Source organism: Neomonachus schauinslandi, chromosome 4 (genome assembly GCF_002201575.2).
Source record: "Neomonachus schauinslandi chromosome 4, ASM220157v2, whole genome shotgun sequence".
NCBI classification, from domain to species: Eukaryota; Metazoa; Chordata; class Mammalia; order Carnivora; family Phocidae; genus Neomonachus; species Neomonachus schauinslandi.
In genome coordinates, this window is record NC_058406.1 from 169,721,542 (window position 1) to 169,793,630 (window position 72,089).

The window sequence follows — 72,089 nt, forward strand, 5'->3', positions numbered from 1 at the left end:
AGATTAAAGACAAGCGTTATATTAATTGGGTCTCTCTCTCTCTCTCTCCTGTTTTCCAGATTTCCAAACCACACCAGTCTGGGGGATTTCTGCTTCATGATTAGTAACATTAAGTGACTTCTATTACCTTTGACCAAGCATGTTTGTTTATTTTCCGCATACCCCATTCTTAAATCTATTCCATTATAATCAGAAAAACAAAGTTTTTGTTTTGTTTGAAATGCCCCCTTCCCTTAGAAAAAAAGGCCATGCTCTTATCAAAAATATTTTATTTACAAAAAAATCAATTATACTATACATCCTATACTGGAAATACATTGAATAATTGCTAAAATAAATACAGGCAATTAATTCAATCTTTTAAAAGAATGAGAGAATTTGACATTTGAAAGTTATCAAAGCTTAACTTAGAACATAAATAGTTAAAAAGGCAAACTCAAGTTTTAGTTTCATTTACTGGCATGCTGTGCTCTGTTTCCCGCAAACTCTCCCAACAGTGAGTCTGAGTTGCAGAATGGTGTGTACCTTTTTGTACTCCGAAGGTAGAATGTGCAGCTTTTTCTTAGGCAGGATAGATGGAACATGGGCGTCTGCATGGCAAGGAAGCAGAATGGTAGAAGCACATGGCTGAACACTTCTCCACATTCATACTCCACTTCATCACAACATGCTTTATGCAACGACTCATGTGTTTGATTGTTTTTAACACAAGTCTACACAGCACCAGCTACAAGGCAAGATGGGTCATGTCAAAAGTCAAACTGGATAACTGAGGCCCTTCGAGTAGTGAAATTAGCCGGGTTAAGGGTACCTGGTTCATCAATTTTTCTCATGTGCCAATTCTTGATACACTTATTAAACCTTGTTATTATTCTGACTACGTAAACATATCTATGTAGGCCAATAACAGGACAGATGGAGCGATTATCTGTATGAATCCAGAAAAAATATCCTCCCTGGGAAGTAGAAGACAAGCTCGAATGTGCCAGTTTTGTATCTATAGGCTTTTACACTTACTCAATTGTATCCAACTCACCCGTGTAAGCCTCCTAGTAACATGGAAAGTGAACTGGCAAGCTGAAAAAAAAGACAGGTCAGTTATGTTCAATGTCGACAGGATCTGGTGAATTCAGGCCACAGAACAAAACGATGAACTGCATTGTATTTGTCCAAATAACACAGATGATTTTTTTTCCACTTTCCATTTTACTCAGCGTGAGAAAACACTGCCAGAATCTCCACATTTGCCCAGTGTTTTCTTTCAAGAACTAGCACTCCCCCTCCCCTTTTCTTTTAATCTTATGGAAAATTGCACTTTTCTACCCCTTTGGCCTTGATTTCCAATGACTTCCTTTTTGTGTGTGTGTGCACATAAGTATGTATTTCTACTCCCAAAGTGTGACAGGTATATTGGCCTTTTCTAAAAGAAATGAAAAAAAAAAAAAGTTAAAATATTGAAAGTTTAAATACTTTTCACCGAAATAAACTATTCCATGTTAAAAGGTAGAGAGAGAGAGAAACATTTTATTCCTTCTATCATGAACAACATCAGTCAACCAGGCTTCACATTTTGGGTAGATTTTTTTTTTAAGTATGAATTTTTTTCAGAACCTATTTTAATAATAATAAAAAAGAACAGGTGTATTTTGGCAGAGAAGTAAAATATAGAATATGCAAAATTTGTTTTAAAAATTGGCATACAAAATTTTAAAACACAGTACAATTATATAAAAATACAGCACAGCCAATGGCCTTTGAAATTTCCTTTGGCATTTCATTTGGTAGAGTTAAACAAAAACTCCTTTTTAAAAAAAAAAAAAAAAACATTAGCTATCAACACAGTCCATAAGTTAGGTTGAATACGTTGAAAGAACTTTTCCTTGAGTTTCCAAAATCCTTTTCTTCCATGATAACCCACATAAAGCATGGCTAGTGAGGTATATAGGGCAAACACTGTTAGGCAGATGTACATTAAGGAAAAAGTGCATAAACAGAATGCTTCCCATTTTCATAGAAATAACAGGTTAAATCTGAGTTTCTTCTCATTGATGTCTTGTTTTACTTTGGCAGAATCAAAATAAACCCATAGAAACGTCTTTGTTCAAGTCCCAGCAGCAGTGATAGGTCTCCTTTGGTGGCATTATGGGATGCCACAAGACTGTACAGTCCCGAGAGGAACTAAGGTTTTGTGTGTGTCTGCGTGTGTGATTGCAAACGTCAAACAACGTGAGATCATACATCGAGCACCATGTCATACTGTTGTCCCTTCTTCCTCCTGCCACATTTATTGATGAGAACCACATACAGCGTCAAAAGCATGACCCAATAGAATGCGTAGAGCAACGTTCCAACAATGAGAACTGTCTGCTTGGATTCTGAGAATGGCTTTTTAGATTCCTTATAAATGGTGAAAATCACACCCCCCAGGAGGATTGTAAACCAAACTGATACTGGAATGAGTCCTATGAAATTGACCACAATGGTCTTCCTTCCAGACGTGCCCCACCCAGCTTTGTTTATCGTTGCGATTGCAAACATCTTGGCGGGAAGTAAACTTGACATGTATAACACTGAGTAGAGGGACATGAAGACCATGACGATGTTTCCTCTAAGGCAGCTGGCAAAGGACGATTTTATGAGACCTACTAACTGGACAGTTAACAAGAAGAGGAGGATATTCCAGATTTTACCCCGGTAGAAGAGCTGGATTACTGTGGCAATGAGAAAGAAAGGGAAGAATCCAGTGATAACGGCCTCGTAGGTCATCCACAAGTGATGTTTATGAAACCACATTGCATTATACAGCCACTCTCGGAAGTATGACTTGCTCCAACGGGTCTGCTGGTTTAACCATCTGAGATACTCTATCGGTGTCTCCGTAAGGCACTTGGATCGAGCTGTGTATTTTGTTGCATAGCCCAGACTCAGCACTCGGTTCGTTAGATGCCGGTCATCACCAAAACTACATTGGCTGCCCATAAATTCCTGATTGTACCAGTCTTCCACAAACTCATGCAGCAAGGAGTTTCTGTACATCCCCAGAGGTCCACTAATGCACTGGACACACCCAAAGTAAGACTGGCAGGCTCTTTCTATGTTAAAAGCCATCCAGTATCTCACACTGCTGAGGAAGGAGATCCAGGAATCATACTTGTTCAAAATCTGCAAGAAGGGGAAAAAAAAAAAAAAAAAAAACGAATAAATAAAACATAAGCCGCAGCTAAAATACCAACAAAATCTGCACCATCGTGAGGTTACTACCTAGAGTGAGGTTTGTTGTTTGATCCTCCTATGTTAGCGTCCTTCTTCTTTTTGACACGGTTATATTTTATTTTCTCTGATTCTGTGTTACTAGATTAATCTGATAAATTGTGGACCTGCCTTGGGACTCCTTGAGGAGCAACAGTTTTTCTACTTCATGGCTCTGTCCTCTTTCTTGTCCAGGGCTTTTTTTTTTTTGTTCTCCTTGTTGTTATGCTATAATATTGAACGTGTTTTTAGGCTCTAGTTCGCAGATCCTAAATCCTCCCACTCTTTCCTCCCATCTAAAATTTGAAGGTTTTTAAGCCCTATCCTCTCCTGTTCTGGCTAATTTCCAACTCATTCAATTCCATTAATTTTCTTTCTCCTTCTTTCCCTCTTTTATGCAATGCCAGTGATTAAATTGTTTGTTCTGGCCTCTTCCCAAAACTTAAGTCCTGAAAAATAATGCTCTATGTAAAGGCTACTGAAAGTTATCAGCTTTTTCTTGGCAATATTTCTAAATTCTTTCCTCCATCTCAATTTTGCACGGTTCTCATCTGGATTTTGCATGCTTCCTCTTTTATCACCAGGCTGTTTGTCTATTCCAGGCATTGTCTTTGCCTTCACTATCACCATGCATGTATAAAACGGGTTATATAGCAACGCAGTACCTAATTTTTAAAGTCAAGTTTCCATGGGCTTCTCACCTTTTGCTAAAATTTGATCACGTGTTTGCAAAGCACTCATTTTAATCTTCACATATTTTCACATATTCACATATATATTCATTTCCCATCCCACAGATTCCAAGTTGCCTTTATTAATATTTACTTCATTAACTGTTTCTTCATTTAGAGCAAATAATGGGAAATAAGTAATTATTGGTGGGAAATAGATCATAATCAGAAAACCCACTTATTAATTAATTGTTCCTTTGCCTTTCTTACCAGTATAAATTTGAGTTCCTATTTCTCTTTTCTTCCTTTGTATTCCAATTTGGATTTTTAGTCAACCATGTATTAATCAGCTTTTAAATACAAAGGTATAAATATAGAATCCATCCCCAGCCCTTCTTCCATTTTTTTACCTTTGCAACTAAATGAACTCCAACATCAGATTTTACCAGAACATCAAGTTCAAGAAGATATGGTAGAAATCATTACATATTTAAATTAATTATATATAACTTCTCAGGCCCAACAGACAAGGGGTACATCACAGGGTTAAGCAAAAAAATCCTGTGTTTTTTTTTTTTTCAATGTAGGAAAGAAAAGAGTCAATAAAGTGGGTCCAAGGCACATACTAACGTGTCTCGAGCACCAAAGGAACATCTGGCAGAGAGTTTGGTGTGTAGTAAACATATGTTCAATGAATCAATGAGTAAAAGTATAACTAAAGGTGACTCGTGCGGAAAGTGAAGCCGTATGCACCTGGACGTCTCCCCCGACACCTCCGACCATAGGGTCTTCTTCTAAAACTTTCACCATCTCCACAGATGAGGCAGGGTCAAGCATGGTGTCTGAATCACAGACCTGCAAAGCAGAAAGTAGAAATGAGTTAAAGAAAAGGAAGAAGTAGGAGTGTGGTCCCTACCGTCAAAATTGGGCATACATATTATGCCGTCAGCTTTATTGGCACCAGGCCTCAGTAAGCAGGTACTTCAGGGGTGACCGTTTGTTATGTCATGGCCAATGCAAAGAGCAAGCTCACAATTGAAGTAAACGGCACAGCTGGATAGAACAGCCCAAGTGCTAGGTAGGTCTTGCAAGCTAACCAGCTTGTCCTGGTTTACCATGGATGTTCCTCATCTTGGCAATGAAAGTCTTATGCCCCAGGTAACACCCCAGTTTTCCAGGACTTAGTAAACATCTTAGGTTGCTCATCACAGAGGACTCTTTTTATTGTTGTTGCTGTTGCCTTAAATAAGACCTTTAGGCAACTTATCCCTCAGGTCTGAATGGTGGTCAGAAAATCCTATGAGAGTCTTGAAAGGGAGGCATGTTTAACAATAATTTCCCTCCCCTATTTTAATATGGTGACTAAAAGACAGGAAAGCAATTCTCCTACGTCTGGTTATATACTTTTGAAGCAAGATGTCCATATGAGCTGAGCTTAGCCGCTGACACACCATTAGGAAGGGAACCAGCATAATATGCAGACCACCTTCTTATTCTAAAGCATTAAGTATTCATCTAGCCCTTTGTACATAAAAAGAAATGTAAATTATCATAAGCCATTCTAGAAAAGCTAATAGTTGTTCTTTTTTTTTTTTTTAAGATTTTATTTATTTGCGAGAGAGAGAATGAGAGACAGAGAGCGTGAGAGGGAAGAGGGTCAGAAGGAGAAGCAGACTCCCTGCCGAGCGGGGAGCCCGATGCGGGACTCGATGCGGGACTCGATCCCGGGACTCCAGGATCATGACCTGAGCCGAAGGCAGTCGCTTAACCGACTGAGCCACCCAGGCGCCCTCTAATAGTTGTTCTTAAAAACAGTCTTTATATGGGTCTAAAAAAGCAATTCTGAAACAAAACCAAACTACAATTTCAAGAAAATTATTGGGATGAGTCTATACTAGCGAACCTCTGACAGACAGTTCTGTTGGAGGCCCAAGGGGGCAGGGTTATAAATACTTTTCTTTCCAGCCTGATTTCTAAGCCAGTTGGAAAATGAAACAAAAGAATAAGGGAGATGACTAACCAAAATAGCGCCTGTATAATCCTAAAGCTAATACAGAGAACAGAGTTTATACCTGTGGAATAGCAAGCTTCATAATTATGTTTTCCAGTATTAGACAGACCTATCAAGTCCAAATAGCATCTAAGTGGGGTCAGCCTCCTCCTGCAGATAAAGTGCATTCCCTTCTAAAAGTATGGAAGATGCCAGCTTCTTGGTGGAAGCCCACTCCCAGAAGAAAGGGGGAAGGAGGAGCCAGCTCTCTCTTCTCCTATACTCACCAGTCAGATTAAATCACTTCTCTTAGGGAGGGAAGGAGTGAGGCAGCTGAGAAAGGCTACTACCCCCAGGTGAGTTATACCTGTGGATAGAGCTACTTCAACATGATCAAAGAAAATCGCAAGCAGGAAAAGTGCTCCCACTTCTCTATCCCTGATTAACACCAGTAAGACAGAGTATTCTCTTCTGGGGACTGCAGCAAAGCCTAGTAGATAAAAATTGATCAGAGTTGACCTGTAATGAACCAGTTTCACATCCCCATCCAAACAGTAATTAACATAATTAATAGAGACTGGAGAGTTATCATCAATTCCCATTATTTTGCCATCAACGCTGACTACCCTGGATGGATTTAATCAAGATTTAGCCTATTTATTTATATAAAAAGTAATTATTTTTACAGTTCTCCTTACTAGTTCATTAAAATAATAGGGATTTGATATACCAGTTTTGAATGGAAAAAAAAAAAAAACCCAAGAAGCATAAACTGAGTTGAAGGGGACTCTCTCTGTCTCTCTCTCTCTCTCTATATATATATATAGCATGAGTCCCTCACATAAATAACTAAGGAATTTCAACATTTTAAAAAATGTGTCTGTCGGGGCGCCTGGGTGGCTCAGTCATGGAGCGTCTGCCTTCGGCTCAGGTCATGATCCCGGGGTCCTAGGATCGAGCCCCGCATCAGGCTCCCTGCTCGGCGGGAAGCCTGCTTCTCCCTCTCCCACTCCCCCTGCTTGTGTTCTCTCTCTGGCTGTCTCTCTCTCTGTCAAATAAATAAAATCTTAAAAAAAAAAAAAAAGTGTCTGTCTCCGTTTTACTAATAGCTATATTTTCTGAAAAAAAATTAATATATATTAATGAATAATGTTGGTGAAAATAGCAATTTAAATACATTATTGAAACTTGTAAATTAAGAAGTATATAGGGTATTCAGTTATAACCTCTCTGGATTTAACTAATCCTATAATTTTAGAGTTAACATCTGAATTTTTTATTTTATTTTACTGACTTAAAAGTGTTCCTTTGCTAAACAAAAACCGTTTATTTTGTTTTGTTTCATTTTTTAGCATTCTATTTTGGTCCGTACGATCTCACTTACTTAGGCAACAGGGAGTTTTTCACTTAGAAGCATTAGTTTTTCACTGTAGAAAACAGGATTTTACTAACGCTTGGGTTTGTACGCAAACCTCAGAAGCCTAAACAAATTTCTCCAAAAGTGACGTTTTGCTTCTCCTGTGCCTTGCCTATCACTGGTTTGTTGTATATGGATGGCTGCAAGCTTGTCCAGCCCGTCATGAGGGTAGGAGGGTGAAGGCAAGAGCTCAGCCCACCTTTAGAATCCAGTATCCTGAGTTTATGGCCACACCCACCTCTATTGACTCAGGCTGGGAAAGGTAAAACCGGAAAGCTAAAATAAGACTAAAAACAACAGGAAGGGGGCAATCTAGAGTTAATGTTCAAGTAACTCCGCCTTGTGAGCACAGGCAAGCCAAGGGAACTGCCCCTTTGAAATGACTAAGGGAGAACCAAACCCCTGAGGCTCTGAATATTTAAATTGGTCCTGTACCTCCCAGTTTCCAACAGCAAAGCACCAGCAGTTCTCTGAGAGAGACTGTTCTCATGGTGGGCTGAACTGTGTCAGAAGGGAAAGCTCCCAGCAGTCTCCTGGGCAGGGATTTGCTATAGCAGGATGAAAGAGCTTTAAAGAAGTTCAATTTCTGTGACTGGCTTCAAACTTGGAACGATACAGAGAAGACTATAACATGGCCCCTGAGTACGGTGACATGCAAAGCTGTGAAGCATTCCATATTTTTTTAAAAAAAGAAGAAACAGAGAAATAAGTTCAAAATCTGGATTTCTGGATGCTATTTGGTGACAGAATGCCAGCTAGAAAGCTATCATCTGAGACAGTCAGCATGTATGTTCATGGACCTACTAGTATGTATTTATTACTATCTAAAGAGTGACTTTAGCCCCTCTGAAAACCAGTATAGTGGGAACAGGATTTCTAGTCATCTCCCCACCAATTAATAACAAGGATGTAATTTCATAAATGTTGGCCATTTAGCTCTAGGCTAGAAACTGTGAGGGACATACACCAGTTGACATAGAGCTTGACCTCACCTGGGGACAAACTACAGGCCGTGATTTACACACAGGAAAACAATTAGAGAACAAATCAAACCGTCTCTCTGTCCACACTGAATGTCTCCCTGTAATTTGTTTAAACCACATGATCACTAGTCATTAAGATTTCGCACTAGGAGATATGGAAATGAAGCAAAATCATCGAGTTGTCACTAAAATGAGTAGAAAATGCCAAGACAAAAAGGCACTTTGGGGAGGAACCAGCCACCTCGGTCTTAACCACAGAATCATCAGCTGAAGTGCCTCAGACCACTGCTCCTCCTTCTTCCTCCTGCCCTATTGCAGCTAGGAGATAACGGCCCTCTTTCCTCCCTATCTAAAACAGGAGGTCACAAACTAAGGTCTTCAGGCCAAGTCCAGCCTGCCCCCTGTTTTGATACGGTCCGTGGCCTAAAAATGGTTTCTACCTTTTAAAATAATTGAAAAAATTCAAAAAAATACTATTTTGTGGCCCAGGGAAATTACATGAAATTCAAATTTCAGTATCCATAAGTACAGTTGTACTGGAACTCAAGCATACTCATTCATTGTCAGATCATCTATGACAGCTTTCACACTAAAACAGCAAAGTTGAATAGTTGTAATGGAGACCATATGGCCTGCAAACCCTAATAGTTACTATCAGGCCTTTTACAAGCAAAGTTTCCCAACCCTGGGACTAAAATAATTGGTTGCAGGGGGAAGGTTTTCTTTCATAAAATTAAAAAACAAAAAACAAAACAAAAAAACCCTGAGATTAAATATGTTCTAAACCCAATTTTAATTCTAGTGGATTTTTGTTTTTAAAACATTGCCTCCATCTTTATGTGGTATAAGGAACAGTAATGGCATAAAAGTTATAAAACATTAGGTAAAGTAGATTTTTTTCTTTGGCCAAGACTTGCTTATTATAAGGACAAATGCCTTCAGAATTAAGAGGTCTTGAGGCCTGTATCTCACTATTTCTGAGAACTTTAACAAGCCATTTGCCATCTGAATGGTACTGGAGTGAGACAGTACATATCAAAGTCCCTTGTAAATTGAAAAGGACCACAGAGAAGTACACCACTAGTATAAGGTAATAATCTTTACATTTTTGTACCCACTAAGTAAACCCATAACCTAAGGGATCATGACAATCCTTACCACAAATGTATGGCTCAGCAGAGACTCTCTAAAATGACCATCGGAATTATCACTTATCGAGGATCTCTTATCACAATGAACAAATTAAAATGTGTCTGCAACTGTCTGTAATTCAGTTACAAACTATTAGTTTAGAGTCTATTACATACGTTATTAGACTTTAAGTTCATTCCAACTTATCTCACTGATCTACCTCACTATAATTTAAACAAAACTCTCCTTTAGAAATATTGTTACCTATTCTGCCAAATGCTGTTCAAATTCTAAGACCCAAGACTAAAATAAAATCTTAAGTCTCTGTGTTTCACCTTTTTCAATGTTTCACTTTTTTTTAACGTGTTTCCTTTCAGACTGCCTGGTGGATCTCCCCACTGCCCCCCCTCCAGCCCCATACCACTTCAAAGGGCATTGAGAGCCACACAGATTAAGAGAAAATCTTAATTACTCTGGCTGCCTTCAATGAGTTAACAGGTTGAAAATAAATCAGGACCCCTTCTGTTGCTACTGCCTTTATCCTTTGCCTGCTTGCAAGGCTTGACCCTTCATCTCAACCTTGACCCAGTGAAACTTTTTTTCTATAGTGTGTGGAATTTACTCTTGGTCATGACCCCGCCACCAGCCTTCCTGAACAGCTTTACCACGAAGTAAATGGAGTTCCCTTCACCCTTCCTTTCCCTGAGGACATTTCTCTAGTGAAAATGGATAGGCCAGAACAACAACAAAAAAATCACAAATAGTTATTTACTAGCAAACACAAGATGGTGCAGTCTCCTTGAACCCTTAACAGTAGAATACCAGAGGAAACACACCACTGTGGAAGAGAAAGCACTATGCTAATATCAGGATGAAACAAATCTGCCTTAATCCACCATTCACCAAGTTTACATAAATTTGGACTAGATTTTGACCTTGGTGCCCTTACCTCACCTTCCTAAGCCTCCACGGCTCAGATGAAAAAGATGGACAATCATATCCACCTAAAGTTTGTTGTGTTGGTAAATTAATTCGATAACGCATGTAAAGCACTTAATAATGGCTAGCTCATAGTAAATGCTCAATAAAAAGAAGGCATAAAGTGATCAACTTAAACCAGAAGTGATAAACCAAAAACAGAGCTCTGCCCCAACTAAGGACACTAATCCAATGAGAAGGGGTCCTTCTTATTCTCACTGTAAATAAGTGAAGGCACACGGGGAGAGCAGGAAACCGATGCCTACTCCGATACCCAATAAGCTCAAGTTAAGCAAACTGAATTCTGGGCAGGCAATGTAAAAATCCTTAGATTGGGCCGTTTACTAGAGACAAGAAATTAAAGAAAAAAAAAGAGAGAGTAGTTTGCAGCTGCTTAGTATTCATGTACAGCCTTGAATGTACCCTTGGGGTGTAATGTGTGAAAGTTCATCCTCGAGCAAAGGTAGACCCTGGACCCATTAAGACTTATAAAAGTATTGCATCTTGACTTCATACCTCATTGACATTGAACCTGCTGAACGTGATACTATTTAAAATTGGTTTTGTAAGTACCTAAATGTATAGGACAGAATTTTATTTTTTAAATCTGGACTTGAGAACTCAATTATCTGCTGAAAAAGGGTACATAATTTGGATGGGACCATAGACATGCAGGAGATGGGGGAAACTAAAAATTTAGAATGGAAAATAACCTTCACAAAAATAGACTATTGCACACAATTTAAAATTTCTCCAATATAACCAACAAGGTCACTCAAAAGTTCATGGTATATGGTAATTAACTTTATTATAACAAACTTGTAGGACTTTATCAATATCGCATGGTACTTTCGATTTTTAAAAATCTTGATTTTCTATTTATTTGGATTCTGGATAAATGGAATTTACAAGTAAGCATACAGTTAAATTTACCAGCCTCAGATTAAAGTGGCAAATACAAAATCATAAAATATAAGAACTTTAGAGCTAAAAAGTCACTTTGAAATTAATTAATAAAACCATTCCAGAAAAAAAATAACCTCAAAGAAAGAAAAAGATAATCTTTCGTGAGAGGGAGGCAGGATGAGGAAGACCACTTTTTCTTACACCAACTGAGTTTATGGCAAGGGATCTCAAATCTAGCCAATGAACATCTAAGACAATCATAGACATCTAAGCAATTTGGCCCTTCTCTGTTGACCTTTTTAAAAAAGAATTAGGAAGAAATATGCCTGCCTTGGTAGAATGAATTATCCAAATACTGACTCTCATCAACCTAGAATCTCTTCAAACCTGAAGGTTAAAAAAGGAGTCATTTGGTCCTTCTCTTTTCTTTTTAGGAAGGCTTACACATGAGTGAAAGTCACAGAAGGTGCAAAACAAAGGTGACAAGCCAGCTGGGAACGTGGGAAACCAAATGTTATCACCTCTAAGGCTTAAGCCATGAAACACCCTTATTCCAAATGGTTGGAATTCTCATTCTAAAGAAAGGAGTCAGGAAATCCCATTATGGTGGCACTTAACTTAGGGCTTACATTCAAGAATCCAAATTTGGGGCAAAGGGCAGATTAAAAATGAAAGTGAGGGGAGCCTGGCTGGCTCAGTCGGTAGTCTGTGAATCTTGATCTCAGGGTTGTGAGTTCGAGCCCTATGTTGGGTGTAGAGGTTACTCAAAAATAAAATCTTAAAAAGATAGAATAAAATAAAAATGAAAAGATAAAAATGAAAGTGAAAACATGATAATAACTGCTAAGTGAAAAGCAGATACTGATACCCTCCCCCCCCTTCTTTTTGCTTTGTTTTTTTATTATACTCATCCAAAGCCTAGGTGTATTGCTAGAAAGAAATTAAAATGTCAGAGAAATTAAAACTGTACTGGAAAAAATTTAAAAAAAAAAGAAAACCAATCGTACTGAGTTAGAGTTCTGAGCTGGGAATGATCTCAAAGATCATCCGTTCTACCATAGCAAGAAAACAACATAGTTAAGTCTAGAATTCAGACTTCCCCATTCCTATTTCAATGAACTCTAATCTTACTTACCCTCTAGTATGAATGATACAAGAAGACATAAAGCATTCTCAACATCGGCCCTTGGAATATTTCAATTGCTTAGGCTTCCCATAGAGAACAGGAACCAAGCAAATTTGACATATAGTTGATTCTCACGATTCATGACAGTTACGTTCCACAAAGTTTCCGTGAACACTGACTTAGAGAACAGCAAAACAATTGCTTCTAGCACAAATATGGGGTTGGGTTCCTCTCTGTGACTCTGGTCACAAATTTTTGTCTACTGATCAATACCGAACCCTGTTTTACTTGCGTTCCTGTTTAAATACATCTTATTATATGAAATTGAGTCATTAACACAGCTGATCCAAGCCCCCCAACAAATCTATTTTCTTCATAAGGCAGTCACAGCCTTGTGCTCAGGAACACTAGCCCAGTACTACACTTGGGCGGGGGTGCATTTTAAACAGCAACATCACCCACAGAAAGCGCAACAATGTGAAAAACATGATACAAAGTAGATTATGAAGTTACTTGTTTATGCTGTGCTGTACCATGTACAAGACAGTTTATAGCAGTCTTCTTTGACCTCAGTTGGGAACACGCACATCAGGTGACTCAAATTTTATGCTGTTCTGCACGTCTGCAAATGATCACAAAAGCACTGCAAGTACTGATTTGGGGGTTACAAATACATTTTACTGAGTGGGGTAATTTACAAATACAGACTCCATGAATGATGAAGGTCAACTCTACAATTAAGAATAATTTAGTCTTACTTTTCTCCTGCTAAAGGAAACATGGATACCTAGGATACTGTCAAAGTAAATTAATCATAAAATTGTCTCCTATAATCTTCTCTGGTAGAACATGCTTATGCTTCTTATGTATTTTCTACCTGGACAATCCCTAATACCACACATCAGGGGATAATGATAGTTACCTTGGGCACATGGTTATCAGTGGCCACTTATGTTGTATTATCCAGGTTCAGTAATAGGACATAAGAATAAAGAAATCATGTAATCTAGGTATCAAAGTACACCTAAAAAGTCTTCTGACATTGTGAAGAAGTAACAAACAAATGAAAAAAAGTAAATACAATGTAATCTCAAAACTATTTTCAAAATAAGGGAAAACTAGAAAGGCATATGCTGTCAAGTATCAAATTTGAGAATCTGTGCATCATGTATGTGCTGTGGAGGATTTTAATTTTGCTCATTGTGCTTTTCCGTATTTTTAAACACACCACCATGTGTTCCTATAGTAAATAAAAAAGCTAATAGAAGTACTATTTTGCAAAAGTAAGAAAGGTTTTGCCCTACCTTACTTAAGCCATATGAGACAGATCAGAATCTCTTTTTGAGAAAAAAAAAAAAAAAAAAAAGTTCGCTCCAGAAAACACTGATTCAATTCATTCTCCTCTTTATTTCTCATTTCCTTCTTTACTCACTTCATTACTTATGTTTTCCTGTATTCTTTATCTCCGAAAGCAGCCACTAACATCCTGGGTGAATTTGCTACCACGCTGGCTTTCTCCTAGACTAAAGCTTCTCTCCGTATTCTAGGTCAGTGTTAGTTATTTGACTGGCTTTAGGTCGAGAAGACTAAACAGGAGAGCTGAGAGAGGTGGAGGGACAGGTAGTAGGGCCTTGCTCTGGCAGAGCCCAGAGGGAGCCGCCCCAGAGAGCCCAGGTGACCCAGAGAGCCCAGGCGTGTATGCAGAAAGGTTAACCTTGTGGGGCGCCTGGGTGGCTCAGTCGTGAAGTGTCTGCCTTCGGCTCAGGTCATGATCCCAGGGTCCTGGGATCGAGCCCTGCCTCGGGCTCCCCGCTCCGCGGGAAGCCTGCTTCTCCCTCTCCCACTCCCCCTGCTTGTGTTCCTGCTCTCGCTGTCTCTCTCTCTGTCAAATAAATAAATCTTTAAAAAAAAAAAAAAAAAAGGTTAACCTTGAGATAGGAAGTGAAGCTGGGTACCTTTGCGACTGTAAAAAAGGAAGAGAAAAGAAGACCTTGATAGCATTCAGAAGCAGTACGTTTGATTTTCTCTTATAGGAGGCAGGGCCATGTGTTAGTTAGGGAGGAGTTTGGGTAGGTGCTGGGAGAATGGTGAAGGCGTGAAATAATTGGTCATGAGAAACAACAGGCAGGACATCTACTCAAGATCAAGTGGGAAGAGAGCTAACCAGTGTCCAAGACCCAACTGCAACTGGAGGAGACCAATCGTCTTGGCCGTGTCCACACAGCTAAGCAGTGTCTTCAGCCAGGTTAGCAAGCATGTGAGCAGATGGTCCTGTGTCTGCCCCAGCCCTACTTTCTCTTGTGTATGAGCACCTACACTTGACTTTCTTCTTTCTGTGGCCAACCTGCTCTCCACATTCAGTCACTTGTAATGCTTAACCCCCTCTCCTTTGTCTTTCTGTGGCTTCTGCTTTGCAATGCTCGGACCCTGGGTCCCTCAGAATGGATGGTGGGAATGTACTGGTTTGAACTTTATGACATTTCCATTTTTATAGGGAACACATGGTTAAATATTGGGGGATGTGATGAGGGATGGCAGCATGGAATCACCTGTTTTCAGAATGCCAAAAGGTTTTCCACATTTGTGTGAGTGGGCTGAGAGTTCCAGCAGGATTCAGGGCCCAGGGAAAGCTGCTGCTTGGGTCGGTCTCTCTGAGAGCCTGATCAGGGCTCTAGCAAGGAGCCTACTCTAACATTTCATAGTTTGTGTTATTTTGTCCTGGTCAGGCACAATGTCAAGTTGTCAAGGATACAAACAAAATTCAAAACAAGAATGATGGGAGCAGGGGATTTGGAACAGGCTTAAAAAAAAGAAGAAGAAAAGAAAAAAGAAACCCTCACAATGACATCTTGATTAGCAATGACAAACATAGCAATACTTTCAACTAGAATTAAAGGCAAAATATCAAAACATGCTTCCTCATTTTAGGCTCTGAGCTTCATTCTTCAAACCCTCTGTAAGTTCCCCAGCCATCCCATCACTTCCTTTGAAAGGATCATTATAGGGGCCCCTGGGTGGCTCAGTCAGTTAAGCATCTGCCTTTGGATCAGGTCATGATCCCAGAGTCCTGGGATCGAGCCCCGCATCAGGCTTTCTGCTCAGTGGGGAGTCTGCTTCTCCCTCTCCCTCTGCTGTTCCCCCTGCTTGTGCTCTCTCTCTCTCTGTCAAATAAATAAATAAATACATAAATAAATCTTTTTAAAAAGAGAGAGAAAATATTTATTAAAATAAATAAATAAAAGGATCATTTCATCCTCTATCGGGGCCTGAAGTTGCATTATGAAAATACATAAAAATGTCCTGAGTTAACTAGAAAGTACCTCAACTGTGACAGTTCTAAAAATTAGGAGAATAGGAGAAACTTGGGAGTTAAACTCTATCAGCTCCCTAGAAGATATTAATATGCAGATTGGTATCAACTGGAAAAAAAAATGCCTCAAAACTCTTCAGCTATTAACCAAAATTAACCTCATGGTAATCTTAAACCCCTTATGAGATTGGTTTATTCGATGCAGGAAACTGAGGTTCGGGGAGGTGGTCCTGCTCGAGGTCATCCAGCTAACAATGCCTGGATTACCACCTCCGTCAACAGACTCTGAAACCAGTGCCCATTCCCATCCCATAACACAGAGCCTGTCATCCCCCAGCCATGACTTTGTGGCAATCAAGGCCCCTAAAGTATATGATAGGTCTCCTGAAAAGCAGAATTTCACCTATTAGAGGACTGGAGGGGTGTCCCAATGGATTTTCTTAAATCAGAGATAGGTCTCCCTTTTCCACATCATCATGGCCAAAATCTAACTAAATTATCTGCAAGAAAATTGCAACTAGCAAATTCACAGGGACCCTACTAACATTCTGAAGAAAGCTTCAATGAGAACTAAGAGGGGAGAAACCCAAGGGCGAGCAGTCAGGGAATTAATGACAGACACAGCCTGTCTCATTTTCATGAGAGCAAACACCATCACAAATGCTTTCAAAGGTCAAGTGCAGTGAGTGAGGTAATGCTGTTTGGGGAGTGAAATAAACATTACTTCGGTTTTGCTCTGGGAAGGGTTTTTGTGTGTGTTTGTTTTTCTCCCTTTTTTGTTTTCCTTTTCTTTCTGTCTCTCAGTTTTGAATTCCTTACCCTTTTAAATCAAAATTGTTCTCACCACCCCCATTTTGCCCAGTCTCTGTGAAAAACGTTTTATAGCCATCTCTTGAGCCTGCAGATTTTCTCAGGACCTTTCTGCTCAGCAGACACTATTTTCTTACAATGCTGGAGATTTTAAGACTGTGGAAAATGACGTTGGATTTGACTTGGCAGAACCAAGGGGTCAGAGAAGGTAAGGGAGGGAATGAGAAGGAAGGAAGGGTCTCCTGTTCAAAATAATCTTGATTTCCAACCAATAACACTGCATAAGTTAAGCATTTTCGTAGTCTTAACAGTTACACAAGATTTTTTTCCTCTCTTTCAAAATGTGCTTTCAGCAGTCACGCTGTTTTCAAATGAACTGAAAGAAGTACTGTGTTCAGAGGGACAAGGATGGGCTATAGCATATGCCTGAAGAGATACAAAAGCTGCTTTATTTAAATGTATGTTTGCCCTGGCAGGAATTCGGAAACCTACCTGCACATAATCCACACTTCGTCCCAGTGCTCTGAAGGCCGTGTACATGACTTCTCTTTTTCCACCCCATTTTTGCATGATGCAAATACTTTTGTTGGACAAGACCAATTGGGTGACATGTTGCGAGCTTTCTTTATGTGACTCATCCGTCTCACCAGGACCTTTCTCGTGGAAGTTGTTCTTCCAGATATAAGTGGCTGATTTGTCCCTGCCCATGACTTCACTAAAGATGTCCATCATATAAACGTCATCTTCTGAGTTCCCATCTATGACCATGACAACCTTAATCCCAGGATAGGTTAGCCTCTTCACAGATTGCAAACATTTCCGTAAGTAGTCTGGATCTTCTTGATACGCAGCGATGCAGAGAGCAACAGTTTTGTTCAATTTAATGGGTGTTTCTAGGGATTTTTTCATTTTTCGGTGCTCCAGAAAGGCAAACAGGCTTTGGATGATGAGGTGTGATGCTAAAAAGGCACCATACAGTCCAAAAGAGAAATAGTAATTATCTGTTTGGATAAATTGGTAGCCAACAATATAAGCAGCAGTGATTCCGAGGAGGAGAGACACTCCAAAAAGCGTGGTTCCAATTATTCTCAGGATACATAGAAACCTCTCACAATGCATCTGTAATATAATCAAATGATACTCTTGGTTAACCACTCTTGTCCCATACTTGTTATAAACATGGCATCATGGGGAGTATTGGACTAGAAGTACCCGAGAGCTCCAACCACACTTTCTCACTTAACCAGCTGCATGTTTTTCTCATTTGCAAAATAGGGATAAGGATGCCCTTCTGGTACACCCCAGAGGGCTGTTTCAAGAATCAAATGAGATGATGGTGGCAAAGTGCTATTGAAAACCATGACGTGTTCAACAAATACATGGAAGTATTATTTTTAGTATGTTAGATCATTTACTAAGGATGCACTCTGTGTAGGTGGTCATAACTAGGTGTAGAACCTAATCATCCTAGTGAGCAAGGCATTCTTTCTTCCTACACCATGTTGCCCCTGACCTCCCAGGACTGACCAGTGAAAAATGCATAGGAGATTTTGCTAAATTTCATCTCCTCTTCAATGCAAATCCCTCAGCTCACAATTTCCATGCAGCCAGCTGAGGTTGGAGATCAGGATACCTGGATTCTAGTACTAACTCTTCCAACAACTAGCTGTGTGACCTTGAGAGAGTCACTTTATCTCTCTGAGCCTCAGGTTTTTTAATCCATTAAATGAAGGAGTTTAGACTCCAAATCTCTGTTGACATTAAAAGTTCTTTATGCCTGGGGATCCTGTACATACATCTCTCAAGCCCCTGTAATTCTGATTTGCATTCCTTTGTTCAGAAGTCTATATCCTCCATCCACCAGCACTAACACCAGATGGTTAGATCCTGGGGATCAGAAACCTTACTGTAACACAGTAAGCACACAATAAGTGTTTTTAGAAATAATTCATAAATTAAGGAAGAAATAGCATCATGCTTAATTTCAACAGGTGAATTTCCCCAACCTCTGAAAGCTGTAATACATTAGACCTGAAACACATTTCAGCTTTTAATAGCAGCCAGTTATGTACTCCTCCCTGGGGTTTGTATAACTCCTGAATAAGGTTTTGAACAACGAGAGTATAGGAGGACAATTTTTTTGTATTTCCTTAAGTATCTCCAAAGCTGAACATAGAAGAGTTACCTGGTAGACTTTTGTTATTCTGTTTGTCTTTGGGGGCTCCTGGACCCCATTCCAGTGTGGGGTGGGAAGGATGTTTCCCATATATCCAACAAACAATTCTCCAGGCAACAGTGGGTGTCCCACAATTTAACTCAATTCTGACACCATCTACCCAATAGCATCAGACTCCACGGGTTAAGGGTTCAGTCCTACAAGACTGCCCCCCATCTCCCCAACTTCAGATACCAGTCCCAAGCCCAGGTTGTGACCTGTACTTCTGATCTACCAGTTATAAATCAGAGGTTCCCAAGCCCCACCCACCTGGTGTTTGATTAGTTTGCTAGAGTGGCTCACAGAACTCAGGAAACCTGTTTACTCACTAGATTACTGGTTTATTATAAAAGGACATAACTCGGGAGCAGCCAGATGGAAGGTCTGGGGAATGGGCACGGAGCTTCTACGCCTCTCCAAGAGTACCACAATCCCCAATTCTGTGTTCACCAACCCAGAAAGCCCTCTCAACTCTCTCCTTCTGCATTTTTATGGAGGCTTCATTACACAGGCATATTTGATTAAATCATCGACCATTGGCAATTGAACTCAATCTCCAGCCCCTTTCTACCCCCCAGAGGTCTGGGGGTGGGACTGGATGCTCCAATCCTCCTATCAAATGATTGGTTCCACTAGCCACCAGTCCCCACCCTTACTTAGACCGTTTTAAAGTCATCCATTAACATAACAAAAGACACCTCTATCTATCGTCTCACTTCAAAAATACCAAGGGTTTTAGAAGCTCTGTGCCAGGCACAAGATGAAGATCTTATTATAAGCCATAATAACAATTTTCCCCCCAAATTAATTTTCTTCCTCTTCCAATAATGAACTATAATGAAGGTCATCATTGGTAGAAATGCAGCGTCCCCATCTTCAATCATTTACACTGAATTCGGGGTTTTTGTCATATCTATATATAATTAATACTTGACCTTTTTTTGAATTCAACCAGCTTTTGAAACGTAAGTAAATCTATTTTAAGTGGAAACCTAAGGTAAGCAATTATCTCTGCAAAGTCCCTTGCTGGATGCGCTATTTCTATTTTCCGACTCCAAACTGACTTAAAATTGAATGTCCACACAGCACCTGGTATGATGTTGGTTGTTACCAGCTGTGTGGCCAACACATCACTCAGATCCAAGAGGCACCTTTCTTACACTGTAGTTACACACTGAGGTGGTCCTGAGTGGATAATTGTGTTTCCTCTCCTAAGCACAAGATGGCTTGGGGTGGCTGGCCCTGGTGTTCCAGCTTTTGGAAACCTGAGATGGGCCACTTTCAAAAGGGACTTGAGGGTGGGTCTCCTGCAATCTCTCTTTTCCTTCTGCAGGTTTGATGCACAGACCAGCAAGGTCCCTGGGGATTGCAGAGCCCAGAGATAGAGGGATCCTGGTTTTCGAACTGCCACGTGGAAGGGAGCCAGCCACCAATCAGGAAGACCTGCCTTGGATGCTTAGGCAGCCAGAATTAATTGCTGAGTTTGTGTTTGTTTGCTTACCCACTATGAATTTTGAGTCCATTTCACCCTAACTAATACAACCTAGGTAATGCAAAGCACCCTGGAGACCAGGATTCTAGCTTGTGGGCATTATTTTCTTTTGTTAAGTGGAGATGATATGAGGAGCCAAATCAAAGTGTTTATGAAAGGGTTTTAAAAAACCAAAATCATGATGCAGTTTAAAGTACCAAAGTATCGGCTAACGAGGAAGCGAAAACAACATACCCAGATGTGTCTCTCCTTTCCAGCACTTACGTAGGACATCAGAGGCTGATACAGGTAATCCCAACACAATGGAAAATTCTTGGTGCTGGGGATCGGTGAAATGGGGAGTTCCCAGTGAAAGGCAAGAGAGCACAGCATCCCTAGTTAATTAAAACAGCTGACAGGATGCCGAAAACTGCCAACGGGCACCTTAACCAATGCCTAAAGGTACGGGGAGCACCAGACTTGGAACTCGTCGTTTCCAAGACATGAGTCATTCTCACAAGAGTGAAAAATTTCAAGGGGGCTACAACACTCTGCCAGGGAGAAGCTGAAGTGTGTGTTTTGCTTGTGTTTAACATCACCAGAGCCAGCAAAAGAACTGCCTGCCATTCTTTTCCATTATTCACATTTTCCTTGCTTTTATCAGCACACGTAGACAAAGAGAGTGTTCGCATAGCATCTGCTGGCCCCAGCTGAAGTGGGAACACCCTCTTACATCAGAGGAGTCTCCAGAATGTCCCTTTGAAGCCTGGGAAAAGTTGCTAGTAAACTGCTGCAACACGGTGAAAATCGAACCTTTATATTTCTGCCATGTATCCTATTCTTGCCCGTTACGACACATGCAGCATCTCAGGCCAGGCCAAAGGGCAAAAGGCACATTTCAGAGCAAACTTTACCGAGGGAATACATTGATCTCCAGGAGTGACACACAGTGTGTGTTGTTTTATAACTCCCCGCCCTGGGGGCAATTTCATAGATATGGGCACCATATGTGTGAGACTTTCTGAGACAATCCTCAATTCAGATACTCTGCTTCATAAGCAAACTCTCCTTGTCAGACATATGGCTTTATTGTTAAATTGGAAAATATGGTTAGTTCCATCCTGGATCATAAGAGTTTACTGCTACATGGAAAGAGGATTTAGAAATCCACCTTCCATAAGTATTTAAAACATAAAACTTGGATTTTTTGCCCAAATCAAAACTTAATTGATTTTTAAGCTGATACTAGACCTGATACCAGTGATTCACTAAGTACTAGTCTTCACAGTAAGTTCTAAGCTAAGCCAAGTGTTAAAAGAATACCTTGATGTATCATAATGTAAGTTCCACAAAGTCAACAGCTTTTTTTAAAATCTGTTTTCACTAATGTGCCCCAAGGACATAAAACACTTCCTGGTTCATGGGTGATATTTAGTAAATATTTGCTGAATGAATGGATGTAACTTCCTGCATCAACATCGTCATTGGCATCATTGTTACATCAGCTAACATTCACCATTCATTAGGCTTCAGGCACCGGGGCAAGTCTTGTCTGCTTTGTTGAGTCGCATGATCCTATTTAAATAGCTCTAAATGGTAAATGTATTCTTCATCTCAAAGGACGAGGAAACCAAGACTCTTAAGTATATAAGTAACTTGTCCACATGGTCCCAAAACCAGGAGTAGGGTCCACATGGTAGCATAATGCCAGATTAGAGGATTCTCAGTAAATATTTGCTGAATGGATTTGAATCATCACGACACAACAGGCAGCATCCTTTTGTCTCTGGCTAATACCACATTTCCTTGTGTAAGGAAATGTTAGAAATGAACCTCAAAAGCTCTTTTCCTGCTGGGGCGCCTGGGTGGCTCAGTCGTTAAGCGTCTGCCTTCGGCTCAGGTCATGATCCCGGGGTCCTGGGATCGAGCCCCGCATCGGGCTCCCTGCTCAGTGGGAAGCCTGCTTCTCCCTCTGCCTCTGCTCCTCCCCCTGCTTGTGCTCTCTCTCTCTCTTTCTCTCTGACGAATAAATAAATAATCTTAAAAAAAAAAAAAACTCTTTTCCTGCTATTATGGAAAATGGGGAATTGACAGTCAGGAACAGATACAAGATCAGCCAACACCCTGGGAGGATTTCTGGGCTCATATACTTTTCTACGTGGATGCAGCCGAAAGGAACTAGAATGACCTTATCCCAAAGAAAGCCGGTGGTTGCGTCTAAGCAACAGCAGTGCTATTCATGCCTGCAGCCAAAATCCTGCTTTATTACCATGAGAAAGGCGCTCCTGCATTCATTGTTCCACCTGTAGAGCAGATAGAAACCTTGCTGTTAGCTCACATACCCCAAGTTGGACTCTGTAGGTCACTGGGTATCAGAGCCCTCTTTCCCCCTTAACCTCTTATTAACCAGAAGGCAATGTGGGATGAGCCAGAACAACAGCTGCTCCCAGAGCACTAGCGCAGTGGCAAGAACTGAGTTCCCATAGCTTCACGAAGCGGTCCTTCTGTCTGGGATCTGGGAGAAGAGGAAGTGAATTCAAATTAGTCGCCAGCATCTGGGAAAGGCTACAGAGAGTAGGGCCAAGTGCTATCTCTTCAGAGAGGTCTTAGCTTACCACTCCCTCTCTTCACTCCCTGTCCTGCTCCCCAGATTCTGCTTGATTTTCTAACTAGCCCTATGTACACTCTATGGCTACAGGGACTTGATGATCTCTATCAACTGTGTGTTCTTGTACCAAAAACAGGGTCTGGCACATAGTAGGCATGCTGAATAAATGAGTAAGTCCTTTTGGACTCGGGCAGTCAATGCAGACTAAGAACAGGTCCCTCTCCTATCTTTGCTGCAGGGCCGATGAATATATGTTGAACCCTTAAGGGTACCTCTCCTCCAGCAGGGTTTTTTTTCTTTCATTTTTTAATAATTTCTTGCCCAGGGATGCCTGGGTGGCTCAGTTGGTTAAGCGTCTGCTTTCGGCTCAAGTCATGATCCCGGGGTCCTGGGATCTGAGTCCTGCATCAGGCTCCTTACTTGGCGGGGAGCCTGCTTCTCCCTCTGCCTGTCTCTCCCCCTGCTTGTGTGCTCTCTCTCTCTCTTTCTCTCTACGAATAAATAAATAAAATCTTTTAAAAAAGTAATAATAATTTCTTGCCCAGCTATCTAAATGTAATGGTTGTCGGGAGTACCAGACCAGCTAGTGAAGACCTCAGGATGATAAAGTCAAAAAAGGCAAATGGCCTTCCAAAAGCATTTCCAGAAACTGCGAGTTACAATTTGACGAACCTTATGAATTCAGGTGTCAAGGTTGGGGCATGGGGGATAATGAGATAATCTTTTACCAACTTCAAATCTGGTACTCTTACACTATTCACTGTCCATCGATCCATATCCTGTTCTGTGTTTGTTTCTAATGACTTGTGTGTGTGTGTGTGTGTGTGTGTGTATACTTGTGTGTGGCATGCATGCCTCCACGTCTCTGGAACCAGACTGAATTGCGACAGATTTGGGGCTCTTCCTTTTAATGGCGTGGTAACACTGAGCAAGTTACATAATACTAGACATCTTCAGTTTCTTCATCTAAGATAAAACGGAAATAATCATATGGACTTCACAAAACAGATTTTTAAATTAAAAGAGAGAACTCATTTAAGTACCTAAAAAAAAAAAAGACCAACAGTTTCTTTCCTGCTAACTACCCAATCAGTCTGACTCCCCTTCCCTCTAATCCACTATTAGTTAATAAGGGATGAGCATGACATAGTGAACATAGCTGGACTGGGAAGAAATGGATTGAAGCCCAAGCTCTGCCTCATTTTAGCTATCGGACTACCTGACAGTTCCTGTGAATGAGCCATGTGTCCTTATGCAATCAGTATCTCTGAACTTAAAATTTTAGGGATAGGGTTGAAACTTTATTTTCATATCAGTACCACCCATAGCTGAGTGTCTATAAGGACGAATGTATGTTGCAATGTGGGCATGCTCTTCACCTGAAGGAGTACAAAGAGTAAATTCCTTTTGGCATCTATCTACTCCCTGAGCCTTATTTCCTCATCTGCAAAACAGGAATGCAACCTTTTTGCAGGCTTACTGTATGTAGGCAAGGAATATATATATTTATCCCAGCTTCAATGGGATACTAATAGCTTTAATATCTTAATGTAAAGAAAGAGTAACTTAAATGATAAAGTGCACTTGTCCCTCTCCCTCATTATATTTTAAAACCCACTGAAGACTAGATTGCTGTCTTTTTAATTTGTAGCCAATATTTACACATACAGAGGCCAAAAGGAGATATGTAAAGAATATTTCCCTAGTGAATGCATTGCTCAAAATCACATCTCATAAATAGCAGAACTGGTTCTAGAACACAGATTTTCTTTACCCCTAACTTGTTGTATTCTGGGGGCTGGGATTGGGGTGGCTAGGCCTCCAGTCATATGCAGAATGATTGGAATTAAGAATATTAATTTAGGCAGGTGACACTAGCCAAGGAACATGGAAACCTGCTTCTTTGTAAGATGAGACATACTCTGCTGCTTGTAGCCATTTGCCTGCTAAGGGTGGATTAGGAAGGCATGGTGAGCAAAGGTAAAAAGCAGGGGTTCCCACATTTTCACGTACATCCACATTGCTTAGCGGGGTCTGTAAAAACTACTCATGTGTGGCTTTCACAACATTCTGAGTTCATTGCTATGGGGTGTTAACAGGGCATGAGTAATTTTCAAATCTTAAGCAATTCTAATTACAACAAAGTTTGGCAATCACTGGGTTAAAGTCTAAGAAAACTTCAATGATTTATTTGTATCAATACGCATCCCTCCTTTGTATTACCTCTGCTACTGTCCTCAACCAGAAATCCGAGGTAAAAGTACCCAAATGAAGCCTCTCAATAGTCTTCACATTACAGCACATTACCCTCTGGGACATATTAGAGCACATGACCCTCATCCTGTCCCCTTCTGACCTCCTCTTCCTCTCTGGCTTTGAAGTTGGCCTTTGTCTCTCCAGTCCCACTGCATTGATCCTAGCAGAGACCCTGGAGCGAGTAAGCTTGCAAGGTTAGGCAATAGGCCTTTCAAAGGCCTTGTCACCCCAGCTGTGTCTGGATCCAGAGCTGTAGGTTTCAGATATCATTTGTACCATCAGTATTGATCGATCACTCCTAGGATGCCACTTCTCCCAACTGCCCTATTGGTTCCTGAATTTCACCATCATAAACTTCATCCTAAAATTCAGCATGGCAAAGGGTAAAGTTTGCAGAAAGGCTTGGCATGCAATCTTTGTTCTCTATGTTCATCCTCCATTGGCTCTTGGACACTATTTTCATAGGTCAGAATCCCACGTAGCCATACGAACCACAAATGCCAAGTCTCCTCATGAAATCTTTTCTGATCTCTCAGATGTGGTTTCTCCTCAGTGTAAGCCCCCATAAAACTTGACTAGTCCAGCTGCAGCATAATTCAGCTCAGGGGCATTACATTCAAGAAGTATTGGATTAAATTGCATCCACACTCTCTCTAACACTGTGACTTTGATTGAGTTGCTTAATCATTCTGAGGCAAGGTTCCTTTAATTACAAAATTTTCTTTATGGGGGGCTGGAATTAGATATAATGTATATAAAGTATCTAATTCAGTGCCTGATACATATTAGACATGTGATAAACAGTAGCTATTATTTTACTTTTTTATGGGCCCTATTATATTTTGCCTTACACTATGGTTATTTATAAAGACTTCTTTGAATATATTTTTTTGTATGACAAATTCCATTAAAATGTGAACTGCATCCTATTTGCTTTTCAGAAATTTGCAGTAAAAATTATGCATTTTAGAGGCATTCTTTTATAAATATTTTATTATTTAAGTTCAAAAAAATATTTAAGATGGGCGCTTGGGTGGCTCAGTCGGTTGGGTCTGCCTTCTGCTCAAGTCATGATCCCAGGGTCCTGGGATCTAGCTCACATCTGGCTCCCTACACAGTGGGGAGCCTGCTTCTCCCTCTCCCTCTGCTCCTCTCCCCAGCTCGTGCTCCTGCTCACTCCTGCTCTCTCTCTCTCATGAATAAATAAATAAATAAATAAATAAATAAATAAATAAATAAATAAAATCTTAAAAAAATATTTAAAGTGTAACCTCATTATATTTATTTTGACTCCTATATCAGCAACATTTTCCTAGACTGTGAGGGGCACCTGGCTGGCTCAGTCAGTAGAGCATGCTATTCTTGATCTCAGGGTCATGAGTTCAAGCCCTACCTTGGGCGTAACTTGGAAAGATAGATTATGGACAAGGCAATATATATACAAACTCTACACATCTGTATACGTTGATGACATTCAAAATATACTTGAATAATTTAAGGTATATGCAGTGGGGTGATACTTATTCTATGCAGATTGCCCCTAGAGAGGAAAGGATTAAAACCAAGTTGGGGTAGAAATGATCTTTGTACAGGGAGCTGTCTCCCCCATTCAGCTGTCATACCAGCTGCAACTGGCTTGGTCCTTGCAGCCTCTTAGTGGGACACAACCTGAGTGAATTTGGATTAAAAACAAAACAAAACAAAAAACAGAACCCAGAAAGGGACAGTGGAGTTTATGCTCTGTTCTCCAGTTACTTTGTTAACTCATCACTCCCATATTATGCAAAAGTCAGGAAGCTAATAACGTAACAAGCCACTTGTTCTTAGATTGAAAAAAAATGTAACTGTGTAAATAAGTCTCGGGGTAAAAGGTACAGCATAGGGAATACAGTCAATGGTATTGTAATATTGTTGGATGATGAGGTGGGGTGGGTAGGTGGTGAGCATAGGGTGAAGTACAAACTTGTTCAATGACTATGTTATACACCTAAAACTAATGTAACTTTGTGTGTGAACTATACTTCAATTAAAAAATGTAACACTGTAATATACCTTTGCCAAAGGGGACCTACACATTATCCATAAGGGCTTTCCCCACAGTTCCAAAAATAGATAAATGAATCTGTGAATGGTCTGTGCTTAAAATTTCAAGGAAAAAAAAACTGTTTTAGGGGCACCTGTGTGGCTCAGTTGGTTAAGTGTCTGCCTTCAGCTCAGGTCATGATCTCGGGATCCTGGGACTGAGTCCCACATGAAACTCCCGGCTCAGTGGGGAGTCTGCTTCTCGTCTCCCTCTACCCCTCCCCCACCCCAGCTCAAGCTCTCTCTCACTATCTCTCTCTCTCAAATAAATAAGATCTTTAAAAAAATTGTTTTAAAAGAAAGCTGGTACGGAAACCATGTATAAAAGTGTTTACGAAATTCAAAACTATGAGGCTCTTCTATAAACCTAACAAAAACAATTAGTTTCAATCTGACTTACTTTCTAGGAAGTTTCTTATTTCTTATTTGTTGCTCAATTCCTGTGTTCCAGGATGGCAGCTACTTCATCTTTGATTTGTAGAGAGTAACATTCAAATTTAAGACTAATCACCAACGATTTAAGACCTTAATTTATCGAAGCTGCTTAACTTTCTCTGGTAAAGTAAAGATTTAGTTCTAGGTACAATACCAGGTAATACGTTTGCCAATATGTCTACAAGACATTTTTCTATTCCCCCAACTCAGGAAATACCTAAGTAAGAAAAAGTGAACAGGAGTGTTGATATTCTAATTCCAAAGCTATCACTGAGAAATGTTGACCTAGAATTCTGAATACTTGTTCCAAAACTGCAAACTCACACACGACATAATATAAATACTATAATAGGCACTTTAAAGAGTTAACCTTCTATTGAAAATGTAAAATAGCCAAGTAGTGAAAAGACCTGCAATGAGCATGATGGGTATTAAAAATGCAGTACCAATAAATAAATAAATAGTAAATAAAAATAAAAGTAAAAATAAAAATGCAGCACCTCAGTAGTTTGAGTAATCTTATTTAGCATCTAGAAAAACGCAGCGAAAATATAATGAATGAGTCAGTTTGCACACATTGGAATGAAAAGAAAATGTTTAGAATTTAAGTATTCTTTTCAATCTTATTCTGTAAATTTAAAACCGTATCTACAAACAGTTTGACGGGCATAAATATTTGTCCTAGCCCAATCTATATAAATACACATTTTAATTTTAAACCTTTCATCATTGAAAATGAATATGTGTTGACCTTTTAAAAAGTTAAAATTACCTTTCTAAAAAATCATAATCCTGTTTAACGCTTCCAAAGGTACATTACCCAACTCCTTCACTGCAATAAAAAATCTGCGTGGAGAAAAGCTTGAAATCTACAATAGGCAGTGAAGGCTTTCCCCCCCCTTTTCAGTCACCCTCACTTCCTCAGCAAAGCCCAGCTACCAATACCCTTCACTTTTAACTCAGAACTGAAAGTCTATATATACTCAGGCCTGCAGTTCGGGGGAAGCCCTTCGTAGCCAATCAGAGCTTCCCGATCTATTGCGTCACACCTCCCCCCAGGGTGTGACGTCAAAGGCAATCCCAGGCCAGCCACGTGGGTTGGAGCCCAGCGGTTCTGGGCAGCTGCTCGGGAGACGCCCGCTGCAACAGTCCCCAAGCGTGGGGAAGTGGCCAGGGAGGGGCAGCCAAGGCTCCTACACACACCTAAGGGGCGCACGGCTGCAGCAGCTCGCTCGCCCCGGAGGCGCGCAGGGTAGCTGAGTCCAAGTACCCCGCGCGGGCGTTTGGGGTGGGGGGGGGATGGAGGAAGAGGCGCTGGCACCTAAGCCGGTGTAATAGGACCCGGGTCTCGTAAGCCCTCCTCCCCAGGCACAGCCTCTCCGCTCCCAGCCCCTCTTCCCAGCCTTAATTATCCTTTCAGCGCCGTTTCCCCTCAGCTGAGTCTGCACGGCCGGAGAGAAAAGGCTCTCTAGCCATCCCATCCCGCCCGCACACAGACCCTCCTTTCAGACCCGCCCTCCCGTTCCCTGGGACCCATTTCGGAGCCCTGGCTCTCTCTGGGCGGGAACCAGCGTGACGAATTCCGCCCAAGGTGTTGATTATCCATCCCAACCCAGCCTCTGGCTCGCCTCCCACTTCGCCCCGGCTCCCGAGGGTCCCCGGCTCCCACCTCCGGGCCGGGCGCTGGGGACGGCACCCCCAAGCCCCCCACCCGCCGGGCCCCGCGCTGCAGCTGCGGAAAGGAGCGCCAGCGTGCTCGGTGCCACGTCGGAGTTGGCTCCCGGGACGTTGCAGCTGCCTGCGCTGCAGCGCGCGGTCCCCACGCACGCCCTGCCCCCGGGCGGCGGCGAGGAGAGGGACGCGCGCCCTCCTCCCTCTGGGGTCCCCGAGTGCCACCGCCTGCGTCAGGGACCCCTGGCCCGAGTAAGGCTTCCGGAGCCGGGCAGAGCCCGGGCCGACCCAGCCTGACACTTTCCTGGGGTCCGGGGAGTGCAAAGGAGGGGAAGCGAGGGAAAGTGGGAGTGGCCGAGCGAGGCCGGTAGCTGCGAGGAGGTGGCAAAGGACCCTTCTTCTCGGGGGTCCTGGCTCTCCGGAGCTGGGAGCCCGGATCGCTTTAACCCTTTGCTTTCCAAGTAAGAAAAGGGTTTCCCACTTAAAAGTAAAAGCTGGGCTGTTCCAGGGTTTTCCTCCCCACGTAGGGTTGGGGGGAGGGGAAGAAGGGAAGGGATGGAAGGGGCAAGGGGATGGGGAGCGGCTGTGCGGAATACATTTTCCTTGCACTGGAAATTCTTGTTTCCCGACTTGGGAGCCCCTCTGAGGCTCCGGAAGATGAGGAGTGGAAAAGTACATCCCGGGACGTGCGGTCTTTCCCAGGCAGAGAGGTTACCTGTGTTCCCAGAAAGGCAGCGGATTTCGGGCGAGCGCCGCAGGGATGGGAAAAGACAGGGTGCCAAGCCTGAGAGTGATCTGAAATATCCCCTGATTTTCAGCCTGTTGGAAGTTGGCAGACCTCAAACTTTCCTGTCGAAAACCAGCTTTACAATTATTTAACACTTACGTGGATAATTTCTTCCCTCTCCCTGGCCTATTCGGGGGGGCCCTCCTGGTTCACCATATCGCGCCAGTGTAACGTACCTTGTTCAGCTCTTGGTCATAAAGTTGTCCTCAGCCTGTCTGTGTGGTCCCGGAGGGTCGGTGGCGGGCAGTTTCCAAAATTGAGGTAATAAGAGATCAGATGAATTTGAGACGACCGGCCAAAAAAAATAAAAAATTTAAAAACAACATTTAAAAAGGATGGAGGAGTCTTAAATGTTTGGTTCTCCCCACTTTAAAAGGAAAATCTCACTACTGTTCTTTTTAATACCTCCGTTGCACTTCAGTCTAATTCTTAAAAGAAAAAATTGTGCTTTAAAAATAAATTAACTTTATTTTATTTTATTTTATTTTTTGCTCCAGTTCCCCCTCCCTTGATATCGGAAAGTCTCTTTTCTTTTTCGTATCAAGAAAAGCCCGGTGAAGACTCAGCAGAACCCAGGAAGCGCAGAATCGGGAGAAAGTCTTTGGCTGGGGCTGGTTCAAGTCCCTGGTTCAATGGGCTGCTGGAAGCCAGGACTGGGTAATTCTTTCCAGACGTTTTGACTTCTCCTTCCTCGCTGTTGTTGCCTTTCTGCCTCCTCCAACTTAAGGGGGTCTTAACAAGTGAGCTGGTGGGTGTTTTAATAGGGCGGAGGAGGGAGTGGGGGGTGAGGGGAGTGGAGAAGGGAGGTGCGGACTGGGGAACCCGGAGGGGAGGGAACCGGGAGCGCGGGCGGGCGGGCGGGCGGGAGGCGGGGAGGGGTAGAGGAAGAAAGAGAAATTGGCCATTCAAAGCCCTCTCTGAGCTAGAGGCCGGTTCTAAACTCCAATGAATTCAATTAACTTGATTGCTAACGTGTGCAGAGAAATGCACTGCACATATGCTGGCCACCACCTGATTCCCTCCTTCCCTCCAGCGGTGGAGCGGGGAGGCCGCGCTTTGCAGACATCCCTGAACTCCAGTCTGAGTTACAAGGATTCCCTCTTCGCGAAAAACTCCCCACACTGTTTCACTAATTTGCTTTAAGGCCAAATGGTGCCCTTAGGCTAAGTAACAGCCCAGGGGAAAGATAGCTGGGGTGTGTGTGTGTGTGTGTGTGTGTGTGTGTGTGTGTGTGTACACACCTGGAAATTCGAAAGCCGGCTGCGACTCTAAATAAAATCAGCTACAGGTCTACCGCATGTTAACCCTTTCTTCCCAGGAGCTCAAAAGTTTCTGAGCAGATGTCAAGTCAGAGTCTCCCTTACACAGACGTTACCGTCTTGGGTGACGGAAAAAGTGGAAACATGATCATATTTTTTTTTCTTAACTTAAACCCCTAACGTAAAAATGCTCAAACAGCACGCATTATAAATAAAACATAAAATAAAAATCGTGCTCTGGAGAACTCGGACGTAGCGCGATGAGTAAAAGCCATTTCCAAGAGAATGGCTTGAATGGCTTTTGCTTCTTGCGAGCCTAAGAAGCTACCGAGTCAGAATGCTGCTATTTGCTCTGACACGCTCTTTTCTCAATCTCCTCCCCCCCCCCCCCCATGCCCTAAAGCTGGGAAGAGTTACTTTTCCCGGTTACTCTTTTCCCCTTATTTCTCTATGGTCCTCGCCAACACGTCTCCTGATGACTTAAAATGGACAGTAGGTGGCACTGTTGAGGAAAAAATGAGAGTGAATTTATAAATTCACCGATTTGGCCATTGACGGTTCCGCTGTAATTATTATAGGGTAAAAAGAGATTTTTCTTTCTTTCTTTTTTTCCTTCCCTTCCAAGGTTTCTCTGAAGTGTGGACTTATTTTCGAACTCGGCTAGGCCTTGAAAAGTGGGGTTTTGCTCCTTATCACATATTTTGGACAATAGTGAACAAGTCAAAACAGAAAAGTCGAGTAAAACTAGAAACGATGCTTTTCAACAAGTCGTGCAGGGTGTGGTGTTAGGGGATGTGCTTAGAGGTCAAGAATTTAATGGCAATACCAGGTAGTCAGCCAACCCAGTCCCCAGGGGCCGACCTGCAAAGTACCACGCATTTCCGCCCGCACCGCCCCCTCCTCCGGCGGTTACACCTCTGGGAAGCATTACCCCGGCCTGATGACTTCACACTGCTCTGGGGAAACCCACTTACTAATTTTCCTCTACAAACCTTCAAGGCTTCAGCCTTTGTTTGAACACTGCCTTAGGTGATTCAGCTCTTGAGGAACTGGCTTAAATTTCAGAGCACAATTTCATCCCACTTAGACTCCTGTTTCTTGAATTTTAGTTGTATGGTAGTTTTTAAATGCTAAGTTGTAATTTAAAATATATTATCTAGGGGCGCCTGGGTGGCTCAGTTGGTTAAGCGACTGCCTTCGGCTCAGGTCATGATCCTGCAGTCCCGGGATCGAGTCCCATATCGGGCTCCCTGCTCGGCAGGGAGTCTGCTTCTCCCTCTGACCCTGCCCCCTCTCAAGTGCTCTCTCTCTCTCTCTCATTCTCGCTCTCTCAAATAAATAAATAAATAAAATCTTTAAAAAAAGTAAAATAAACTATATTATCTAATTTATGTACTCTTACATATAATATGGATTAAACTTATTTAGGGGTAGGGTGAAAATCGTGGGTATCAAGTGTCTGGCTGTGGGACCCCACAGGAACACTTAACCTTAGCTCTAAATTTCCATGAATATTATATGTAATGCAGGATTGCGGATTCTTGCTTAGTAGCATTTAGCTGTCCCCATGCTAATAGTTCCAGCAATGAGAACATTTAGTAAAATGGGGTTTCTTTATTAAACAAAAACACATTTGTTGTTTGTCCCCTTGTACTTATAATTCATGGCCCATAAAGAAAAAGTAAAATGTTGCCTGACTATGGATGAATATAAAAGCTCATTACACATCCACGCATCAGCTCCCCCGACCTCAAGAGAATAGAGAAGAGGCCAGTACAATTTAAAGCCAGACATGAAAGTTCTTGAGGGTAGAATATTATATATATATCGGATTTTCTTAGGGAGGATCCAGGATAAGAGAGACCTGAAATTCAAACCCTTTCTTTGATGTGGCATTGTGTGATGTGGAATCCGTTTGTGTGATCCTGGAAGTGTATTCACCTCACTAGACCTTTATTTCCTAGTTGATAAATGACGAAAATAGCTGATTTACAGAGTTGTTATGATGGTATAGTTAAATTATAGTAAGAGATTCATATAGGGCCTAACGTCTCCTCTGAGGTAATGTAAGCCAGTGGTTCCTCATGTAACCCAGTGGTTTCTAATATAAACATTGTGCGTATTCAAAAAACATTAGCACCCTTCTCCTGGCTTTCTATTCTTTACATTTTTCTTGGTAAGCATTAACTCAGGTTTTATCCCAAGTTCATTTATTTGACCTACTTCCGCTTTCTGCTGTCCCCTCGCTGACTCTCTCGGACTGAATTATTCTGTGTGCCCGTGGACATACCCAAACCTTCGCATTTAACCAAAATTCCTTTCTGAGTCCCAAGCCTGAATTAGGGCTACCAGCCATCCAGTACTGATTCACAAGCAACAGATTAGGGGACATGAGATCCAGTTTCACAAAAAAGCTATGACACCAACCAACTGAATAAAATTTGAAAATTAATTTAAATTTTAACTTCTATTTTAAACATGAGCCATTTGGATCAGAAGATGACAGATGTTTCAGGTTTTGACGGATGTTTCAGGTTAACTCATACCTTATCCAACGTTTTCAGCTCTACAAGACAATGTGGCAAAGAACTTTGGAGGTAAGAGTTTTACTTCAGTTAATGTGAGTTAGCAGTATATTGTTGCTGATCTCCTCCTTCCTGCATCACAAAAGAAGTGCTCCTTATGTCTGAGAGGCAGGTTCCAGAAAAAGGATTTAGTACCTTCACAATTCTATATATAAGTGATTCTCAAACTTGTTGGTGTCACGCACCTCTATACACTTAAAAATTATTAAGGACTTCATAGAACTTTGTTTATATGGGTCATATCCATCAATATTTACCATATTAGAAATAAAAGCTGACTGAAAAGTTTAAAAATATTTATTAGTTCATTTAAAACAGTAACAAAAACAATGGCCTGTCAACTTAATAACGCTTGTGTGAAATGTAACATTGTTTTCCATTTTTGCAAATCTCTACTAGCTGGCTTAATAGAAGACAGCTGGATTCTCGTATTTGCTTTATCATCCAATTGTTTTGACTGAAGTATATAAAAAAAATCTGGCTTCAATTGGAAAATGGAGAAGTATCTTAGTAGTCTTTTTAGATAGTCTTTGATTGTCAAAACTTGACAAACAGTATTTTTTTTATTTTTCAAGTAAACACTACCCTCAACGTGGGGCTCAAACTCATGATTCTGAGAGTGGCATGCTCATGCTCATGCTCTAGGGACTGAGCCTGCCAGACACCCCAACACAGTAATTTTATAAAGGCAAGTTGCAATGTTGTATCTAAAACAACAGGAATGAACTGTGTGTACTCTGTTACATTAAAATCTGTTGGTTTAGCTTACACTTTAAATGCATCTTTTAAAACCACTCATGAATTTATATCCTGAATTGATTCTTTGGAAAATACCATTTCACTGAGTTACGCAGATTTTCCAAATGTTGATATATTTCATTATTCCGTGTACGTGTGAGATGTAACATTCTCTAAACCCTAAGACTGTACCCCACTGGGGATTAAAACAGCATTTTTCAGCTTTACAAGATATAGAACTCTGTGAGTCTGAGTTGTGCAAAGATGGAAAGAGATTGACCTGGAATTTAGTTTTCTAGATCCCAGTTTGGATGATGTGAAGGAGTTTCCAGTAATCACATGGAAATTGGACTTCTTACTTTTAGTGTTAATTCCAAGGCTAAACTCTTGAGGCTCTAGTATTAATTCAGACCAAATTTTGAAGAGGGCATGGCTAACTATGTTTTATGACTAAATTTGAAGATGTGGATAGGGGGAGATAATGGAAGCATCTATCAGACACCCAGGGTTTTAGAATGAACGCATTGGAAGAGATCAAAATGCTTATTGATTCATTGATCTAGGTAGAAGAGGGTACTTTATTTCTTATTATAATTATAGTTTTTGAACATCTCACCATATCAGAGTAGTAAATTACCAATTGTTGATGATTTCAAATTAGATACTGAGTATTATTAGAGGTTTGCTTTAGGGATTATGCAAATGAAAGAAAAGGGACAAAAATTCCTTTCTCATCAGACACTATTTATAATTGTCTTCTTTTTTTTTTAAGGTTGAACTTTTATGGTTCTTTTCTTTGATTTTTTTTATTGTTATGTTAATCACCATACATTACATCATTAGTTTTTAATGCAGTGTTCCATGATATATTGTTTGTGCATAACACCCAGTGCTCCATGCAGAACATGCCCTCTTTAATACCCATCACCAGGCTAACCCATCCTCCCACCCCCCTCCCCTCTAGAACCCTCAGTTTGTTTCTCAGAGTCCATTGTCTCTCATGGTTCATCTCCCCCTCCGATATCCCCCCCTTCATTCTTCCCCTCCTGCTATCTTCTTCTTTTTTTCTTAACATATATTGCATTATTTGTTTCAGAGGTACAGATCTGTGATTCAACTGTCTTGCACAATTCACAGCTCTCTAGCATGTCTTTCCACGGGTGAGGAAACTAGCTTTAAAATATGGGGCGCATGAGTGGCTCAGTCGTTAAGCGTCTGCCTTCGGCTCAGGTCATGATCCCAGAGTCCTGGGATCGAGCCCCACATCGGGCTCCCTGCTCTGCAGGAAGCCTGCTTCTCCCTCTCCCACTCCCCCTGCTTGCGTTCCCTCTCTCGCTGTGTCTCTCTCTGTCAAATAAATAAATAAAATCTTGAAAAAAAAAGAAAAGAAAAAGAAAAAAAGAAGGGTGCCTGGCTGGCTCAGTCAGTAGAGCATGAGACTTCCAGCCCCACATTGGGTGTAGAGTTTACTTAATATATGTTTATATGTAATTTTTTTAATTAAAAAAAGCTTTATATTTTGGAACTTTACCTTAAATCACTGAATATAGGGGAGCTTTGCTTTCATATTATTGGATTATTTAAATTTTTAAAATTACATCCAGACTCCTATGTATTTCAGACTGGAGCGGAGACAAGTTCTTTTACACAGCCTAAAGGACACGTTTATCACTTGCATTTTTCTGACTCCGATTACAGAAAAGGACAGAACTATTTAACCTCCTTGATTTAAATGCCAACAATTTCTGTCAACAAGGGTTTGTAATTTACATGACAAATCAATAAAAGCAGAAAGTGCTACTCAAGGGGGAAGCCTGTAGTCTAATTGTCCTTTGATATTTTAGTAGTCTTAATCATAATGACTAAGGAGAAGAGGTTATAATGTCTGGTGTCCACAAGCAGTTGCTAATAGTCTTAATTGTGGAATTAGAGTAAGTAGTCACAGTATTTAAATTATCTGCCTTGGAGATTTCAACTTATTCCTGAGAAGATTAACAAGCTTTCCAGCCTTTTAAAAAAATCTTAAAAAGGATATGCTTAATTTCTAGAAACTAATTTATTTCTTATTCTTACTTATTACAAACTAATTTATTTCTTACTAGTTGTTACAGTTTTCTAGGTGGAGAGATCCTTTTTATGTAATGAAAAAAAAAAGTGATTCTATTCCCAGAAAAGTGAATTACTCGATCAAAATTTTTCATACTAGTTCAGGAGTTTCATAGATTACTTTCCCCAAAACCTGTTCATGGAGGAACTGAAAATCCACTTGTTCCAAAGAAGTATTACTCAGTCTTTGGAAAGACTGCATCTTCCTAATTCATTGTAAACCACACCATATACTTCAAGGTTGAAAAAGAAGACAAAGGGGGGGAAAAACTAAATGAACCTTTTCTTTTCTCTAATGATTCACATTAATTTTCTTTTTAAATCATAAATTTGGGGGAGGGGAAATCTCAAATTAAAGGAATTTTAGGCATTTGGGAGAAAGCCCTTCAAAGGGAATATGAACCTGGAAATACAAAGTTTTTCAAGAATCCATTACATTTAGGCTTCCTTGGGCATTGAGACCTGATTTTGTATTTTTAGGAAAACAACAACATCCCAAAGTGATTGCAAACTTTGTGGGTTAAGAAGCCTGCCTTCAAATACAGGTGGCTGAAATCTTTGGGAGGAAAAAAAAACCCTGAACCCATTCAGTAAAGTGAGACTTCCTACTTTTATCCAAGAGAGGTGTTAGCTCCAAGACCCAATTAGCTGAATTACCATTCCAATGGCACCTGAGGGCTGGTCCTGCCGCTATCAGGCCTAAAAATACCATTAAGAGGTGTGACTCCATGCATTGCATTAGTCACTTCCTGCCTACCGTAGGTATCAGGATAATTTGGGGATAAAACTGGCAACTGAGCTGCTACTCGAAAGAATTACATTTTTTTCCTGAATTATGCAAATGTTCTCACCCACAGCATTTTCTTTCGAGTGTTTTAAAGTTACGAAGTTCAACCCAGATCTCTGTGGTTTTGAGAACTTAGTAGGCCATGGTTCCATCTATGTATTATGCTGAAACCAAGAACCAGGACACATTTTGACTTGGGTCCTGACTCACCTCTTGCAGATAGCACCTGGTGTTTGTTCGCACCAAATTTGTCAAGCTTCTAATTAAGCAATTTGGGAAGTAGCCTTATTGTTTGTTTTGAAAAGCCGGGTGTCTGCACCCGGTGACAAAAAATTTAAAAACTCTCTACACATGTGGATGGAGGGTGGCCTCCATGGCAGTTACCTGGCTGCTTTTAAAAATACAGATTCGGTGTCCAAACCCCAGACCTCCTTCATCCGAATCTATAGCAGCGAGTCCTGGGAACGTGCCTATTTTGAAAAATTGCATAGGTAATTTTTATGCAGTCTGATGCTTGGAAACTTCTGCTTTAGAGATGTTTGTAGATGGAGAGATCATTTCCTGGGCTTTTTACACATAGTTCTTTAAGATTCGATTTTTGTTCCTAACTCTCCTTGGATAACAAGAGTAAAGTGGCGCCTGGGTGGTTCAGTCAAGCGTCTGCCTTCAGCTCAGGTCATGATCCCAGGGTCCTGGGATCGAGCCCCACATCGGGCTCCCTGCTCAGCGGGAAGCCTGCTTCTCCCTCTCCCACTCCCCCTGCTCCTGTTCCCTCTCTCATTGTCTCTCTCTCTGTCAAATAAATAAATAAAATCTTAAAAAATAAAAATAAAAATGCTTCTTTTGCAGAATACAACTGCTATTGAATTGTGAATTCCAAAGAATTTCTTTTAATGACAGCATTTTTGTTTTGATGAGGTTTATATCATCAGTACGTTGTCTGCTTGCATCTGAATCCAGTGATTTCTACCACCACTGAGGTAATAGCAAGTATGAAAGTGAGAACTCTAACCTCGCATTACCCATTTGGGGCAAAACCATACAGTATCGGGCAAACTGCTTAATTCTCTATGCCTCAGTTTCTCTCTTATGTAAAACGGGCATAGTAGTAAAACTTGACCTTAGAAGTTCATGTGGGAAGTAAATAAAATTATCCATCTTAAGCTCTGATAAGTGTGCAGTGTTAATCATATTATTGGTGTCATTGAAAACAATGTTAAGTTGGAAGACAAGTAGCCAAGAACTTGTTCCTTCATTGCTGTGGAGATGTCCAGCCTCCCTTGTTCTGGTAGGCTTCCTGCTCCTGTATATTTCTAGATCTGCTCAGAATTCAAAATGTTTAAAAACTGGTCAAATCTTGAAGATTTAAAAGCTGCAGATTTGGTTTTTAATTCCTGAAGAAAATCTTTTTAAGGGACGAATTGAGTACCAGCAGCAAGTACGCAGTTCATAAGGAATTTGCTATGGAAGTATTCACCAAGTCCACCTACATTATAAGAAGCCCCACATTTAAGAATTAAAAGCCAAATTTAAAATACTTCTTTGAAAGAACTGAATGTTCTTTTTCTCCCATGATATATTTACCAAAAGAAGCCAATTTAGATGGAGCATCGGGTTTTGAGCACACCCTTGCTTTACACCTATGTTTCCCGCTGAATGTTCTGCAGTGCTGAGAGGTCAGGTGACCTCTTGCCCCGGGTCACACACAATGAGTCAGTGATTCAGGCCTGACTGAATCAAGGATTTTTATGCCCGGGCTTCTGGCAAGTTTCTTTGGTAGGAGTGTCCATAAATAAATGGTTAACTGAGATAAATATTTACACTTCTGTTTTTAGAGCAAAGAAAAGGGATACATTTGCTATTTTTTTGCATCTTTATTAAATTTAAATTTCTAAATAAAATTAAAAAACATATTTCTAAATATAATAACTCAAACATGGCTTCCCAGCTGCCTTCTAAATAACTAAATTTATGCTGTTTGACTATACTGAGTTGGAAGTATAGCAGAAGAGTTTCTCTCTTGGAAATTCTGGCCAATTTGGTCTACTCTCTGTCATCACTCTTCAGTTTGAGTTATTGTGTCCATTGTTGCCAAGTATTCATTCCCCAAAAGTTTATTGATTATCTACTATGGGCTATTCTACAGTCTGGCCGCTAGCATATGCAGGACCCAACACAAGGGTACTAAGGAAGGCTTACACACCATACGTCTAAATGCCTAATATTTATAAATCAAACTGACTTCTTTTTTCCCACTCCTGGCTGCATTCTATAATGTGACGTGTAACCGAACCAACGTGAGTTCACTACTTGGTGAGTCAAAAACTGCACCGGGTTGAGTTGTACAAAGAAAACTTTTGTTCGCAGTAAATAAGGAGATCACAGAACGGTTTCCAAAGCCATGGCTCCCCAAGAGAGGATGAATGGGTTCCTTTTGTTGAGGGTTCTGGTGAATATTTAGATAGGGAAGCCCTGCCATAGCAGGTAGAGGCCGGCATAAGAGGGCTCATGCACCTTAAGAAAACGTGCCTACACTTACGTTGTATATTATGTAAATGAGGCTGAGGCTCCTCCTTGGGTGGAGATTTTAGTATTATAATGAAGTAAAGGTAACGGTGGGTCATTCCAGAGGTCGCTCCATGGCGCTAGTCTGGGGGGTCTGGTGGGGCTCGAGGTCTTGTCAGGGTAGTCACCATCACCTGAGGGGTGGCTTGGGGTTTCATTTGGCTGAGTTAAGAGGTAAGCTGGCAGGAAGAGCTTAAGGAAAAATGTGGGACAAACATTAGTAAGTGTAAGCAGGTGGGCAGTAAATGTCAGGTCTTGGGGTCTAGCTGGTGACGATGGGCCTTGAACACATGCACTGAATACCAGCTTACACATCCAAGTGCATCCACAGTTCCGGACATCAGGCACCACTGCACCATTCTTTGGACCTCTGCCCTCCAAACTAGGGTAGAAGCTTCTGCTAGCCCTGGAAGTAGGCTCAGAAATAAGGCCTTTCCTGCTTGAGTCTAAGGGTGGTATGGCCAGGAGCCAGACCAGGGCAGCCATACAAGACTAAAATTTTCCACTGTGCAATCTGAGTATATCGTTTTTCTAAAATATCACCACTTTTCATTGTCAACTCAGCAAAGGCCCAAATTCTTAGTCTGATCTGGCCTTAAACTTTCCAACCCGATAGCACACTTTTCCATTTATAGAGTTAAAAAGAAAACCACAGGTCCAAAATGGTGTCACTTAGGCCAAGTCACCAAACCTGGGCTTAATACCTAACAAACCTCAATGCAGTTTCAACTTCCCCCAGAAATGTAAATCTTGACAAGTCAGTCAGGAATTTTCTGATCAACACCAATGAGGTAACCTATCACATGGGGCCCCTCCATCCCCCCCCCCAGAAATGAGGTAACCCACCTAATAAGAACCCCTGCCCTTCTCCCTAAGGGAATGTGACCTTGCCTGGAACAATACTTTCTTTTGCTAATAACTTCTCACCCAACCTCTTTCCTATAAAAACCTATTTTGTACACCTCCTCAGAACCCCCCCTCTGCTTGCTAGATGGGATGCTGCCCCATTCATGAATCACTTAATAAAACCAATTAGATCTTTAAATTTACTCTTTGACTTTTTGTTCTTTAACACCAGTGTACTCGTGGTAAACGAGGTAGAGCCTGTTTCCATCTCAGTAACTTATACTCTATTTGTTCTTTCTGCCTAAAATATTTTTTCTGTCTCTGCCTGGCTTGATATTCTTTAGGGAACTCCACGCTATTCTATCAGACTTATCCCTTACTAAGTCTCTAGTTATGTGCTTAAACTAGTTTGGTTGTGATGTCTTGAAGACTAGTCCTGTACCATTCACTTTCTTTCAGTTCTTTGAAAAGAGCTTTTTTTATTTTATTTTTATTTTTTTTTTAAAGATTTTATTTATTTATTTGAGAGAGAGAGAATGAGAGACAGAGAGCACGAGAGGGAAGAGGGCAGAGGGAGAAGCAGACCCCCTGCTGAGCAGGGAGCCCGATGCGGGACTCGATCCCGGGACTCCAGGATCATGACCTGAGCCGAAGGCAGTCGCTTAACCAACTGAGCCACCCAGGCGCCCGCTTTTTTTATTTTTGTAGAAAGTATGCTTATTTGTTGTAAATGAATCACACCACAATAGAGGGCATAAAGAGAATAAAAACTCAGAAATGTTGCCAATTTTTTCATGTAGACTCACGGGTTGATGTATAGAAGTTACACAAAGAGGAACATTGATCTTTTGTACCTTTTTTCCTATTGATATAGAGATCTACATAGTCTTTTTAAATGACTATTATTCTACACTAGCATTACTTTAGAATTGATTTAACCAATCTCTCTTTCTTCACTGTTTATTTTATTCTCTGTTATCTATTATAAAAAAATATTGTAAGACATGTTCTTCACTTTAAACAGTTCCAGTCATGTACAATTATCCCCTTGGGATAAATTCTTTAAACTGAGTTTCTATCCTTTTTTTTTTTTAAAGATTTTATTTATTTATTTGACAGAGAGAGAGACAATGAAAAAGGGAACACAAGCCGGGGGAGTGGGAGAGGGAGAAGCAAGCAGGCTCCCTGCGGAGCAGGGAGTCCAATGTGGGGCTCGATCCCAGGACCTGGGATCATGAACTTAGCCAAAGGCAGACGCTTCATGACTGAGCCACCCAGGCGCCCTGAGTTTCTATCCTATCAAAGCAATTGTGCCACTCACTTTTGTATCTCTTGGAGCGCCCGATGTGAAACCTTAAAAATAATAGATATTAAATAAATGTTGGCTACATAAATAAATTCATCAGTAAATTAGCAATTGATTACTTAATATCTATTTATATAACTGACCTAATGCAGTACTGTAATCGGAAGTTCTGGGAGGAGCCCATCTGGATTTATGCTACTTGTTTACCTGAATAAAAACCCCATGAAAGAAAAGAAAAAAGGATATAATAAGGCTTAAAATCAAAAGACTGAGGTACCTTTGCAGTGACACACTTCATTACCTGCAGTTTTGGGGTTTTTTTTTTTTAGATTTATTTTATTTATTTGAGAGAGAGGGAGAGAGAGCACATAGGCTGGGGGGGAGAATGTGGGGAGGGGCAGAAGGAGAGAGAAGCAGACTCCCCGCTGAGCGGGGAGCCTAGGGGGGGGCTCTATCTCACAAACCTGAGATCATGACCTGAGCTGAAACCAAGAGTCAGACGCTCAACTGACTGAGCCACCCAGGTGCCCCCATTACCTGTGTTGATTTGATATTCTTACCAAAGCTATGAAAAGATAAAGCTGATCTCATTGCCTCTATTTTGCAGAGGAAGAACTTGGATAGAAGAAACGATTTGACCAAGGTTACCTGACTTACAGAAGGAGCCCCACACTTTGTTTTCCCTCCAGTCTAGTGTTTTCTCAAATACACCACTTTGCTTTTTAACTAAATAATGGCTTTCCACCACTACATCCTAATGAAGAATTCTGCCACAGGTATTGGCTTCTTAGAATCACTGTTTGTGCAGGCGGTCTCTCCTTTTGCCAGTGGGAAAACACAAATGGGAGAAGAACAACCTTCTGTTTCTTCAATGGCCTCCAACAAACCAGTGACACCTGAGGGCGATTCATTTTTTCATTTGGTGAAGATTGCAAGTTTGTTGAAAATCTTGTCACTTGTTTCGATGAGGAAGCAATGTGTGCTGCCTAAGTAGGCAATAGTTTTTAAGTAAAAACGTGTTAATTCATTTTAGGCAGGGCCAGATTCTGCCCTATTCTTTGACTAATCCCTAGTATCTAGCATACTGCCCGGTATGTGTTAGATCGTAAACGTATACATATTTATATACAAGGAGGGAAGGAGCTAAGAAGAAAAGGAGTCTAGTGCTGCTATCTTCTACAAAATATTATTCTTTAACAATAACTGTCATTGGCTTATTTTTATTTTGATAGATGGAATTTTAATCATCCCAAACATCCACAATAACTGACCCAAGTAAGATTAGATCAATCTTCAAAGGTTCTTTGTTCTTTTATCTCTCTCCAAATACTCCTTTTATATTTTGAAATATGGGCTCTAATCTAAAAGGCTAAGAGTTTTTATTTGGGGGGGAAATGGTGTCATTAGGATCAGTAGGGGAAAATGATTGTGGTTTAAAAATAATTGTTTAAACAAATTGGCGTAAATCGTGCTTCTTCTTTCACAAGTACTCCTATTCTTTGTAGAGACTAACATAAAAATGTTTTCTTTTGCTATAAAAATAATATCAAGTTGAAATAAATATAATTATATATAATGTATAAGACAAATTTATATAACAATATAAACATACAAAGAAATACAGATATATATAAATACAGATACATATAATATTTATATATAAATACAGATATATATAAATTCTTTCTCCCCACCCGCACATGTATCCACATTCTTTAAATAAATTGACCATAAAGGGAGAATTTACTAGGCAGTCCCGATTTCAAATATTCTAAAGCTTTATTCACTTAATATATAGCATACCATTCATATAAGTCTTGAGTCTAGGAGAAAAGTGGCTTCAATGCCTACAGCTAATAGAAATAACAGGATCCTACAGGATAATAAGGAAACTTATTTGCATATATCAGTCAGCTGAGACTAAGTTATACTACAGTACAAAAAATGACCCCAAATCACAGTGACTTATGAAAGCAAAGGTTTCTTTCTCACTCTATTTGTGTGATTGACTGAGGCTCTGCTTCATGGCTTTTATTTTGGTGTCTAGGCTGAGAGAACAGCTCCTGCCGGGGACATTCAAAGGAAAAAGAGAAGGTGTTAGAGGAGGCTGGAATCCGGGAAGCTTGTGCTCAGAAGTGCTTCTGCTCATAGTTCATTGGTCTAAACAAGTCACATGGTCAAAACTGACATCAAACGGGTGGAAAGTCTAATTCTTCCACAGGGAGGAGCCCTCCAAAGGGATAGGACCTTAGGGAGAGGAATGGCAACTATACTGCATTTATTATGTTGTGCAGTGATACCCTCTGGTACGTCCTCCCAGCTAGAGTTTAGGAAGTCATCTTTTTGTCTGCCACTTGACTCTTTCAATGAACACTCAAGTTGTTTTAATTTCATACACTTCTCAAATCTAATCTCCCCTCTGTAACTCGCCTACCAGTCCATTGTTCAGGTCCTCAGTATTTATACAGGTCTTCCGATCGTAGATTAATTCCATATATAGCCACCACTGTGAAGTATGCAGAGTGCACAGATCTAAAATGTCATTTTTCTCTCCCCGCCTCTCTCTCTGGCAAATAAATAAATAAAATCTTAAAAAAAAGGGGGGGGGGGCGCCTGGGTGGCTCAGATGGTTAAGCATCTGCCTTCCGCTCAGGTCATGATCTCAGGGTCCTGGGATCCAGTCCCACATCCGGCTCCTTGCTTAGCAAGGAGCCTGCTTCTCCCTCTGCCTGCCACTCCCCCTGCTTGTACTCTCCCCCCTTCTCTCTCTGGCAAATAAATAAATAAAATCTTTAAAAATAAATAAATAAATAAATAAATAAAATGTCATTTTTCTGGGGCACGTGGCTGGCTCAGTTGGTAGAGTTTGTGGCTCTTGATCGTGGAGTCATGAGTTCAAGCCTCATATTGGACATAGAGCTTACTTTAAAAAATCAACTGGAATTAGTAAAAGCTTTAAAAAAAAACAATGTTATAAAAATATGTCGTTTATTTTCACAAATATAATTGTATGGTAAATAGAACATATGATACCAGAGGTAAAAATAAGTCCAACTGTATTTTTAGAAGTCCAATTATAATAGCAATATAGTAGACCTAAATGTATTAAGTTTACTTGGATAAAAAGCCAGATTTCCATTTTGCCTATCACACACACACACACACACACACACAAACGCACACAGAACTCTACCACTTTTTTCCCGAAACAGACACATTTTCAACAACACCAAAAAAAGCCAAGCCAAAAGAGGGAAAGAAAGAAAGAAAGAACGAACTAATAGAAATTTGGAAACGGTGGATAATACACACCAAATGAAAGCCACAATAGCAATTTAATATCAGTTGCTACTTTATTCTATTTAGTAGTAAAATTGTAGGTACTTCTGTTTCCTATATTTTTTATTTATTGTGGCAATTAAAAATATCCTTTTTTGTCTCTTAGTCATATAAATTTGTAAATCAGTAGTGGTAGTAAAATAAATGTGGAATTTTAAGAACATGTAAGTGAATCTAAGTTAGTATGTAAGAATTTTTTAAAAATTTCTCTCATACTCATTTAGATATTTCTTCTTTTCTAAAGCAGGCATGTAGAACTATAAATTTCCCTCTCAACACCGTTTTAACTACTCCCCACATGCTTTGATGTGCTGTATTTTTATTTTCATTCCATTCGGTATATTTTCTTATTTACCTTGAAAGTTCCTCTTTGACCCATGGATTATTTAAAAGTATGTGGTTTAGTTTCCACATGTTTGGTGGTTTTCTTTCCTTTCTGTTATCAATTTCTAGTTTGATTCCACTGTGGCAGAAAACACACTTTGTATGATTTCATTTCTTTTAAATGTTTTGAAACTTGTTTTATGGCCCATGATACGATCCATCTAGCAGTATTTTTTGTGGACACTTGAATATATTCCACTCTTGATGAATGGAGTGTGAATAGTGTTGGTTGATGGTGTTGTTGAGTTGTATTGTTTTTCTGATTTTCTGTCTGGTTCTCCCAATTGTTGGGAGAGCAATATTGGAAGTTTCTAACTGTGTGAATTTGTCTGTTTCTTCTTTCAATTCTATTATTTTTTCCTTCACAGATTTTGAAGCTTTGTTGTTTGATGCAAACACATTTAGGATTAATTTTTCTTGTAGATTGATCTTTTTATCATTATGTAATATACCTCTTTTTAAAAAAATCTATTTATTTTTATTTAAATTCAATTAACATATAATGTATTATTGGTTTCAGAGGTAGAGGTCAGTGATTCATCAGTCTTATTTAATACCAAGTACTCATTACATCACGTGCCCTCCTTAATGTCCATCACCCAGTTAACCCATCCCCCCACCCTTCTCCCCTCCAGCAACCCTCAGTTTGTTTCCTATGCTTAAGAGTCTCTTATGGTTTGTCTCCCTCTGATTTCATCTTGTTTTATTTTTTCCTCTCTTCCCCTATGATCCTATCATTATATAATATACCTCTTACTACATGGTAATTTTTATTGCTTTGAAATCTACTTTAGTTGATATTAATACAGCTATTTCTGCTTTCTTTCAATTTTTTTTTAAGATTATTTTTAAGTAATCTCTACCGAATGCGGGGCTCATACACAACACCAAGATCCAGAATTGCATGCTCCATCAACTGAGCCAGCCAGGTGCCCCTACTTTCTTTTACCATTTATAAGATTTATCTTTTTCCATTCATTTACTTTTAACCTACTTGTATCATTATATTGGAAGTAAGTTTCTTGTAGAGTGCATATACTTGCACCATGTGTTTTTTTTTTTAACCTACTCTGCTTATTTGTATCTTATAATTGGTGTACCTTACATTTACATTTAATGTTATTGATATGTTGGGGCTTAAAGTCCACCATTTGAAATTTTCTTTTCTTCTCTCTGTTTTTCACTTCTGTCTTTTTTCCTTTCCTTCCTATGGATTGCTTAAACATTTTTTTTTATTCCATTTTGATTCATTTATAGTTCCTTCAGTTTATATCTTTTTTTAAAGATTTTATTTATTTATTTGATGCAGAGCAGCAGCAGAGGGAGAGGGAGAAGCAGGCTCCCCGCTGAGCAAGGGGCCCATGTGGGACTCAATCCCAAGACCCTGGGATCCTGACCTGAGCCAAAGGCAGACACTTAACCAACTGAGCCACCCAGGCACCCAGGTTCATATCTTTATATAACTTTTTTAATGGTTGCTGTAGATACTACATTATATGTATATATATATAATTTATCACAGAATACGGGTGTTGAAATTTTATCAGCTTGAGTGAAATGTAAAAACCTTACCTCCCCTTTGTGTCCCTTTAACTTCCACCTTTTATAATTGTCATAAAAACTTCCTCTTCACAAATATTGGATCTTTTGTGACAGTCCCACAGGTTGCTACAGCTCTGTTCTTTTTATTTTTTCTGTCTATATTCTTTCTGTTTTCCAGAAACAGACTTTTCAAGGTCTTCTTTTGTTTATCTTGTATGTAATTTCCGAGGTTTTTAGTTGTACTTCATAGGAGAAATAAAGAAAAGTTTATCTACTCTGTCTTCTTAGAAGTAGAAGCTTACCCTATTTTTGGCCGTTATTATTGTGATTACTTTAAAACGATACATAAATTAATAGAACATTGTGTGTGTCGGGGGGAATAAATAGATCTATAAAAACTAACGTTGTTTGAAATAATGGCTATCAAATTAGGTATGGATGAGAAACTATTAAATATATTGACGGTTTCTGCATTGAGATGATGTTCTAAGTGTTTCTAGAGTTCTCACTCCGCCCTATGGAAACCAAAACTGAAATTATAGAAGTTGAATTACTGATATGGCTCATAAAAGGTAGATGGCATAGATGAGTTGACTTATGCTTCTTCTCTTCTCCAAAATGCCATAACTATACATCAAAAGACTGACAAATTAAAGTGCATTTACATGCAAAGTTAAACTAAAATATAATATTTATTTAATTTTTTAATACCCAAACTTTTTAAATCTTGATTGGGAAGGACAAGTGAGATAAGAATTCTTTATATGCTGCTCAAATTTGATTTCCCACCTTTAAATGTATCCCTTTCAACTAGCTGGACTGAAGAAGTTAAGTTGTCCCTTAGAAAATTTTAGATTTTTCCTACAAAATTTAGATTTTTTCCTTCCTACTGGACTGCACTGTATTTATTGCTTTTCTTACAAGACCTAGATCATTGTTGACTGAACTGTAAATGGCTTTGACAGGTAACTGAGAAAAATCCACCCAAAGAGCAATTTTAACTTAATATGAATGTATTTGTAACTTACCTTTTAAAATATTCCTTTTATGAGATCTGATCCTCATGTTGCACAGGGGTGCACGTACGCACGCACGCACACACACGAATATGTATCATAAAACAAAGCTGGCTATATCCTTGCACCTGCAACTTCTGGGTGGTAATAACTTGAATTACATTGAAACCCATGTGATGGAGATATTAATTTCTCTACTCTCTTTGGACAGTGGAACAGATGCTGTTTTAAACTTCAAAGGACCTTGACTACTTTCTGCATTTCATTAATGAACAACAACTTTTCACAGCTTGGCTAAAAAAAAAAAAAAATCTAACAAAACATACAAAGGAAAAAGACCAATGAGGAATCCATCAGTCTTTTCCTTCTGAAATGTTTTTTAGGGATAGAGAGGAAGTCAAACTCAAAACATTTGATCTTTCCCAGGAAACTGGACTGGACTGTATTTATTGCTTTTCAAATCTGACAGTTCATCCTGTGGCCTCACATCACGGTAAGGGACCCAAATGTATGAGGAGAAGATGGGTTTGGGGAGATAATTTGTTAAAGAGTTGGATAAAAAGGAAAACCCAATTGGTGATAAATGTTCCTTTTTTTTTTTTTTTTCCCCTGTACTATCTTATCTAATTCTGGCTGTTGAGGTTAGCTCAGGTAATGCTTACAGTTTGAAGAGAGTAGACAAAGAAAAGAATAAAAACTCAATAGTTTTGAGTATTCTGATAGAGTCTGTAGGTTCTGAAGAGTAGAACGTAGGTTGATTACTGTTCTAACCAAAAAAATTAAGAAAATTAGAAATTCTAAATTTCTATAACATTGACCGATATATTACAGGGGATTTATTTTTTTATATCAAGAGATTACTTATTTGTTAGTTTTGTACCCACAGTTACAAATTTCTTCAAGAGAAGCAGATGAAGGTTTGGGTTCTAAGTTTACCAGACACAGATTGGAATACCAGCTCCACCATTTAATAGCTGTGTCATCTTGAGCAAGGAACTTGACATTACCAACCTTTTGTTTTTGTAAAACTGTTGTGGTGATAATGGCCTATAATCTCTTAATCAAAACTCAGGATCAGCTGTGTTTTGGAATTTAGAAGTAAAATATATAGTTTTTATGTATAAACTTTAAAAAAAATTTATTTATTTATCTGACAGAGAGAGAGAGAGCACAAGCAGGGGGAGGGGCAGAGGGAGAGGGAGAAGCAGTCTCCCTGCTGAGCAGAGAACCCCTACAGGGGGCTTGATCCCAGGACCCCGAGATCATGACCTGAGCTGAAGGCAGACACTTAACTGCCTGAGCCACCCAGGTGCCCCTTTATGTAGAAACTTTCATTGAGAAGGTGGTTCAATATAATCTGGATATTCATTAGACTCCTAGTTAAGCATTTTTCATACACCATGAGTAATACAAAAATGGATAAAACTATCCTCTCTGTCTAGCGGCTTACAGTTCTGTATAACAAATGCAGATGACTAGAATGCATTATTAAGTTTCCTTATAGAGTCTATGGAAGCTCAGAGGGAGAAAATGAATTCTGATGGAATGGGGTGACTCAAGAAAAATTATAAAAAGAGGTCGTATTTGGACTTATTCTTCAATTTCATTAACTTTTCATTAATTATTTTTACTACTCTAGTTCATTTTGTGTATGTGTGTGTGGTTTCCTTCTCTTTTGTGAAAACAGCTACACTACTCACTCACATCACTACAGATTCAAATCCTGTGTAAATAGCACTCAAGTACTTTTATCAGCTAGGTCCAGCTTCAGTCTAAAACCCCAAACACCATGGTCAGTTGTTACAGGTGTTCCTTAATTAACTTCCTAGTAATGAAACATGTTTTTCTTTTTGTAATGGCCTTCCGAACATAGCTTTATTAGAGTATTTTATTTTTATTTTTTTATTAATACGATTTATATATTATATACATTGATCTGTTTTATGTGCCCAATGCAATGATTTTTTTTTTCAGATTTTATTTTTAAGTAATCTCTACACCCAATGTGGTGCTCGAACTTAAAACCCCGAGATCAGTAGTCGCATGCTCCACTGGCTGAGCCAGCCAGGCATACCCAATTCAATGATTTTTTAAGGAAATTGATGGAATTGTACAACTGTCCCCACAATCCAGTTATAAAACATTTCCATCATCCTAAAAAGATACAATTTAGAAGTTTTGGGGTACGCCTGGGGGGCTCAGTCCATTAAGAGGCTGCCTTCAGCTTGGGTCATGATCCCAGGGTCCTGGGATTGAGCCCCGTGTTGGGCTCCCTGCTAAGCAGGGAGCCTGCTTCTCCCTCTCCCTCTGCCTGCCACTCCCTCTACTTGTGCTCTCTCTCTCTATATCTGTCAAAAAAATTTAAAAAAGAAGAAGAAGTTTAGAATAATAAAAGGCAATGCAGTGCAAACACTATATATTATCTAACAACCTAATAATGTATGTTAACATTCTCAGGGGATTTGAGACAGCACTCCATTAAAAAAAATATTAAATATAGTGAATCATACTCATGTTCACACTAAATGGAATAAAGCCTATTCATAGCTTTATGTCAACTCAAGTCATATTTTTGCCTCTAAAGGAGTTCAAGTCAAGTCATCCAATGAATAATGAAACACTTTCAGTGTTCAGAGTTTCTCTCATTTTGGAATTGCAGGTAAGGTATTGCGGACTGAAAACACTCACCTTATAGGATCACTGTGAGAACTAAAGAGAAAAGGTAGTAAAGTGCTTAGCACAACACAGAATACATAGCGAACTCAGTCTCCGTGTGTGTGTATGTTGGTAGTTAGTTAAAGCACTCTTTTAGAGGGCATGTGATACAGTGTAAAATGCACTGTTTGTGTGGCCAGGAGACTTGGTTCCTAGACCCTCTGTTTTGTTAACTGTTGTGAGATGTTGGGTAAGGGTGGGAACTGACCTTTAATACTTCTGATGAATCAGGCACTGTTCTTAGCACTTTAGATATGCTAACTAACAAATTTTTATATCAACCTTTATCTTATAGATGTCATCGCCATCTCCCACTTTATAGATAAGAAAAGAAGCACAGAATGTTCAAACAACTTGCCTAAAATCACAGAGCAAGCAAGCAGTGGAAGCGATATTCAAACCCAGGCATTCCATCTCTAGAGCCTGTTCTTTGAAACACCAAGCTTTATTTCCTAAATACCATGAATAGCACTAATGCTCTCTGAGCTCTGCTTTTCTAATTTTTGAAATAAAGGGAAGTCGGGGTGGCTGGCTGGCTCAGGTGGTAGAACACCTGACTTTTGATCTCAGGGTCATGAGTTCAAGCCCCATGTTGGGCCTAGAGCTTACTTTAAAAATAAATGAAATGAAATGAAATGAAATGAAGAGAGAACAAAACCACATATTTTAATTTACATGATGTTATAAACTCAGAATTTGGGAGCCCAACAGGATCTTTGTAGTTATATAGTCAAATTAGCATTTTGTAGCTAAAGAAACTAAATTCTAGAGATTAAGCAACATACCCAGGGTCACATAATTAGTGACAGACCTAAAACCTGGCCTTCTGGTTCCTCAAGAGGCAATCCTTAGTGAATGCCAAACAAGATATGTAATAACGATACACGTATTAATATAGTCAGATATACATACCCCAAATTGCATATTTACAGAATAAGTAACACATTAACCTTTAATTATTTCTATTTATTTATTTTTAATGATTTATTTATTTGTCAGAGAGAGAGAGCACAAGCAGGGGGAATGGCAGGCAGAGGGTGAAGCAGGCTCCCCACTGAGCAGGGAGCCTGACGCAGGACTCGATCCCAGGACCCTGGGATCCTGACCTGAGCCGAAGGCAGATGCTTAACCAACCGAGCCACCCAGGCATCCCTTTAATTATTTTTAATTTCTAGTAAGCATTTTCCCCTTTTCTTTGATCAAGATCCCAAGGTCAAGCATTCCATGCTCTACTGACTGAGCCAGCCAGGTACTCCTAACCTTTAGTTATCTGATACTAGGTATTATAATAAAGATACATGCTAGGGGCACCTGGGTGGCTCAGGCTGTTGGGTGTCTGACTCTTGATTTCAGCTCAGGTCATGATCTCAGGGTGGTGAGATCAAGCCCCATGTCAGGTTCCACGCTCAGTGCAGAATCTGCTTGTCCCTCTCCTCTGCTCCCCCCTCCCCACTCACTCTCTGTCTCTCTAAAAAATAAATAAATAAAAGTCTTATAAAAAATAAAGATACATGCTGGAGTGTACTAGAATCCTTGAGAATAATGTGTTTAATACTGTTGGGAGTGTGGGGGCAAATAGAAAAAACAGAGAGGAGGTAACTTTTGAGCTGGTTCTTGAAGGATAAACAGGACTTACTCTGAAAACAAAGAAGAAAGCCAACTGAGGCTGAGACAACTGCGTGTTGAGTCACTGATCCAGGACAGCACGCTCAAAGAAAGAAACTGTCCTCTCCTTGTTGATAAACGTCACGCCACCTGAGCTCCAACTGGAAGTTATGTGATTAGTGGAAGACTGTAAACTCCACTTGGCCATTACAATCTCTGGCCTTTTATTTATTTTTTATTTTTTAAATTGTACTTACTTATTTTGTCAGAGAGAGAGAAAGACAAAGACAGAGAGCACAAGAGGGGGAATGGCAGGCAGAGGGAGAAGCAGGCTCCCCGCTGAGCAAGGAGCCCGACGTGGGGCTCGATCCCAGGACCCTGGGATCACGATCTGAGCTGAAGGCAGATGCTTAACCGACTGAATCACTGAGACATCCCTAGAATCTCTGGCCTTTTAAATAGCAAAATCAATAAAATGTTTTGGTCGGCTGGAGTTTCTGAAACTAAGATTTTTTATTTTTTTATTTTTTTTAAGATTTTATTTATTTATTTGACAGAGAGCAAGAGATCACAAGTAGGCAGGCAGGCAGGCAGAGGAAGAGGGAGAAGCAGGCTCCCTGCTGAGCAAGGAGCCTGATGTGGGGCTCGATCCCAGGACCCTGGGATCATGACCTGAGCTGAAGGCAGCCGCTTAACCGACTGAGCCACCCAGGTGCCCCTGAAACAAAGATTTTTATTTGCTTCCAATGCTCCCTGTTTCCTGGCTGTCAGTAGTTAGAAGGTAGTTTTAATTCTTTCACTTTCCTTGGTTTCTTCTAAATAGAGTGAGAGTAAGGACAGGACCCTTTTCTTGTCTTTATAGCATCAAGGACCCACAGTGATGGAAGGGGTCCAGAGTCATGTGGTCCCCTGCCTTCAAAACCTGTGGCATCTTCAAGGTGTGATGAATTCATTACAATTATTTGCATAATTTAAATATGGCTCATAATTTTCCCAAAGTAAAAGATATTTTATGAGAATTTTTATATAATTTTAAAATGCCACTTTGTAACGGATGAAAAAAGGTATTATTTATTTTAAAGATAGTTTAAAAATCAGGAAGGGTTCAAAATGTTTTTCAAGGAAAAAAAATTAAAAATATGGTACCAGTGTACACTGAGATATTTTTAATGTACAGATATTTTTTAGAAATAGGAGAGTCTTGGGCGCCTGGGTGGCTCAGTTGGTTAAGCGGCTGCCTTCGGCTCAGGTCATGATCCTGGAGTCCCGGGATCGAGTCCCGCATCGAGTCCCGCATCGAGTCCCGCATCGAGTCCCGCATCGGGCTCCCTGCTCGGCAGGGAGTCTGCTTCTCCCTCTGACCCTCCTCCCTCTCATGCTCTCTGTCTCTCATTCTCTCTCTCTCAAATAAATAAATAAAATCTTTAAAAAAAAAAAAAAGAAATAGGAGAGTCTTTTTCCTAAGCTTTTTTGGTGTTTTTTTAAAAATTTTTTTTAAAGATTTTATTTATTTACTTGAGAGTGAGGGAGAGCACAAAGGGAGAGGGATAAGCAGACTCCCCGCTGAGCAGAGAGCCTGATGTGCGGCTTGATCCCAGGACCCCAAGATCACAACCTGAACTGAAAGCAGATGCCCAACCGACTAAGCCACCTAGGCACCCCTTAATTTTTTTTTCTTAAGATTTTGGGTTTTTTTTTTAAGATTTTATTTATTTATTTGAGAGAGCACAAGCAGGCAGAGAGGGAGAGGGAGAAACAGACTCACTGCTGAGCAGGGAGGCTGATGTGAGGCGCGATCCCAGGACACTGGGATCAAGACCTGAGCTGAAGGCAGACGTTCAACAGCTGAGCCACCAAGGCGCTCCCCCCCCCCGCTTTTTTTTTAATTTTTCAAAGTAATCTCTACACCCAACATGGAGCTTGAACTCATAACCCCAAGATCAAGAGTCGCACGTTCCACCAACTGCGCCAGCCAGACACCCCTTCCTAAGCTTTTCTTAATCATTAAGCATTTCCTTTTTAAGTATTCTTTTACAAAAAATGATTATCTTCTTAAAATCTCCTTTATAAAATGCTTTAAAGAAATACCTTTTAAGCTCACATAAACTCAAACACATGTGAACAATATGGCTTTCTCGTCCTCCCACTTGTTTTCAAAACCAAACCTATGGATAAGACTGGGCTCTCCCAGAAGACACTTTCACAATTAAAGTCATCCAAAGAGTTAGAGAGTTCACTCATGTTTCCAGTCCACTTGTTGTTAGACCAACCCTTGTGCTCAATGCACCAGACGGATTCCTCCCTAAAGAAAAGGCTACAAACTACAAAACTCTGAGAATGAAGTGGGGTGGGTTCTTGGTACTGATTTGCATGTCTCTACAGTACTGCTTTCAAATCCTTTCTAATCACCCTTAAGGCAACCCCACCCCACTGGATCCTGTTTGTTGTTTTAATTTCCCATCTCAAGAAACTAAACTGACAATATAGTTCCAGTAAGAGGTAATTAGAGTAAAATCTAGATAAGAACGTAAGAAGCAGCAGAAGCAAATGACTTCACAAACTGCTGTTAGTTCCAACTAAATCAATCCAATGTGATCCCACCAAATGGGACGGAGGTCTGCCAGGTTCCTTACTCTGGGAGATAAAAAATGAAGCCAACCCTGCTGGCAAGAAGTTCATACTCCAATAGAGATAAGCCATTGAAGCCAATCCGGCAAGTCCATGCAATGCTGTGAGAGAAGTGTGGGCGGGTTGCCTGGGAGTAACAGAGGATGGGGAGACCCATGACCTGTTGTATTTGGAAGGAATGGGAGAGAGGGACATGGAACGCGATTGGTGGGGGAATCCAAGACATCATGCGGGTCTCTGCACGCAAGTTTGTATCTTGAAAGGAGGATATAATTTCTAAAGGCCGGAAAGGAAGAGGCATTCAAAATAGAATGAAATACAGGAACAAAGGTAATGTCATGGCAGCACAAGGGAGACTTTGTGGGGACAAAGAAGAATGTCATTTGGCTGGGGTGTCCTTTGATAAAAGAGTCAAAGGGTCCCCAAGGCCCTTGCTCATCTAACTCTCGATCTACAGGTTAAATGATATCAAATTACTTGTGCATTGCTTGTCAGTTATTTCATCTCCTTGTGCTATTTTAATAGTTATTTAATTACAACTGTCAATAAATAGGTAAAATATATTGACCACTTAATATAGGCATTTTACATTTTATCCTCAACAGAATACAGAGGAAAGTGCTACTATTATCTCCACTTTACAGATGAAGAAACAGAATGGACAAAGGTTAAGTGACTTGCCTCAAGTCCAAGCGTAGCAAGAAAAGTTTAAGATTGCAAATTCAGATTCTAGAGCCACATGCTGACTCCTGACACATATGAAGTGCCTACTGAATGCTAGACTGTTGGCTCGGCTCTGGAGTTACAGACTTGACTAAGCGACACAGTCCATGCTCTCCGGGACCTCTTCTTGTTCCTCAAAGCTTTTCGGTAGCTTCGTTTAGATGGAGCAAAAAAGCCAGTAATAATAAAAGCCAGTTATAAAAGGCCCCTTATTCTTTGCTACAATTACATATGATTCTGTGGTTCAAAAGAAGGGGAGGACTAGCTGCTTGAGAGGAGAGTAGAAGAAAGAGGAAAAGATGTCTGCGTGCCAAGGACAGGTTTGCCTACCAGAATGGTAGGATTGTCGTCTTTAGGGTGGGACAGCCTGGGCATAAAGAATAAACACCGGATATATTGCCAGCTACATGTTTTAACATGCATTTGTCCATGTAATTGCTCCGCTAAACTTGTGAAATAGGTATAATGATCCCATTTTATAAAAAAGGAAAATACAAGGATCGACTGGTAATTTGAGACCACGTTGTATTGAATAACCTAGAAAGTGTGACAAGCTCCTGCCTGCCTTGTTCCTACCTTAACTGGTAACCTCTCAGTTCAAACATTCTGCTGCAGATTAGAAATGAGTATTTAGAAACCATGGCAACCGCAGAAATATTCGGAACACAACAAATGTATGTGGGATGGAAGTATATCCAAGAACACCGGGTAATTTAGGACAAGAAGGTTTGAGGGGCACCTCCTCCAGAGAGTTGGGGGATTAAGTGGAGGCTTGACTATGAATTGCTAAGGTGAAAAAGCTAAGGTTTTTATACACAGAAAAGAAGTTTCTCTGTAAAAGTTGGCAACGAGTTGTTTGACTGTTTGTAGAGATATGATTCAATGAGCTGTCCTCTCATCTTCAAGATGGGAATTTGCCTTCTTATTATTTAATGACGACAATAATAATAATTGCTATTTGTTGAGCACAAACAGTGCCAAACACCATATTGGATCCTTTCCATACATTATCTGAAATCTTTTTGTTAACCCTGCAGGTGAGAATTATCTCTGTTTTATAGATGAAAAATCTGTGGCTTGGAGAGTTTAAGTAACTTCTTCAATTCACGACAGATTAATAGAGCCAGGACTAAACTCATACTCTTTCCATTAGGCCATCTTGAATTCATTAGACATTATTATTTCATTTTAGCATGGGAAACCAGTGGACCACACTGAGCTGATGTAATTCCAGTCAAAAGCAAATAAATTAGTTCACATGCAGTCTTATTTCTGTTAATGATGGCCATAAACAACTAAGTTTACTGAGATGCTAAGATAGGTGTTAGATTTGTGAGCACGTCATTATACTGGAACTAGGTTTGAAATCACTGACTCCACCTCTCCAGGTCTTGGCTTCACCATCTGGAACACAGGAGTGTTGGATTTGAAATCTAAGGTATGCCACAGCTCTGTGATATTTTGACTCTTTGCTTCCCATATTCCATTGTCCGCAGGACCAAATATTTCAACCCATCGGGTGTTCTGGATTTTTGAGATTTCTGTAGACTTAACTAAATAAAGGAGCATTTTCCTGTTTGCAAGGGTGGTTTTTCTCCTTTCTTCCTTGAGACTCTGTGCTTGAAGTGCTTCTCAGGCTCAAGAGCAGAATGAATGTTCCTGGTTATCTTTACGCTCCCAAACTTCATGAGCTTATCAATTTGCCCTATTCGATAGTACTACTGTCCTAAACAGTAAGTTGGACCTCATGGCTTTATAGCTTCTTCACAAGTCATCACCTGTGAAAACCGGAAACATAACAGAGAAAATTATCTCTTTTTCCTAAGAGATAAGAAAAAGTTCTAAGAAGCTCATCTGTTGAAGAGCACTTAAGAGCACATCTTAGGGATCCTCGGAAATCCGCATTCCAACATGACTCTCCATATCTACTGGGCAGAATCTGAAGCTGGGCAGTCTGCTTTCTCTCCTCCACACCCAACTGATAATGCACGGATGTTGGAGTTGAGGCAACTGGCAGCATGCCTATATCAGGCTTTCTCAGAATTGGAAAGTGGGAAGAGGCAATTCAGGGTCAAGGAATAATCTAGGTTCAAGCTGGATCAGGTCTCCAGCCAGAGCCAGCTCAGCCAGTGTCTAGACATGGCAGCCAAGTTTCCATCCGCTTTGCCATTATTAACATGTATGGAGACATGCATTTCTTAGTAACAGAATATGAAACGAAACAGGAAGGTAACTAGCTGTTAGAGTTTAGGTTTCATTTCTGGGTAAATCAGCAGTCATCTGACAGAGGCATTCCTTCTGTGTGTAATGTCAAACCAGTTTAGACGAATGAGACGGAGTAAGAGAAAATGTGTTAGCAGCTGCTTTTAAATTTCCCCCGGCAGTCGGGATCTGTCTTAGTTTGGGTTTTAGACTCTTTAAAGTAGCAGTTGTCATGTTCAACATTAGATAACCCCATAAATCCGGAAATAGCTAATGTGATTCATGTGGGAATCAGTTACGGTAATGATCTGTGTCCAAATCTTGGTTTTATAGTCATACCTATTCCGAGAGCTATGTTCTGGGAAAGGGTGGTAAGTCATAGTCCCGCAACCTTGAGTCGCTGCTCCTTACCGACATAAAGCCTATGATCTGGCCTGATTTTGAAGTTGGCCTGTCTTTTTTTTTTTTTTTTTAAGATTTTATTTATTTATTTGAGAGAATGAGAGACAGATAGCACAAGAGGGAAGAGGGTCAGAGGGAGAAGCAGACCCCCTGCCGAGCAGGGAGCCCGATGCGGGACTCGATCCAGGGACTCCAGGATCATGACCTGAGCCGAAGGCAGTCGCTTAACCAACTGAGCCACCCAGGCACCCGGCCTGTCTTTTTAAGTTCTTGGCCAAGTTTGGAATTCCAGGGCAGGAGTGAGGGTGGAAGCAGGGGAAGGGGGAAAAGGTCTGCTCAATGAGATGAGTAAAAAGTAAGAAGACCTTTTAAGGGTTACAGAGTATAAATGTTCCAAAGAATTGTTTATATAAGTTGCCTTTGTGATATAAAGCCTGAGGTGTTTGTGTGTGTGTGTGTGTGTGTGTGTATGTGTGAAGATTAAAGATAGTGAAAGTTCGAGCAAAACTGACACACCTCACCCTCTTCCTCTTCAAAAACTTTCTTAGCTTCATCTTAATTTACCAAAAATATATTGAGGATCTGCTGTGTTAAAAGCTCCCCTATGGGGGTTACCAATAGGAAGAGGACACAGTGGTGCCTGCTCTATCACGGCTCATAGTCTAGTGGGAAGACAGAAAGGGGCAGATGTAATTCGAAATCAGGACTAACTGGGAATGGTGCCGAAATCGCTTCCTCTCGGCATCTTCTGACCTCTGACCTCCCAAATGTGGGTTTCTGACCCATCATCTGAACACCTATAACATGCTGTATTTATGGCAAAGAATGACTATCACCAATGTCCAGTCCCCCCTTCTTAATAACAGAACGCCAGTGTTATTTGGGATAACAACGTACATATTAGAATAATCCATTTCCCATCATCCTTTTGCAGCTAAATGTGGCAATGTGACTAATGTCACAGATGTGACCATGTAATTTCTGGCCAATACAATGTGAGTGGAAGTACTGTGTGGGACTTCTAAGCTGCTTAAGGGATGCAGACGTGGCTAGAAGTTCTCTCTACTCCTTCACACTCCTTGAGCACACCCAGAATGTAGATGCGCTGGCTATGTAGCAAAGAGCTATCTGGGACCAGAAGTGGTCCCTGAGGTTGGAAACCATGTAAGTTCCCTGAGAATTTTGGAGATATGTTCTATCAGACCTGGACTACTCTCCTACCAGGATTCGTTCATTCATTCATTCATTCATTCATTCATTTTACTTGAAAGAGAAATAAATTTATATCTTTTAAAAAGCTCTGTTTGCTTTTCTCTTCAAGGAAAGCAAACCTAACTACAGCTAATATACCTGACATAAAACTTAACACACTGCATGTGATTGCTTATCTCATTTTCTGATTCTCCATATATCCAGACTTTAATCTGCTTAATGAAATAGACCTTGTTTGCTTGGTCCTCGTTGTAAAGATTTCTGGGTTAAATTGAAAGATAGATAAGTAGATTTATTAGATTAGGTTGAAAGATATACAGACCCATTGGAAATTGGAAATGGATCTGAGAGCACAGCAGAAGCCAAGCATGACTTCCAGGTATTTAGTCTGAGCAACTGAAAGGACAATTCAGGGCAGGTTTGGGGAGAAGATCTGGTGTTTGGTCCTGAGCACACTAAGTTTCAGCTGGACATATAGATTTGGGAGTTGTCAGCAAATAATGGCAATTCAAGCCATAAAACTAGATGAGACCTTCCAGGGATTAATGCAGAGAGAACAGAAGTAATGACAGGATTCAGCCTAATGCATTCAATGGTTAGTGATCTGTAAGATAACGATGGTCAAAAAAGAAAAAGAAACCAAGAATCATCACTGAATTAAAAACAAAAGCAAAAATATTAGAATTAGAATATTAAGAAAATATTTCAAGGAGTGGAGAGTAATCACTGAGCCAAAGATAGCTGATAGATCAAATAAGCTAAATGCCTGAGATTTAGTGTGGTGGCAGTCCCTGGTGGGGGCTGTATGGTCCGACTGGAATGGTTTTGAGGGAAAACAAGAATGAAGGGAATTAAAAGCTACATTTTCAAGGAATTTAGTGCCTGAAGTCACAGGGAAATGGTGCTGGAGGAGATTGCAGTGTCCTAGGACAATTTTTTGTTGTGGTTATTGTTTGGTTTAGGTGGAAGAAATCTTGCGTGTTTCCCGAGAGAGGCAATAACTGATAATTCATGAGAGAGGGAAGAATTGATAAAGCTTGCCTCCCAGTAGTCTTGTAGCTTTCATGGTTTGCCCCTTGTATTTGATTCTCTTATAAGGGAATTTATATGATCATAGTGCCTTTTCTGCGCCTTTTCCTCCATGCGATTACACTGTAAACTCTTTGTAGGCAAGGCCCAGGATTGAACTTTAGGCTTGATGGTCAGTTGATTAGCATCAGGAAGTGTTCATGATGATGGGGTGCTTAATGAGTTACTAGCTCCCAGGGGCTTCTTAAAGTTGAAGCTTGGAGAAGTGCTTGCCTTGTTCTTTGACACAAAGGGATGGCTCTCCAGTGATGGGATTTTGGAAACCTATAGCAAGTGATTAGGAGTATGGGACAGGAATTCTTCCCACTGTTTACCGTACATTTTGCCTAAAATAGCAACTGGAATAACTGCTAAATCTTCCATGAGAAGTCCCAAACTATCCATGACCACCTGATGAGCAAACAGACAGTATATCAGCACTTCAAGGATAGATTTGCCAAACCTACTGGCACATTAAGAAAGCAATGGTTGGGGGGTCTGGGGGGCCCAGTTGGTTAGGCATCTGCCTTCAGCTCAAGTCATGATCTTGGGGTCCTGGGATGGAGCCCAACGGTGGGCTCCCTGCCCAGTAGAGAGTCTGCTTCTCCCTCTCCCTTTGCCCCTCTCCCAGCTCATTCTCTCTCTCTCTCTCTCTCTCTGTCAAATAAAGAAATATAATCTTCAAAAAAAAATCTTAAAAAAGAAAGAAAGCCAGCAAGCAATGGTCACACCCCTGTTCCCTGTGATAATTTTCTTCCTTAACAAAGGCCCTTCAAGAACATAGCTTTCTCACTGACTCCCAGTTAAGAGAGGTAGGCACCAGGCAGTCAGGAATGCCTCCCATTTACCGTGATTCACAGAAGAGGTGGCACTTATAACAAGGCTCTTTCCCATTCTCTTCCAAAAGAAATCCTCTTCTTACAAGGTCTCCATTCTTTGAGGACTGACTCATTCAATCTAGAGATGATCCAGGTGGGGCCATGATGTAGTCACTTCCCTCTCTTTTCTCATCCATATCCCACCGGACAGAAAACAATCATCTTTAAACAGTCCTCTTTACACCTTGGGTGGGAACACAGCAAAGGGACTGCTTAAGGTAAAGGGGGCAAATACATTGACAAAGGAGAAAGTTTGAGATTTTTGTGAAAATCTACATATTTTATTTCTGCTGTGAACATGAAAGATTTTTTTTCCTGTGGTAATTACTTCGTGTAGGATAATGAGCCATATACTTACTTTGAAGCTGCCTAAGACACCATTGACCTTTATAAGATTTATTTAACACATTTTTCTTGAAGACTTACTTTTAAGAGCTTATGGATGAAGGAATAAATATTTGCCTTCCTTCTCCCACTGCACTTGCCTCTGTGGAAGTGCTAGTAATTGCTCCCATGAGTAATTACAGTAATCGTTCAGCTGAACTTCCTTCTTCTAATCCAGCAGCATTCACCCAATTTGCTGGCACACTTTCCAAAAGCATCTTGGAAAAACTACCCACTCACAAATTTCTAAACTGACAAATTTCTAAATTTCCAAACAGTTTCATCTTAAGTTTGCTGTAAAATGTGTAACATCTAACACGTCATAACACTGACATTTAAGATATTGCTGCATCACTTTAAAACATATCTAGTAGAGGGGTGCCTGGGTGGCTCAGTCGTTAAGCGTCTGCCTTTGGCTCAGGTCATGATCCCAGGGTCCTGGGATCGAGCCCTGCATCGGGCTCCCTGCTCGGCGGGAAGCCTGCTTCTCCCTCTCCCACTCCCCCTGCTTGTGTTCCTTCTCTCACTGTGTCTCTTTCTGTCAAATAAATAAAAAAAATCTTAAAAAAAAATCTAGTAGAATCTAATGATTTGATGTGTTACATTTAAAGTTTTAAAACACCCTGGGGGGCACCTGGCTCAGTGGGTAGAGCGTGCAACTCTTGACCTCAGGGTCCTGAGTTTGAGGCCCACATTGGGCATAGAGCTTACTAAAAATAAAATGAAATAAAATTTGAAGCCATCTTTATTGATATATAATCCACATATTATAAAAATAATTCTTTTAAAGAATTCATTGGTTTTTAGTATGTTCACAGGGTTGTGTGGCATTCACCACAATCTAAATTTAGAACATTTTCATCACCTCTAAAAGACACTGTACCTGTTAGCAGTCTATCCTCCCTCCCCCATAATCCTCCATTCCCTCATTCCTAGGCAATCACTAATTTACTTTTTTTAATATATAGATTGTCCATTCTGGACACTTCAAACAAACAGATTCATATAATATGTGGTCTTTTGTGGCTGTTTCCTTTCAAATAGTAATATTTTCAAGGTAATATGAATATTTTCATTGTGCGATGAAATATTTTCAAGCGTAACATTTTCAAATTTCATCCATATTATACAGTGTATCAATTATGTATCATATTGACATTCATCAGTTATGCATCGTAACATGTATCAGTACTGGTAATGTACTGATAATGAACAAAATCGAGAGCACAGACATAAACTCACACATATATAGTCAACCAATTTTTGACAAGGATGTGAAGAACACACAATGGAATAGGACAGTCTCTTTGATAAATAGTGTTGGGAAAACTGGAGATCCACATGCAAAAGAATGAAATCGAACCCTTATCCTACACCATTCACAAAAATTAACTTGAAATGGTCCAAAGACTTAAATGGTAGACCTGAAACCATAAAATTCCTAGACAAAACAGGGGATAAGATCCTTGACATTAGTCTGGGCAAAGATTTCTTTAGATAACACACCAAAAGCACAAGCAACAGAAACTAAAATAAGCACTGGGACCACATGAATCTAAACAGCTTTTGGGGGCACCTGGGTGGCTCAGTCATTAGGCATCTGCCTTGGGCTCAGGTCATGATCCCAGGGTCCTGGGATCGAGCCCTGCATCAGGCTCCCCATTCCACGGGAAACCTACTTCTCCCTCTCCCATTCCCTCTGCTTGTGTTCCCTCTCTTGCTGTTTCTCTCTGTCAAATAAATAAATAAAATCTTAAAAAAAATTAAAAAAATAAACAGCTTCTGTACAGCAAAAGAAATGATCAATAAAATGAAAAGGCATCCTACAGAATGGGAAAAACATTCACAGAACATGTATCTGATAAGGGGTTAATATAAAATATGCATAAAGAACTCATACCACTTAATAGCAAAAAAGCAAATGATGCAATTAAAAAACAGGGAAAGGACCTGAATAGACATTTTTCCAAAGAAGACATGCAAGTGGCCAGTAGGTATATGAAAAGAGGCCCAATATCACTCATCACAAGGGAAATGCAAATCAAAGCAACAATGAGATATCACCTCACATCTATTAGGATGGCTAGTATCAAAAAGACAAGCGATAACAGATATTGGTGAGAATGTGGAGAAAAGGGAACCCTTCTACACTGTTGATGAGAATGTAAAATGTATAGCCACTATGGGAAGCCATAGTAAATAAATAAGTTCTGAAGATCTGATGCACATGTCAACCTAAATAAAGAGGTAAACTGAGGCAAGCTTGAGTGACCAGAAATTGAGTTTATTTTGGAATGCAGAGGAATTGCAATTCAGGAGATGCATGCAGCAGCAAGCTATAGGAGAGTCCGTTGAGAGTTTGGGGTGGGTTATATCTATGCGCAAGGAGTGTGAGGGGGGGAAGTTCAGCCAGAGTCCAAGCAGGAAGTTTATTGGCTTGAGGAGGGGAGAGATTCTTGCCAGATACTCATTGATCAGGAGATAAGTCTTGGTCTTGTGTAAATCAGGCATATGTGGAAAATCAGTCTCTCAGTTTTAAAGTTTTGTCTTCTGAGGGTGCATGCATGAGATTCTCCATTTCATATCCTCCAGTTCTATTTTAGGTTGAAATTCTTTCACACATAGCATAGAGAATATAGTCAATGATTTTATATTATAAACTTCAACATTTCTTTCTTTTTTTTTTAAGATTTTATTTATTTGAGAGAGAGTCAATGAGTGAGAGAGAGATTGAGCACGAGAGGGGGGAGAGTCAGAGGGAGAAGCAGACTCCCTGCTGAGCAGAGAGCCCGACGCAGGACTCGATCCCAGGACTCCAGGATCAGGAACCGAGCTGAAAGCAGACACTTAACTGACTGAGCCACCCAGGTGCCCCAAACTTGAACATTTCTACGGGGCTAGACCTTAATTGTTCTCACCACAAAGAGAAATGATAACTATGTGATGTGATTAAGGTGTTAGCTGATGCTATGGCGATAATCATATTGCAATATATAAATATATCAAACCGACACATTGTACATCTTAAACTTAATTTTATTCATCAAGTATATCTTAATTTTTAAGAAAATTTTTTTTTAAATTTTGGAGGGGCAAATAATACCCTTTCAGAAAAGGAAGCAATATCTCTGTTCAGGAAAGAACTGGGAACAACTCCTCCCTCACCCTCCCCACAGCCAGGTTTTTTTCTCCTTGTATTTTTCAAATAAAACAATGTAACGGAAGATTTGGACTACCAAAAAATAATTTTCAGGATTCTAGCAAAATAGAATCATTTTTCTGTTTCCTTCCAGCCAGTTTCTACATGTGTGCACATTTTTGTGTCAATGAAACTAGAGTGTACACACAATTTGAAAGTCTGCTGTTTTTAATTAATAGTATATCATAAGAATTTTTCATGTAGTTACTCAAATATCATTTACAGCTGCAAAATATCCCATTGAGGATGTAACCTAATTTGATTAACCATCCCCCTATCCTCAGACATTTACTCTACCCTTACTTTGGGGGTTTATAAAAAGCAATATGGTGAACATCTGTGTGCATGTAAGTTCTTGCTTTCATTTGGATTATTACTTTAGGCTAGATTGATTTTTCAAATTAGTAGGATTAACTAGGATCAAAGGGCATGATCTGTTTTTTCTTAAATGACCGGTTTTTAAAGAACAGAATACTTTTCCTAAATTTTAGGGTCACAGAGAGATAGGGCTAGAGGGACATTTTAGGAACGCCTCATCTATTAGGTGGGAAAAACAGAGGGCCGAAGAGGCAAATTGACTTGTTTAGTGTTAAACATTAGATAATGCAGTAGATTAAGACTGAAATTATATAGGGCGCCTGGGTGGCTCAGTTGGTTAAGATTGAAATTATATAATAAATTACGTGGCAAAACGAGCACCAAAACACATCTGCACATCTTAAATAGCCTTAAAAAAAAAAAAAAACCTTTCTTACCCTTTTAACCAACTGAGCCACCCACGCGCCCCCTTTCTGATTCTTTTAAAATGTAACCCCTGAATTAAACTGCTATTCAAAGCATCTTGACTTCTTTTCTGTCACTTTTACTGTAAGCATATTTTGGGCAAAATGTAAAGTATATTTTATTTTAGTATTTTAGCAAATTGGGGCTGGATGACAAAATAAAAATGCAGACAAATGTAAGAAAAGATGTAAATTGTAAAACTGATCATTTTCTGAGTGGAAAAGGAAAGTGAGAGGTTTGGGTCATATAGAAAATGGTATATATATCCTATTTGGTATTATGTCATATTCTATTAAAGCTCTTGTTTGTCAGAATTTAACAAGTCACTTTTTATGTCCTTTTTCTCTCTCCAGTGCTGGAAGGTGACATAAGTTTCTCCTTTGCATGTGATATCAGAGTGCCATAGTGATATACATATATATATGTATATTTTTTAATAGGTTTCATGCCCAACATGGGGCTTGACCTCATGACCCGAGATCAAGAGTCACATGCTCTATCAACTGAGCCAGGCAGACACCCCATATATTTCTTGATATATCCAAAAAAGAAAGAAGGTGGTCAAGCTTCGCAACAATGAAATCAGTTAGAGTCAGCAATATGCCATATTTTATCAACTATAATACACATATGCATAACTATTTTTAAATCATTAAAATAGAGCTAAAAGGTAGACATCTATATATCAGCTTTATGATAAAGTTGTGTTTTTTGACCAGAATGTCTCTGGGACAGATATCTGGATCATAAGAATAGATAAACCTAGGGCACCTGGGTAGCTCAGTTGTTAAGCGTCTGCCTTTGGCTCAGGTCATGATCCCAGGGTCCTGGGATCAAGCCCCGCATCGGGCTCCCGGCTCAGCAGGAAGCCTGCTTCTCCCTCTCCCACACCCCCTGCTTGTGTTCCCTATCTCTCTGTGTCTCTCTCTCTGTCAAAAAATAAATAAAATCTTAAAAAAAAGAAAAAAGGATAGATTAAATCGGAAAAGTGGGCCAGGGACTGTCCTGGCAGTTTGCACACCTGTGATTAGGAAAATCTCCTTGTGAAACAATAGACCTTATGACACATGGGAAAAAATGAGAGAGAGATAACATTTTTCAGGAGACATTAATTATCCTAAGAATTTATTCACATATTTTTTTTTTTACTCATGAGAATGTGTACTAATTTACTAAATGTACTCATTTACATCCTCGTAAGCACAATGCCCCGTGTGAACTCTGGGAACACGTTACAAGACAGATAGAACTGATGCCTGTAGACTTGTCTGACGTCATCCAGCTTTAAAGCTGTGGACTAAGAATGTGAACTTAACTACTATAATATGAGGGAAAAAAATCAGCAAAATCTACGTGGATCTCTGTGTTCTGGAAAACCATTCCTTCTTCATTTTCCAAAACCTATCATTTCTTCAGAACACAAATTCCAATTCAAGTGAGTAGGTTTCTGCTTTGGTTTACTTTGTTTTGTTTTCTCATTTCGCATTTAAGAACGTATTCTGACAACTCTGACTTCATTATTCCTTAGACATCATTAGGAAAATATCCACCTACTACAAGGGTGCTGACTGCTGTTATTCCTTATTGACTATGTCTTACTAGTCTTTACACCATGCTGAAGTACCTATGTCTTGGAAGGGAATAGCAGAAAGAAGAGAGCAAATATAGATGGTGGTGCGATTTTAAGGCCCTGATCACAAGTACGTATTTGATTTCGAGCAGAGACTTCCTACACCTCCCTTCCTGCACCATCACCAGTGCTTTTTGTGAGCAATAGCTTCCTACCCGGGGATAAGCATGGGAAAGTGGCACAGTTATAGGTTAGTTACGGGCTGTTACTGAGAATAAATTGTGAGAGCAAGCAAAGAGAGCTTTATGTTTTTATCAGTGGGTCTTTGTAGTAGGCAACCCTGTTTGAGTGAAAAGAGACAAAGTCGAATTCAAAATTCTTTAAGGAAATGGGAGATTTCTGGTGTATGTATTGGCAAATTTCACCTGGGGTTTTCTTCATTTATGGTTAGATTAAAAGGCTCAGGCAATGTGTTAGAAGATATACTGAAGCATATTACAAATTTTAAGAGCTTATTTGAGCAAAAATTGATTCCAGTTGGGCAGTGTCAAACTGGAAGTGGTTAGGAGCACACCTTGGAGCCAGGGGAAGGACAGAGAAAATGCGGAAGCAAAGAGAGACAATTATTCAATTGTCTATAGCTTAAAAACTAGGGTTTGAATGAAGGCAGTCTAGCCTGAGAGCAAATTTTAGAGCAAACATTGCTTCTCAGTTTGTCCCAAAAATGCCGTGAGGGAAGAGAAGGCTGCAAAAACGGTAAGAGGGTAGTGTGTTAAATAGGTCTTTCTAAATGGAGGGAAGAACAAGAATGTGCCTTCAACTGGGGCACCTGGGTGGCTCAGTCGGTTAAGCGTCTGTCTTCGACTCAGGTCATGATCCCAGGGTCTTGGGATCAAGCTCCGCATCGGGGTCCCTGCTCAGCCGGGAACCTGCTTCTCCCTCTGCCGGCCGCTCCCCCTGCTTGTGCTCACTCCCTCTCTATCTCTCTGTCAAATAAATACATAAAATATTAAAAAAAAAAAAAGTGCCTTCAACTTAGGGTGGTTTCTGGAGAAAGAGATCCTTCTGGACATGAGATAAAAAACCATCTGGAGAACCAGAAGGAAACTGGCAAAGAACAAAGTGCTCCTTCCAGTACTAGGAAAATATTGAGTAAGCCATCAATAAACATGGGAAGTCAGACTGGGAAGTCAGGAGGGCTAGCTTGAGAGACGAAAGGCAGCTAGTCATTGCTATGGTTCTATAGGGCCTACATCTTGCCTCAAGGAGCAGGGAATTTGTAGTGTTGAAGGCCTAAGATGTGCAGGTTCGGTCTAAGAGAAATATCTCATTCCAGCCCTGGTGTTTCCAAAACTAAACTCCAATATGAAAAATCAGGTATTTATTTCTCTGTTACACTTCTCTGCTACCTAATAACATCGTTAGGACCACAGCTCACACCACGATTTGAAGCTTGTTGCATCAGTGACTTCATTTCAAACATGTCCTAAGCATCTGTTGGATAAAGAAGGACCATAGGAATTTCAAAGAGCAAAACTGCAGCCTACAGTCAGATGATATAAAGCTACAAAACATGTGTAATGTCCTTCCAAACATCAAGGAGGGCTTTACTGTATACAGGATAAAAAAACTTCACCTCTTAAAAAAAGAAAATTTAGGGGCACCTGGGTGGCTCAGTCGGTTGAGTGTCCAACTCTTGATTTTGGCTCATGGCATCAAGCCCCGCAATCAGGCTCTGCACTCAGCGTGAAGTCTGCTTGTCCCTCACCCTTTGCTCCTCCTCCTCCTCTCTCTCTCTCTCTCTCTGTCTGTTTCTCTCTCACTCTCAAATAAATAAATAAAATCTTGAAAAAATAAAATTTAGACCCTTGAAAATTATATAGGACATCAGCAGAAAAGGGAGATGTTGCTCCTCAGGTGCTGGAATGTTCAAAAACAATTTACAGACATAAATCATACATGTTAATTCTTATCTTGACATTTAACAATTGAGTGCATACGCATGCTCATAATGATTAAACTTTATTTACAATGAACTACTTTGCAGGATCAAAGTCCTTCCAAAACTCAGCTTAATTAGGAGGTATATCCACGACTTATCAGAGAGTTGTCAAATAGTATTATCAGTCTCATCAGTATTATCTGAGATGCCATGGAACATAACGCAAGCTATACAATTAACCTCACGTTAAAATTTGAAATGACACAAGCATGGCCTGTGACTATCACCTGCCAATGTGTAAACCACCAGAGCCTGGTGACAGTGTGGCCTGATTTCAACTACGTCTGAGTAAAAGTTTTTATTAATAATAATTTAATAAATAAGTAATTATTTATTAAATTATTATTATAATTTTATAATATATTATTTATAAATAAAATATATTTATAATATATCTTATAATATTTAATAATAAATTAAATTATTATATTATAATATAAATTAAATAATAATATTTAATAATAAATTAAATTATTATTATAAAATATATATTATAATAAATTATTGTTTATTAAAAATAAAAATAAGTTAATAAAAACTTTTCCTTTTGTGCAGCAAGGAATCTTCAAGTACGAGAACTCCTTTTTCTCCTTTCAGTTTATTTTAAAAGTCATTTATTAATTTTCTCTCTGCTCAAAGTAATTCCAGAGTTTACCTTTTCTTCTTCTTTTTTTTTTTTTCTTTTGAGGAATAAGGGGTAACTTTTCAGGCAGTTTCCTTAGTCATTCTAGGCAGCTCGCCAATGGAATATAGACTAAACAACACAGAGGATATTAAGTTTACCTCCCTATACCGGCACACAGCTAGTGATGCATCAAGTCTTCATTCCAGAACTGACAATGAAAGGGTTGTGTAATTGTCTAGAGTCCAACGCCACGAGCCATTTTCTGAGGGAATTGGAAGAAGATAAGAGAATAGACCTTGGGGAATAACTTTAAAATGGCTAAATAGTGATGACAGAGCCAAACTCATACCTCCATCAGTGGGGTGCAGAGAATTAAAAATCTCGGAATATCTTTAATGCTGAATTTGAGAAGAGAAACTTCAAAATGAACCTTGAAAAAAATCTGTATTCCACAGATATATTTGGTGTTTCCTGGCGGTAGAAGAGGCTGGGTAAAAAGAGAATTTTGAAAAAGGAAACTTTTTATTGAAATACAACATGCATACAAAACAATTCACAAATTGGGATGCCTGGGTGGCTCAGTCAGTTAATTGAGTCCCACGTTGGGCTTCTTGCTCAATGGGGAGCCTGCTTCTCCCTCTCCCTCTGCCTGCTACTCCCCTTGCTTGTGCTCACTCGCTCTCTGACAAATAAATAAATAAAATCTTAAAAACAACAACAACAACAATTCACAAATCACAAATTTAGAGCTTGGTGAACATCTAAATGTGAATACACCTTGAAAGCAACTCTCAGGTGAAGAAACAGAACATCGACTCCCTCCATGAAGACACGGCTGTACCGCGACGTAGTCAACACCCTCCCTCAGGTAAACCACATCCTGACCTATATCACTACATTAGTTTTGTGTCTGTCCATTACAAAAATGGACAATGAATACAGTGTACACTCTTTTATGATGGCCTCTTTCTTAAATTAACGGCTTATTTATTTAAGTATGGTTGTAGTACGTTCATTCTCATTGCAGTACATAGTATTCTCACTGTGTGAATATACCTCTTATCTTATCAGTCTGTGAATATAGCTTATCCATTCTACTATTAAGAACTATGTTGGGGCGCCTGGGTGGCTCAGTCGTTAAGCGTCTGCCTTCGGCCCAGGTCATGATCCCAGGGTCCTGGGATCGAGCCCCGCATCCGGCTCCCCGCTCCGCGGGAAGCCTGCTTCTCCCTCTCCCGCTCCCCCCACTTGTGTTCCCTCTCTCGCTGTGTCTCTCTCTGTCAAATAAATAAAATCTTAAAAAAAAAAAAAAATGCTGGGAGGCACCTGAGTGGCTCAGTTGGTTAAGCGTCTGCCTTCAGCTCAGGTCATGATTCCAGGGTCCTGAATCGAGTCCCACATTGGGCTCCTTACTCAGCAGGGAGTATGCTTCTCCCTCTCACTCTCCTTCTGTGCTCTCCCTCTCTCAAATAAATAAATTTAAAAAAACTTTTTTAAAAAAAGAACTATGCTGGGTAAAATAGA

General features: G+C 40.1%; 1 protein-coding gene and 1 non-coding gene across 2 annotated transcripts; one reads left to right on the plus strand and one right to left on the minus strand.

The window, feature by feature from the left end:
* Positions 1-354: 354 nt before the first annotated feature.
* On the minus strand, positions 355-30,895 carry HAS2 (hyaluronan synthase 2). Its single transcript, XM_021688414.2, has 4 exons — positions 30,273-30,895; positions 17,064-17,690; positions 4,674-4,775; positions 355-3,162 (listed from the first exon to the last, which is right to left on the minus strand). The coding sequence occupies exons 2-4, from the start codon at positions 17,688-17,690 to the stop codon at positions 2,233-2,235; spliced, it is 1,659 nt and encodes a 552-aa protein (XP_021544089.1). The 5' UTR covers positions 30,273-30,895; the 3' UTR covers positions 355-2,232.
* On the plus strand, positions 7,906-8,009 carry LOC123324714. The gene has a single exon (XR_006539985.1). It is a non-coding gene; the product is annotated as a U6 spliceosomal RNA (small nuclear RNA).
* Positions 30,896-72,089: the final 41,194 nt, after the last annotated feature.

Excerpts from the sequence above, each read along its gene's own strand:
- HAS2 (XM_021688414.2), bottom strand. The coding sequence starts at position 17,690 with ATGCATTGTGAGAGGTTTCTATGTATCCTGAGAATAATTGGAACCACG. Across the intron at positions 4,776-17,063 it reads GAAGTGTGGATTATGTGCAG|GTCTGTGATTCAGACACCAT; the intron begins GTAGGTTTCCGA and ends TCTGCTTTGCAG. Across the intron at positions 3,163-4,673 it reads GTGTCGGGGGAGACGTCCAG|ATTTTGAACAAGTATGATTC; the intron begins GTGCATACGGCT and ends CCCTTCTTGCAG.